The sequence below is a fragment of the Mustela putorius genome, unplaced genomic scaffold (assembly GCF_011764305.1).
Source record: "Mustela putorius furo isolate JIRA1106 unplaced genomic scaffold, ASM1176430v1.1 tig00004033_pilon_pilon_pilon, whole genome shotgun sequence".
In the NCBI taxonomy this organism is placed as follows: Eukaryota; Metazoa; Chordata; class Mammalia; order Carnivora; family Mustelidae; genus Mustela; species Mustela putorius.
In genome coordinates, this window is record NW_025422169.1 from 5622237 (window position 1) to 5692968 (window position 70732).

At 49.7% G+C, this 70732-nt stretch overlaps 2 protein-coding genes and 1 long non-coding RNA gene across 4 annotated transcripts; 2 read left to right on the forward strand and 1 right to left on the reverse strand.

The window, feature by feature from the left end:
* Positions 1-40174: 40174 nt before the first annotated feature.
* Positions 40175-41781, reverse strand: LOC123389785 (vegetative cell wall protein gp1-like). The gene is made up of 2 exons (XM_045072354.1): positions 41426-41781; positions 40175-41289 (listed from the first exon to the last, which is right to left on the reverse strand). The coding sequence occupies exons 1-2, from the start codon at positions 41779-41781 to the stop codon at positions 40497-40499; spliced, it is 1149 nt and encodes a 382-aa protein (XP_044928289.1). The 3' UTR covers positions 40175-40496.
* KLF6 (Kruppel like factor 6) lies at positions 41562-47866 on the forward strand. 2 transcript variants are annotated; one of them, XM_045072383.1, is made up of 4 exons: positions 41562-41881; positions 44567-45140; positions 46571-46694; positions 47133-47866. In XM_045072383.1, the coding sequence occupies exons 1-4, from the start codon at positions 41780-41782 to the stop codon at positions 47182-47184; spliced, it is 852 nt and encodes a 283-aa protein (XP_044928318.1). In that variant the 5' UTR covers positions 41562-41779; the 3' UTR covers positions 47185-47866. The 2 variants fall into 2 exon arrangements, with proteins under 2 accessions (XP_044928318.1, XP_004757970.3); XM_004757913.3 differs by lacking the exon at positions 41562-41881 and having other exon boundaries at positions 43599-45140.
* Positions 47867-62448: 14582 nt separating this feature from the next.
* Positions 62449-67348, forward strand: LOC123389786. Its single transcript, XR_006604434.1, has 2 exons — positions 62449-64187; positions 65108-67348. It is a non-coding gene; the product is annotated as an uncharacterized LOC123389786 (long non-coding RNA).
* The last annotated feature ends 3384 nt before the right edge of the window (positions 67349-70732 follow it).

Genomic DNA, 70732 nt, shown 5'->3' on the forward strand with positions numbered 1-70732 from the left:
GGGTACAAAAGCAAGGAAGGAGCTAAGTTTTTCATATTCAGAGCTCTTTGTGCGGCTCCATAAACTTGGCAGAATCGTTGGGCCACCAGAGGGAGGGACACACAACTCACATTCCGGGACAGAGCACGCACCTCTCGGCATGTTGTTGGCAGACTTGCTGGAGTCCGATGACTCCACGAGTCCAAGGAAATGGCTCTTTTGCAGCCAAAGTAATTCCTCTCCATAAAAACAACCAATGGAAGGTACTTCATTAATGTAATGCTGAATGCGATTCAGAAAACATTCATGCAGACATTGTTTCATTAAAAAATGGAAAATCACCTTCGTCCACCGTCCAAGCCTGTGATGCCTTACCCCAGTCTCCCTTTTCCGCATGTTTCCGTGTTTCCATCTTGCAGCCAACCCATGTCAGTATAAAATTGGTTTAACTTCTCAAAAGAAAGCTGATCTGAGACAGAAGGGTCGCGTTGGCCATCTAGAGTCCATCTTCCCAAATCAAAGGGACGAACCAAGCTGTACATTTTTTCCTCAATGTTTCCTCCCCCTCTGTCTCCTGCCTCCGGAAGCATCAGCATCAGCGGGAGTCCCACGCACAGAACATATTAACAGCCAATCTTCACATCTTTAGGATGCAAATAAACTCTCTACAGATACGATTTTAAATAGAAATTGCTTGTAAATGTTGTTTGCATTTTACAGAAAGAGCTCTCCTTTTGTGGGGAGGGAGTTATTTTGATTGTACAAGTTCAAACACTCAGTCACTTTGAAAACAGATTAAAATCTAATCTCCCTAATGGGAAATTTGATGACCCGGCCGGGACACTCTGCCGTCTTTCTGTTCGGCTCACAACTGTTATCAGCCTTCTTTTTTGAATTCTGCCTCCAGAAACTTCTAAGCTCCATCCAAAGTTTGGAATTTCGAATGAATGTGTGGTGCACTTTTTAAGGGTGTTGGGACCTGTTTTCTGGAACCCTCCATGAGTTGGCTGTCATGCTTACTTGAATCAATTATAGAAAAACAAATGATTGTCATATTAGTATTTTTTAAGTTTGCTTCAGTTAGAATCCTAATTTAAACCATGGGCACTTAAACATGCTTGTATAGACAGCCAGTCAGAAGGTCATAAAACAATAGTTTAAAAACAAACACAGAAAACAAAAAACGCCTCTTTGCTTCTTTGATCATATAAATATTAGCATCTTCCACTGGCCCATTGCACGCTGGCACTCATTGTGCTATATGGTGGCTGTGTTCTAGGCATTTTCCCGGCTTTGTTTCTAACTTTGGATTTTATCCACGTTTAACAGAGGAAATACTTGGAGACATGACCCAGCATGCGGGGCGTCACACAGAATGTGACGCGGCACAGACCCAGGTTTCAAAACACGCCTTATCCGAACCCCTCCCAGCGAATGTGATGTCACCGCCTCCTACCGTTTCCATGGCAGCGAACTCCAGGAGATGCTAAGAGAGGTCACTGTTATTTTTTGAGTGTCCTTGGTCCACCAGGTCTGGGAAACACACATGGAAACCATGTTCAGCAGACTTTCAGCCGCCGGAAGTCATACCTCCGACAGTATGCCAACAGTACTGCGGATTCACGGTCTGGAGTGCCCAAGCGTGTGTGTCCCCCATGGAGGCCACTCAGTGTGAGATGTCCTGAGGGGGACGCTCTCTGGACACGTGCACGTCCTTGCAAGCCAAGCTCATGGAGCATCGAGAGACATCCCCTGCCTCCCAGCCAGGCTCTGGACCTGATGAAGTTCACCATGAAGCCACGCTTTATTCACTTGGCTTTCACTCACCCACTGAAGGGTGTGCACTGAGTCGAGCCCTGGGTTAGCTACTGGGGGGCGGAGCTAGGACAGGAGGCTCTGGTCAGGGAGGGTGGGAGCAGAGAAGGAGCCCGCCACCAAATGCAGGGGGAGGGTGAGAATCTGTGCCACCGGAGAAGGGAGCACATCTTAAAAAAAAAAAAAAAAAAAGATTCTATTTATTTCTATTTATTTGACACAGAGAGAGAGAGAGAGAGCGCGCACAAGCAGGGGGAGCAGGAGAGGGAGAAACAGGATCCCCGCTGAGCAGGGAGCCCGATGTGCGGCTCATCCCAGGACCCTGAGATCACGACCTGAGGTGAAGGCAGACGCTTCACCGACTGAGGCCCCCGGGCGTCCCTGGAGCACCTCTTCTCAGGGAGTGCAGCCTCCGAGACTTTCTTCACACTTCATATCTTCAGCCAAGCTCAGTCTGCAGGGGACACGGGCAGGGACACAGAGGCTCTGATGGCAAGCCCTGGGAGCACCACAGAGCAGACCTTCCAGAAGCTTCACCTGGACAAGTCCTGCACAGGCAAAGGGCCACAGGGGAGGCTGCCTCTTTGTTTTGTTTTGTTTTTTGGTTTTGTTTTGTTTTGTTTGTTTTGTTTTTTGAGGAGAGATTATTGTTCTGTTTGTGTGCTTAGCCGAATGCAGGAGGATTAGATGACCTTCTCACTGCGAGGTTAGGGGAGCCGTGGTGATATGAAGATAGGCTTCTGCCCTTCCGTCAAGCCACGGTGGCATCCTTCCTGATGCGTTCCCCCTTTCTAGGCTTCTAGCAATACGAGATGTGCCCCCTTTGAAAGCCAATATGCACTGACTCTTAGATTTTATAAATAGAAACTAGAAAATCTTTGATGCCAGGTTTTGCAAATGCAACTTTTTCTTAATGATACCGTTTTGTTTCTTGATGACAACATTCAGGGCTTGAAAGACATTGTAGGAGGCCTGGAGTTTCTCTTGCTTCTGTTTCAACTCTGGTCATGCTGTGGAAGCTGGTCCAGAAACAGGGCGTATCATTCAGTCCAAGGTCAAAGGACTCAGTAGTAACAAAGAGAAAATGGATGCAGGGGTGTGGGGGTGTCCTGACCATGAACCCCGAAGGAGCATCTCTTCCTCCAACACGCTGGTATAGTCGACACTGTGTCTTCAGAGCTGTGCCTGGTCGTTGTTTGAGAAGTCCCTTCAGAATCAGCTCCTGCTTTATGCTTATGAATTCATGCACTAGTCCCTCTTTACGGCAAGTGGAGGTCCATACCCGCTTCCCACAGAGCTCTGCTTCTCGTGCATCCACTGGGCTGCAGGGCAGACTCCATGAGCTTGGGAGCAGTGTGCCCAACAGCAGGTGCGTCTGCTTCCCACAAGCACACCAGTGCTCCGTGAGCATCCTGCAGAGCCCTGCCCCGGCACACAGGCTCACACTCACACACACATGTTCAGAAATACACATTCACACAATGCACGTAGGCACCCACCTGTGTGCGCACAGTCACAAACGTACACCCCCCACAGAGAGGCATGCACATGCATGTACACATATGCACACAGACGCCCCGCCACAGTCACACTTACACACTCACGCATGGGTGTAAGCACTTGCACACACATAGACACATGCACACACATGCTCAGACACACATCAATACACACACCTACCACACATGCATACACACATGCTTGGGGACACACATGTACACACAAAGACACATAAACCATATATACAGGCACGGTGGCACACGTGCACACATAGATGTGTGTGTATACATACACATGTGCATACATGCACACATGCAAGTGCACACACACAGAGGTCTGGGGAGGTGAACAAGTGATCACAGCTTGCTTCTCTCTCCCTACCCCACACCCCAGCCAGCACTTGCTCAGCTCCTGGGCTGGGAGGAAGCCCCAGCAGATGTCAAGGGAGTTACCCCAGACAGGGCTCCTGTCGCTAGCATGTTGGAACAGAAGTCTGACAAGCCTGGCCAGGAATGAGGAGCAGGGATCGGGCATCAGATAAAAGCCACCTCTGAGCTTTCTCACCCAAGTCATGGGGCGACATTCCCATGGAGAACTGTAGGGATTTTATATGAAGCTCTGTCTTGAGTGGAGAAAAGCAAAGATGTGTTCATAAGGTGGCTTCACCGAGGCTGGTACCCTGGAGCATGACCATCCAGACCTCGCCCAAGCTCTCCCCCCATCCCCACCCAAGAAGGCTCTGTGCCTGCCGGGAGGTGACAGCTCATGGCATCTGGGTCTGTTTCCACGTCCACGACGGGGAGGCGACAGGAGCGCCTGTCTTCCTTGCTCCCTGCACACCCTTGGTTGGCGTGTCTCCAGCGCCTGCTCCTGTCTCCAGCGCCTGCTCCTGTCTCCAGCGCCTGCTCCTGTTTCCAGCGCCCGCTCCCCTGCCCGCTTCTAACCACTCCTGTGGCCACCTCCTCTCGTTTCTCTCCCATTCCCGGACGCCTCCCCCGTGAAGACCACAGATGGGGTTTTAACGTGTGCATCGAGGCGGGGGAATGGGGCGGGGAGGAAACCGTCGAGCATCCCTGTGGTCCTAAGGAGCGGACCGGGCTCCCTAAGAGGGAGTCACAGACTTAATCCTCCCGCGGCCACTCAAGCCGCCCGCATTTTTATAACCTTTGTAAACGCCTACGATTACGTGTCATTGCTGACAGTCCCCCTTTCTCCTCTTCTTCATTATTGTCATCAAAATGACAGCAGCGGGCTGCAAGCGCCCTTTACTTGACTTGCCAGTGTCCTGCTGGGGTGGGAGCTGGTGACATTGGACCTGTGGGGATCTGTCTGAGTTTTCATAGGTTCTTCGAGCCTCTGGGGAAGCACCGTCTGGATCCAAAGCTGTCCAGGACCCCGGTGAAGGCACGTTCTTCCGGCCAACACCGGGGTCAGTTCTCAGAAAGACTTTTGAAAGCAAATCCGGGTCAACATAACTTGCCTTTTGAGAGGGTGAGCAACCCTCCAGAACATTCTGGTTTCAGTGGCTTTCTAATTCCCACTGACACATTACAGAGATTTCCGAATCTGAGACCACGGGAGATATCTAAGCAACCGTTTCCACCACCCAACTCCTAGGACCCCTTCCTATTATTCTAGCCTGGTCTCAGGCGACGTTTTAGCTGAAATAACTGGGAACCACTGACGTTGAGGTGGCAGCTCAGGGGGACCCCTGGGAGTGATGGAAGGCACCTTACGCCAGTGTCTTCATAACCAGAGCCAGGAGCCTGAGCCAGCCTCCCTCCCCCGCAACCATGGCCCTGGCCACTGCTCCCCCGACTCCCCGGCCAGTGGTTTCTATCCGTGCCCAGCGAGGCTCCCGTCTACCAGCGACCACCAGTGACTCTCAATCATGGAGCGGAGGCAACGGTGAGAATCTAAGCCCAGTGCCCTGGGCCTGCCTGGTGGCTGCAGATCTCTCAAGGTCAGAGTCTTAATCTCAGAGTCACGCGTTCAAGCCCCACACTGGCCGTAGAGCTTACTCCAACCAACAAACAACGACCCCGAACACTCCTGCGTGAGGAGCTGCAGCCCAGGTGTGAGCAAGCCAGATACGACCCCAGCCACATGTGACTCCCAGATTTCTGAAAGAGTCAAGCCAACCCACAGCCTCTATCTCGGGACATCAGCGATCCCTCTCACACATGCGGTGACACACCTGCATAGACGGGAGCCTCCGTCACCAACGTGGTCTCGAGCCCGAGGCTGTCACGAGGTGGCCACATGGGACCTCAGCCCTCCCCGAGACCCCCTGCTCTCGGAAAACTACTTCATCTACAGCTGATTTGGTTTAATGTCCCTATCATGAAATGACTCTATTCTATGCTTTTAAGGTGTTTTTTGTTTTTTATTTTTTGTTTTTTGTGTTTTTTTGTGTGTGTTTTTTTTGTTTTTTAGGTAATCCCCACCCCAAGTGAAGGACACTTTTCTTTCTGGGAACACTGTCCCTTATTTTCAGAGCAGAAACTCCCCTGTGACCTCATGGCTGGGGAGCTCTCCTCCTGAGCTCAGGACATACCATTCCAGCTGTAAGTGCTTTCCCAATAATCCTAAATAAAGTGTACTCACAGTCAAATTCCCTCTCCCGAGTTATTTGTTGTTGTTTAGGGATCGAACACCAACAGGGTGATGGGAACCATCCGCGATGACATAAAAAGCACCGTAGAGTTAAATTATTTTATGTAGCATTCCCGTAGGCCTTTGCTGCATGTGTCTGCCTTTTACCTGTTTTTCCTGAACTATAGCTTTTCTCCTAGAAGAAGCTCTGCTTCCACACACATGAGCCTGCTGTCTTAACTAGTAAGTGTTCATCTCATACCCAGACAAACAAAGCCGTAAGCAAAAATACTGAGTTTTTAGCCAAAATGCCTTCTGAGAGGTTGGAGACCTCTGGTGAGGTAGGCTCGGAGGAAGGCTTGAGAGCTAAACTTCTTACTATTTCCGGAAATATTTCCACTTTAGCTGAGTAATTTCAGTTTTTATGTAACAGTGTTCAGAGTTGTTGTAACAATGACCCCCCCCCCGAAATATGAATCCACTAGATGAGTATTTTGGATACTATTCCAACGTAGAATCCCTAAGGATACAAAATTATGACCAGGATCCCAGGACCATCAGATAGATTAGATATTTATAAAGTTATTGTGACAATAATATTAAGCATATATTTCCAAAAATTCCTTTCTTAATATGCTAAAGTCAAAAGGAAGTCATCTTCCCTTCCAATAAAGTTTTGTAAGCAGAATATATGTTTTAAAATTATTTGTACTGTGTGCAGAAGAGAGAATTAGTACATGAAATTGATCCAGCCCCAAATCCATACTTCACTAGCTGCTGGCCCCAAGGAAGTCACTTAAACTCCGTTAAGTTCTGTATCCTCTTCTGCCTTAAGGAGACATGAATACCTCTGAGAAGTCCACACGGCTCTTGGGCATATCAGTGAGATAAAGAGCCTGAAGGCACCTTGATAACTGCATTCTAACATCTCACATTCATCCCTAAAAATCTTCATGTCATACCGAGAAAAAGGAAGTCAGTATGGAAAAGATGAACCAAAGTTACTCCCTTTGAGATGTCGTCTTTCCTAACTTAGGTTAGTGCCAGTCAAGGGTTACAGACGAAAGGTTAAGTCGCAGTATCTGTTAGGGCTCTTCATCACGACCTAATTTCTCAATTACGTGGCCCGCTGTTATCACCAGGACGCCTCCACTTTTCATCTAGATCCTCCTTCTCTTTGAAGATCACAGGGAACACCTCCAGCTTGATCTTGGGCACATTTGAGCAGCTATCTAATCAGCAGGGCTGAGAGACCTCCATCACCACCTTGATAAACAGGAGGGGAAAATAGCTGAATTTCCCAGAAACCACGTCTGATTAAAATAAAAGTGCTTAGCATTCCTCTGCTTTACACAAAGCCCCGCTCAAAAGAAATGGTGTTTTCCGAGGCAGAAGCAACATCATGCCAGGCTACTGGGAACCCTCGGAATCGTATGCTGGGTGTACTTCCCACAAGATGATGTTATTCTTGATTGACGTGATTTTCTTTCCTATGTCTTGGTCTTAACAATGCCACAAAGAAGGGTCTTGTAGCTGTAGTTCACACTGAATGCTGGGTTTATCTTTATTGACCAAATGTAGATCAAGGAACAGAGATGCTGCTTGCGAGAGAGATGAACTGGAAAGTCAGATAATACCACACCAGAAGCACGCAGAGGGAATTCAAACAACCTCACATCACAGAGAAAACCTGATGTGTTTTCAAAGAACGACAAGGCCTTATTTCTTTGTTAGCTTTGAGGTGGGGGATGGGGGGGGTAAGGCTGATATATCTCCAGTTAGTTCCAGCAGCTGGCATCTCGACCATCTCCCACGGCCAGTCTTAGACATGAGGTCATCCTCCGAAGCTGACAGCAAGATGACGCACAGAGATTCTTCTTAGATAGATACTTTTTCATGGAATTCATGAAAAAAATACAGTTTTTGTGGAGTACAGTAGATACTGAAGCCAACACAAAAGTGTAGCCTCGCCACCTTCCTAAATATTATAAGGCCGTAGCATGCTTTAAAGTAAAAGCCGCCGTGGTGATTTATCTGCATGTGAGTTTGAACTCATCTGCTGTATGATTCATGCGTCTCCGAGTGTGTGCTTCCTGACTCGTGTAGCCGCGTGCGTTCCGTTGTGAGCCCCCGAAAGGGAAGCTGACTTTCAAAAACGGCGTGCCCGCACCCATGCTTCACAGTATTCTAATGTGTTTCTGGGCAGTGTTCAGAGATTAGTCATGAGAAAAACATCTTCATCTTGTTGATTGAATGTACAGGATAAAATGTTCATTTCACAAATTCCCAGCGGTGGCATTTAGAAGAATACATTTCAGTGGGGATCATTGCGCCAGAATGAGACGGAATTCCTATGTTGACCCGGGATCTGCAAAGAGCCTAAGCCCAAATCAGCCCTCTCCACACTCTGGTCCATGGTGAGGTCAGAGCACAGTAACCAGTTCCTCAGCCAGGAATCCAGTTCCTCCTGGTAATCTGATCACTGGTCTTTCTCCTAAAAAGAAGATTTTTCTGCCATGAGAAGTTTGGAGGCATGACCTAAGGCTCGACAGTGATTTTAGATGGGAATGCATAGTGCCGACATCTAAGAATGATATGAATTGAAGTGGTCATAGAATATTGTTTCAGCCTTAAAAAGAAGGAAATCCTGCCACTTGCAACAATGTAGGCAGACTTGGAAGACATTATGCCTCCTGAGAGAAGCCAGATGTAGAAAAACAAATACATCTCATTCATATATGGAAATGGGAAAGATCTGGGGATCTCAGGTACAGTGTGGGGAATAGTTAATTATACTATAATGTACCCTCAAAAGTTGGTTTGCAGGTAGATCTCAGGAATCCTCCTGATATGCACACACAAACTGTGGTAGCCCCAGGAGGTGATGGATGTGTTACCTCGATGCTGCTGTTCATTTCACAACATGCATCAAAGCATCACGCCGTGTACCTGGAACACACAGATTTTCTTTGTTGGTTGTAACTCAACAAAACTGGAAATAATTGCCATATCCTATGCTGGAAATCTGTTTTTCCAGAGACAAAAAGTTATTGAAACTTATTTGCTTAGCACTTCAGGAGAGAAGGTCATGTCGTTTTAGTGAGAGAGAAATGGAAAGGTTTAAAAGAGGAGACGTTTGTGCTCACTCAGTCACAGATTCACTCACAACCATGTGCACGACCCACCAGATGCCCCTGCACATCTGGGAGACACAGAGATAGCAGTGGGGGCCCGGAAGGCTCTAATCCTAGGGGTCCTACCTCTCTGATCTCAAAATTTTGATGACACCCCACAGCCCAGAGGATATCAGAATAAGTTTTGCCGATGTGCCTTTGAAGAGACAGATTTGAACCATCTGAACTCGGAGCACATGAGGTAGGGACCACAGTCCTGAAGGACGAGGACTTTCTCATCGCAGGTGCCCGTAGCCTCCCTGGGTTAGTCCCCAACCTATAGCAGGGAGATCCCTGCCTTCTCCACCCACCGCCCCCCAAAGCCAACTTCCTCGAGTGTAGTTGTATGAGCAGGAGGCAGAAGAAGACTGCCACCCCGGCCCCCCACCGGGGGAGCCCCATCTCATTCACTCACCAGGATGAACGCCAGAAGCAGGCACTGGTTTTCAAATCAGTGTTCCTGACCTGTGATATGTATACACTGGAGGGCACCGATTGTGGGTGTGCTGACTATTAACCACTGTTTGCTCCTGTTCAACCACACCCACAACCTCAGGGAGCATCTCTACGGACACAGCGGCGCACCCACTTCTTGAAAGGCAGTCGCGCGGTGTGTCTCTCGTGGGTCTGGTTTCTTTTGCTCAGCGCCTGAGATGTTTGGCTCCGCTCACATGGCACATTCTGGGTAAATTCCCCACCAGGTATTTCTGCTTCATCAAATGATACTGAAAACTTTAATGAAATTCAAACTCTATCATGACTTTAAAAAAAAAAAATGATTGAATCCAGCAAACCTGGTAGACACTGGAAAAAACTTCCAGTTTAACTTGTTGGAAACCATCAGTGGGTCATCTTCCAGTGACTTTCACATGCATGCAGAGCACCTAATGTCCAAAACCGCCATATAAATTGTAACAATATGGAATCTGCCGAAAAACGTTAAATTTCCTATTATAAGCAACCTGATATTCTTTTTTATTGAGTTCAAAGAAAACTGACAAATTAAAACATATGCTTTTTAGAAATATACCTATAGGAAAGGGGATGGTATCCAAATCAGAGAAAGGAGGTGATAGTCACAGGATTCAGCACCGCCTTGCCCTGGCTTGGCAGGAGGTTTGCAGACCAGGATGACGTTTTCGCTCCCATGTCACAGAGGGAAAGCCACCTGATGGTTTAGATGTCAGAGCAAGACCATCAAATACACATCGGCAGACGATCAAATTCTTCCTTGGAAATGGAGTGTGCTCACGTGTGCGTGTGTAAGCATGCACACACACTCCTCTATGGGGAAAAGCAGACTCACCCAACCGAAGCTCCGAATAGCTACAGAAAAAAGCAGGCACATCTCAAGGCAGGAATTACTGGGTTTCTGAACAGGATGTGCTGTGTAAACCCCGTGAGCTCTGAGGGAGGGATGCTGTCTGGGCTTCTGAACCCCAGCTCCAACCTCCCGTGAGGTCAACAGCTCTTCCTCCGTCTTCCAACTCGCCCTCCTGTTAGCCAGTCTGTTTGCTTATTTTGACATACTTTGAGCAGTTTCTTTTTGTTTGTTTGTTTGCCACCAAATAACCCTAGACCAAGCCGCGTGCCCCACTGACGACATGATTTCCCTGGCTGAGAAGTGATGCCAGGACATGTCTAGAGCTATGCTGCTGTTCTCCCCTGGCAGGGGAATATTCGATAGAATGGGACGTCTTGCTGCGTGTTACACCTTCTCCATCTCTGGGGGGTGGCTAATGCTATGGGCTCAGGTTGCTAGTGGAAGCTGTGACTTCTGAAGCCGAGCAGTGGGCATCCAAGTGGGCCTTTCTAGGCAACTCCAGAAAGAGCACAGCCCTGCGGAGAGTCCTGTGGAAACGTCACAAGGATGGGTGTCTTCGTCTCTCCTTCATCTCCTGTGATGTGTGCTCACATCACAAAGCCAGCTCGCTCCCTCATGCACACCAGCCCTGGAAACTCCAAGTCCCTCCTGTGCAGCCTGTGACGTCTCCCATGTGCTTTGAACCACAGGTCACCAACCCATTGCTTTCACAGTTTACGATGCAGAGCCACGTGTGCACCGTCCCATTGGATGAGGGTGACTGACCAGACTTGGGATCAGCTCCACGCAGAGACAGTCCTTACCCATGATGATGAAGATGAGCAGGTTTCCCAAGCACAATTCGCTGTGATTAATACTATTTCTCAGTGCTTGTCAACAAAGCTGCAACTCTGATAGAATCCCCTCAATTAAGAAGTAAGAGTAACAATTTCATTCCTTTTAATGGCTGAGGAATAGTCCACTGCGTGTGTACAGCCCATCTTTAACCAGTCATTTACGGATGGACCCTTGGGTGACTTCGGTGTCCTGGTTACTATAAGTAACGTTCCATAAACAAAAGGGTTTGTATCTCTTTTCAAATTAGTGTTCTTGCCTTTGTCTGGGTAGATATGCAGGAGAGGAACTACAGGATCATGTGGTGATCTTAGCTTCAGTTTTCTGAGGACCCTCTCTTACTGTTCTCCACAGCAGCCGCAGCCCTCTGCATCCCCAACACCAGGACACGAGGGTTCCTTTTCTCCACGTCCTCACCAACACATGTGATTTCTTGCCTTTTTGATACTAGCCATTCTGACAGGTGTGAGGTGATGTCTCAACGTGGTTTTGATTCGCATTTCTCTGATTATTAGTGATGTTGAGCATCTTTCCATGGTTCTGTTGGCCATCCGCATGTTTTCTTCTGAAAATTGTCTATGCGGGTCCTCTGCCCATTTGTTAATCAATTGTTTTCTTGGTGTTGAGTGCAGAAGTTATTTAAATAGTTTGGATAGTAACCCCTTATTGGCTAGATCATTTACAAGCATCTTGTCCCATTCGATGGCTTGCCTTATTCTGTTTTGAGGTTTCCTTTGTTGTGCAGAAGCTTTTTATTTGACATAGTCCCAATAGTTTATTTTTGCTTTTGTTTCCCTTGCCTGAGGAGACATATTCATACATATGTTGCTAAGGCTGATGTCCAAGAGATTACTGCTTGTGTTTTCTTCCAGGAGTTTTATGGCTTCAGGTCTCACATTTAGGTCCTTAATCTATTTTGAGTTTATTTTTGTGTGTGGTGTAAGAAAATGGTCCAGCCTCTTTCTTTTGCATGTAGCTGTCCAGGTTTCTCGACATCATTTATTGAGGAGATAGTCTCTTCCCTGTTGTATATTCTTGCCTCCTTTGTCATAGATTAAATGTCTGTATAAGCACAGGTTTATTTCCACTGATGTATGCATCTCTCTTGCTGTTTGTGACAGCACAGGTGGGCCTACAGGGTATTATGCTAAGTGAAGTAAGTCAGACAGGGAAAAACAAATACCGTACGATTTCATTTATATGTAGAATCTGAAAAACAAAACAAATGCACAAACAGACTCTTAAATACAGAGAACAAACTGGCGTTTTCCAGAGGGGAGGTGATGGGGATTAAGAGGTACAAACTTCCAGTTATAAAATAAATAAGTCAAGGAGATGAAAAGCACCGTATAGGGAATAGAAGTAGTAACTCCGTAGTAGCATTGCATGGTGACTACGGTCATCATGGTGAGCACCACGTAACATATAGAATCGTGGAATCACTAGGTAGCAATGATATTTCAATTAAAAAAGAAGTAATAGCAATAACCCAGAGGCCTTCCAGCTGAGCATTAGGGCAGCAGCTTTAGGAGTAGGACATGAATTGGACCCGTGCTGTCTACTTTAGATCTAATGGAGGACCTTCCCTACACTTCTTTCATGCCTTCCCTCACTAGACCTTCTTGAGAAAACCAGTCCAGGGCGATCCCTTCTGCTTTCTACAAACAGAGCTACAGAATAAAAGTAAATATTTTTTAAGGGATGGTAATGAGCTATAGAGTATGTTTACCCTGAGCATACCTGTGCCCAAAAAGGAACTTTGGTGGCAATTGTGCCAAAGTTCACATGCAAGTTCATGAAACAGGATGTGTGATACATGGCGGCAATGCTCCCATGCAGGTGCTGTCTGGATTATGAGTTGATAAGCTCTGGGTATCACACAAGGATGCTTCCTAGTGGGCGAGGGAGCTTTTCCCTAACCAACCGACATTCCCATTCATCCATATTCTTTTCTTGCCCGCGGAATCAGTTCCCTAGTGGTACGTTTACAGATGGGCCCCCTACTTTCTGTGGGGATCCGTTCCTTTTTTATATCCAGAGACCTCAAGACCACAAAGGGGGGGTGGTAAAGAATGGAGTCCCCTACATGTTTAGCTTCTGGTTTCCATTTGGTGAGTTTGGACTGGTTCCTGCACGGGGCAAGGAACAGGTTCTAGAAGGGGAAGTGATGCCACAGGGGCCTCAGCTGCCTGGGAGAACTTAGAGGTTGGCAGCTTGGCTTGTGGGTGGGACCATGCTTAATACAAACACGAGAGAGCCCTGCTTGTGGGTCAGAAGTCCACCCAAATCGAATTTTCCCTTTGTCCTCCTTGAGCTCTGTTGTTTTTCTTAGGAGCTTCCTGGGAATAGGATTCTTCAGAGAGAGGCACCTGCTTTTGGTTTCCAAAAGGAAATCCCTGTGTAGAGCACAGTTCTCTGGTGAATTTAAAATTCCCCTGTTTTGTCCTTCTCTGCTGTTGTAGGAGGACAGAGAACAGTCGATCAGCTGCCTTCTGTTTCCAACCCTCCTTAAACCCCAGGACAGGACCTGGGCATGGAATCCTCTTCAGCCGATACATCAGATGTGTAAGACTGGCCAATCCCACCTCAATGCCTACACCCCAATAATTAAATGAGATTAGGTCATCATGAAATTGTTCTCCAGAGCTAATCTATGGGAGAGACCATTTATATTTGCAGTCAGAAACATCCCACACAAAATTTAATTGCGATCAGCAAACACTGACCACCCCCCACCAGGCTGCCATGTCTGTCACATCAGGAGTCCGACATGTGATGATTCCGTGAACAGAATTCCTACAAGTGCTGTGTTCTGCTCTGCCTAAGCAGGACAATGAAAACACAAAGTATATGATATACCCCATGCTGGTTAATAGAATTTAAATAAAAAATATTTTTAAAGAAAGACAACACAAAGTGTAATGATTTATAAATATGTCAACTGGTCACTCAAAAAATGTATTATTGAATTTGAGAAATGCATAACACAATATTGACTGCGACTGTTTGGAAAAAAAAAAAAAAGGTTCCAAATTCTTTGATCCTTTCCTCTCTGAAGAGGGTGAAGTCTGTGTCCTTTCTCTGTGATTCGGGCTGGATGTGTGGAGGCTTCAACCAACAGCGTATGATGGGTGTGCTCTGATAGGACTTGCACAGTCAGGTCAGAGAAGGCTGAGCGGTTGTGATGTAGGAGGTCATATGTAGGTGCTCCTGTCACAGCCCCTGCGGCGTTCCCAGCCCACTGGCAGCACCAGAGACCACCCGTGGGACTGGGCCATCTGGAACCTCCAACCCAGTCTGCCTTCAGGTGACGGCAGCCCTGCCAAGGTCTCTGACGGCAAAGGTATGTGGGCCCGGCAGGGAGAACTGCGTGCTTGAGCCATTTCCAAATCTCTGGCCCCAAAATCACAACAACAACAACAAAATCAAACGATTGAAGTTGCTGAGTGTGTAGATCATTCCATCCACAGTGATCGCGACAGCGCGGTCTATACCCTGAACAGAATCAGACCTAGGAGGACAGCAGGTGCATTCTCTTGACTGAGAGGGATCCTGGTGACAGGACCCTGGATCTCTTTTAAAGAAACCTGGGAATTGGGGAGGAAGAAAGTAAAGATAACAGATTACGTGCTATTCCCAGAAAGTGTCAGCACGCAACAGGATTTAATTCTACAAGCCCATGTCAAGTAGCATCCGTGTCAGTGATATGTGGCAGGATGGGTTTCCCCTCTTTATCCCCATGGTTACAGCTTGGGGGCTGCATCCTTTCGAAGGTGTGATAGCACGAAGTCATTTAAGTCTTCTGGGAATGATCACTGACAGATGTTCATGAAACTCACACAGATGTGCCTTTTCACCACGTGACTAACACTGCACTCGAGTGAGGAGGCATGTATTCAAAACCAGACTCATAGATGCTTTTAAAATAGTCTCTTTTTTTTAAACATCTGTATATTTGCAAAGCTGGAAAGGAAAACAAAGGAGACACATCTATTTCTCTATTACACACGTGACTCTCTTGTAGCAAAAGAGAAGGCTTAGTCATGAGGAATTGTCAGGGCATATTCTGGTCTGTCTAAAATGCCATCCCAAAAATCACAGCAAGAAACAGCCTATGGATTTCACTTCGGGAGCCCTGATGAGCTTTTGCATTCAGGAGCCTCTAATGGACCATGCATGAGAAATGAATAGAGCCGTGATGTTTTGAGTGGTCGTGTGAATTTGGTTAAAGGGACCAAATTAAGTAGCTGGAGTTTCCACAATCAACAGAAAGAGCAGGCAGATCAGGTTCATCCTCAGGAGCAGTCAGTAGGTCCTCGTGTGTCCTGGGGGCAGGAAAACATTAGAGACAACGGGGAGTAAGTTAGGCTCCTGGGCTAGGGAGCCATCCCAACTTAGACTTGAGTTCTGGCTTTGAAAATCACCAGTCTTGCGATTCAGAGATTTACCTAATTTCTGTAATCCTTGGTTTCCCTCACATGTAAAGCAGGAACAATACCAGCTGAAATAGGAGAGCCTTTTAATCCCCATGAAGGAGGTTTCTATCTAACTGTGGGAAAGGGTGGCTTGCGTGACCACTGTGGTGTATGCTCCTTAAATGTTTGAAATTTAGAGCAAATACTTTTAAACGTTAAATGCCGGTACATTCACAAAATTTATGCCGCACACCCACTATGAAACACAATCAATGGGAACGCAGTTTGGTATCACTTTTTGAGACTATAATTTGATGAAATATATGGAAAGTCCTAAAAATGTGTCTACTTCTGACCCGACCCTTTGAATCTCAGCCTCCCCACTATTAGCCACAGGGAGAGTAACTGCGAGCTGACTCTGTGTGGATACAATGTTTTCTTTCGTGGATGTTACAGTGAGACAAGTGGATATTCACTGATACAGAGTAATACACCTAATATATTCTTAAAGACACATAGCAGGTTTCCAAACACTATGCTGTAGTGTTCCCAAACACTACACTTGCTTATCTCCGTAAGTTAAGACACACGTACTGCTGTGTGAAGAGACGGATAAACACAGGTGAGTGAAAATGGAGCATGTACCTGCACTGAGATTCTGAGGGGGCTCAGAGCTTCCTCTAGGCTACACGTCCTGCTGTCCAGAGAGAAAGGATCTGCAGTGCCTCCTGGCCCCAACCAGCAACCAGGCTAGGCAGCCCAATGGCACCTGCCTCTACGTTGTGTGACTATGGGTAATGGTTATTATCTTCCTTTTGCTGACCTATACTTCCCAATTTTTCGATACTGAATTGGGTATTAAGATCTAGTTTTTAGCATTGTGGGCCCTGAAACTCCTTGCTCCACCGCAAACCTCTGTCACCTCCAGCTCTATCCTTCATGCTCAGAGGGAAGGTGAGTGCAGCTTTTTGGGTGGGATGCCGTGGCCAGATGGCCCTATGTCTGTGTGGCTACCATGGGATCTCTCCGGCCGTTAGCTCCCAGTTGCTCAAACGATCCCCATGCAGAGTAAAATACGGGAAGAGGATCAGCAAAGGGTGGCATAGACCAGTGAGAAGAATGAACCACGCACGTAGCTGACATTTCCCTTTTTTACTGACTTGGTGTATTTTGAATGATTTATATTTAACATAAATGATTTCTGTCTTCCTCTGAATTCTTCCATATGCAATAAGAATTTTTTTTTTTTTCTTTTTGGCCTGTGCCTATGGCTGAAGAGATGCATTAGCTCTCCATCCTCAACCATACCGGAAGCGCGATGTCTCTGAGACCTGCCTAGGGCAGACTGTGCCCCTCCTGCTGGTAAGCGGTGAGACCACCTGGGGAGAGAGTGCAGTGGAATAAGTCAATGTAAAATGAATTCACGCATGCACCTTTCCAAAACATCCCCAAAAATCCACTTGAAGAAATTAAATAGCAAATTCCTAGGATTTATGTGAACTGCTCTGTACTTTAATGGCAGTGGCCCTTTCTATCTTAGACATCTACCGACATGAAAGAAACTACCCCAAACCTAGTGGCTTGGGCCAGTGACGATTTCGTACCTCATAGGCCCAGAGTGGCTCAGCTGGTGGACTGACTCGGGGTCTTTAGGGAGCGTGCACGCAGGGTGTTGGATGAAGCTACTTTCTTTGAAGACTTGACTGAGCTGGAGAAACCACCCAGAAGAGAATCCGGACACTGGGCTCTCCCCCAGGAGCCGAGGCTTCTCACCGTGAGTAGTGATCCACGACACTCCAAGAGGAGACTGTGCGCCTTCTGGCCTCCGGGACACATGCAGTCACACTCACTTTGGCGCTTTCTCTCTGTTGGAGGGAGTCACGGTGTCCAGCCCACACTCAAGAGCGGGATTATCGAAGAGCCTGTGGACATGTTGGAGACCACCACAGAACCTTACTAAAAACATGAACGTTTGTCTTTTATTTCTGACTTCATACTGGATTGAAGCATATTTTCTTCTGATTTAACTCAACGGAGTATAGACATTTTTCCCCAACACCTGACTAATTGAAGTGCATTAACTCACACTGTCTGAACCTCTGCTATTCTTAGGAAGGTGAGTGAATATTATTCTTTTTTTCAGAAAACACAAAAACAATTAGGGTGCGCCATAAACCCAAACCTTGGTGAGGATTGCGTATCTGACCCCGAGGTAGACTATCTAGGACAACCTATGGCCTCTATCCTGGACATCTCCCGCTTTGTACGGAGAAACAACTCGGTGAGGGTGAAGCCCATCTAGGAAGATGGCACATGTAAGCGTCTGAGAGAGGATGGGCTGGCTACGTTCAAGGGCATAAATACGGTACCTGTCATTGCTACTAGCCTCCCTTTTCTCTTTCGTTGCCTTAGAGAGTGGCCAGGATGGAAAAGGAGACGGATGGGTATGGGCAAGCGGGCCCAGGGCCAGTCCCAGCAGGCTCCTGGAAGAGAGATCAGGCGAGGACTCTTCAACCCAGCTTCTTCTCATCAGCCGCGCACACACAGACACACTGTGATTCCAGGCGCAGTGGCCTGTGAGTTGTAAAAGGTGGTGGTCGGAGACAGATGTCTTTCAGGGGCCTTTGCTGACACAAGCTCTAAGCCAGGAAGGAGGGTGGATGGCCGTGATTGCTTATGGAAGCACCATCACCGTCTAAACAGTGAACATGTTGTCTTTCTCTAGTGCTCAGGATAACTGGGCGGAGGAGAGAACCAGTTCATGAGCCCCCAAGGAAGGTGTCCTGGTGGGTGTCTCTTTGAGTTCTGTAGGAACCTTAGGCCCCTGTTGTAAGGAAAGAGCTCATGTCTTTAGGACTTTGAGAGAACAGAAGGAGTACTAGTTCTTACCCTTCTGGGCTTTAGATTTAGGGAGAAAGCACTTCTTCCAATCAATGGCTACAGATATATTTATCATACTGTGCCGTGGCACATTGTGTTTGAGGAATGGGAAGTGTATCCCTGGAGGGTAATGCCTCAGGTACGACCGGGTGTCAGGAAGGGGTCACTTTCTCCCCTGACAAGCCCACGAGAAGGCTCTCCAGACCTCCTAAAGTGCCAAACTGCCCCGAGAATTAGTGCGGGAATGGTGAGCGTTACTGCGGTGACCCAGGACACAAGTACAAAAAGGGACAATATAGACACAAAGCCGGTGATCCAGACGAAGATGAATTTTTAAGTATCTCCTAATAATCATCTGCACAGCCCCTGTGTGCCGGCACCAGGGAGCCAAGGTGCTCGCCAGCAGAGCCACAAACCTGCTGGGTCCTATGTCCTTTGAGATCCTTTGGGATCTCCAGCTTTTACTTACTTAAAAAGTGTCGGGTACCTATTTGCTGAGATGTCAGTGGATTGTTTTCTTTCCTCTCTGGCTGAGAAACACTGGGGGCTTATATTTCTGGACTCTAACTAGCTCCCCATCCAGCTGCCAAGGGTGCCGGCTGATGGGGATTTAGGTGAGGAAGTCAACTTGACAGCATGTCAGGAAATGCTGCATGGCAGAATTTTTTTCCATGCCCACCCTCACATCTGTGAGAATGGCCGCGGGGGGTCTACCAGAGAGTCTACAGAGAGACACCTCCTAACCAGCCGTGGTAAGTCCCCGTCCACATGAGCTCACTCCTTGTATATTTCTTGACATATTCGTGTTTACCCTGGAAAAGCCAAAACATGTCATATTGGTAAGAATTTAATTTTACTCTTTGAGCAAAGTAAGTTATGTAACTAGCTACAAGGAATGCAAAAGCAATTTGCAAACATGAAATTGCTTTAAGGAGTAAATGTAGAATGGCACCATTAAGATTATCATCAAAATTCAATTAAATGTTCACTGGTTTTTCGTTATGTAAAAAGAACACACACACAGAAGGGAAATGCTAGCCAACTGTTAAATAATAATTAGTAGAAGCAATGTTTCCTGATTTGGCCCCGAAAGTCGGTGAAGCATTTCAAATAAATTTTATAAAAGCAAATTTTAAAACTACCTAGAGTGTCATTCGGCAAGTCTTGGGGATCTGACCTCTTTCACAGATGAAAGTTGAAGTATTTTTCTGGTGTATGCAGAAATTTTCCCTTTTTTTTTTTTTTTTTTTTTTTTTTACTTCCTGTTGAAATTGTTACTTTCACCCGTATATGGCTCCAAACAAACAAACCATTTTAGAGTGGCTGTTGAAATTATTCACTCTTGGCCTAGAGCTAATTTTGGTTTTCACTCCCAGCGACATCACCCAGGAAAGCGGTAAATGAAAATAGAATTAGAACGCCCGTGAACGAACTACAGAGCCTCCTTCAGCAGAAACCACATGCGTGTCTTCGGTTCTGTTTGTTTGTTTGTTTGTTTGTGTTTTGTTGGGGAACATCTGTTGATCGAAGGGCTGCTCGTGGCTCTTCATAAACATTTTCCAGGATGTCTGTGTGTGTGTGTGTGTTTGCTGGAGAACTTTGAACGTACTGGCTGATTTCAAAGCAGGGCAATATCTTTTCGATGACATCAGCTTCCACTCCCCGGTACCGGGAACTCGCTGTCCTCTGAACTGAAAGTTGAGGGTTGGGTGCCAAGGTTGTCTCACCTGCGAGCGCGTCTGCTGGGAGGCCGGCTCCCTGTGCCTGGGGAGCCGGCCGGTCTGGACAGGAAGGCAGACCCCTCCAGCCTGCACATCCGCCAGCCTCAGGACTTGCTCTGGATTATAGAGAATTCCACCTGCAATCACTACACTCAGCAGCCTGCTGCCGTCCTCACAAGGCGACCTGCGCCTCTGGCCATCAGAACAACACGGAATGATCAGCACAAAGTACTCTGACCCTCTTGCAGTTTTTAACACGTGGGGTCACACTGAAACACCCACAGCCCAAACTCCCTGCGCCTCAGTTATTTTATAATTATACGCCCGTGTTCTCAGGGACCCACATACGGACAGACTTCTCTGAGGGCTGTCAGGGATCTAGGGAAAGCCTCTTGGCTGGGATTCCAGGAGCATCACATCCAGAAAAACAGACGAGGAGATGAGGAATCCCCCCGAACACACGCACACACGCACACACACACACACACACGCGGTGTGATGCATACACATAGACATTCTAGAATGTTCTTTACGATTTCTGTCGCCAATAATTCACAAGGATATCACTGTGTAAACCAGATCTCTTCTAGCTTTATGTATGAAAACACATTTTAAAATATTCTAACATCTCTCTCTTGTTTAAAATGGTATTTTTAAGACCGTTCCGAATGAAAGGTCATCGGGCAGGCTCTCACCCTTCCTTTCTCCCGTGGGTGACTGAGGTCTCACGACGTAGAACCCGACAGAGGCCCTCGACCAGCCCCTGCCCATGACACGGCCTGCCCTTCCAGAGCAAGGCAGTTGCCAAAAAAGCTGGTGAAGGAAACGAAACCCAGACTGAACAATACCGACCCTAAAATAGCCGCTGGGTTTACAACCACAGCAGCAGGCACGGCTGCTAATCATCTGCCAGGGCCCTTGATTCCGCCACTCTCGGGGGGCGAGGGGGACTTGGGGCGCAGAGGCCCAAGGGCCACCCAGCACACAAGTGCAGAACCGCGAATCAGAAGGGGTAACGGTGGCCCCTGGGCCAGAGCCGTCTCTGTAAAGAGCTTTCAGAGTCTTTGCTTCCAGACACCTGGGAGAGGGGGTGAGTGACAGCCCCCGAGCACCAGCTCTGTGGCAAGCTGGGGACCGGGCATTCCCCCTCTCTGAGACTCTGCAGAGCCAGTCTTCCTTGTGCTAAAGACAAGGACGGCTCCAGGAGACACAGCTGGAAAGGTCCTTCTAGAAAACCACAGATGGACGAGTGAGCTGGGGGTCAGGGAAGCAGCTTTACCTGGCCCACCCCTCACTGAAGACGGTCGTGCAGAGGGAGCTCTACATCTCAGCTTGTCAGAAAGGTCGTATGACACAGGGGCCCACAGACAGGCAGGGGAAGAAGATCAGGCAAAGCAGGGACGGCTGGAAAGAAGAACGTGGAAGGAAGGACGGACGGACACCGTGGCAAAGCAAAGGGGGTGGGGGGTGGGGGCAGCTCACAAGAGAGGAGCCTAGAGAGAGGACGTGCCTTTACCAGGTGTAGCTTAAGTGCACTTGAACCTGTAGCTTCAGTATACTTGATCTTCACATCGAGAAACTTTCCACGTAGATGGCCAGCTATGGGAATCAGGCTGGAGGGGTTTTGAGACCACACCATGGGACGTGAGAGCAGGATGTGGAGACTCCCTGTCCCTTTGCCGCAGGAGGGTCAAAGACACGAGGATACTCCAAGTGAGCCCCCGGGACAGGGCATCGAGGGAGACCACAGATGCCTGGCCTGATGCTTTCCTTTGAGCAGAAGCAAGAGGTGAGCAGCCCCAGTCAATGCACAGCCCAAGAGCTCTCGCTGAGCAGAAGACATGCAGGGCTGTGCTTTGTATCCCCCAGGTTCTTCCTGGGCGCCGGAGACCCAAACGACTTCTAAATGCTACAGCTGGACCAGGTCGCTCCGGAACGGATTCAGACCCTGAGATTAGCCCAATTCACTTCCACATCCCCAGGTCGTGTCCAACGGGGACCTGAACCCATGATCCAAGGCCCATCAATAGACTGTGGGCTCAGCTCCTGAGGACAATACGTGTTCCCCCTCGGAACGTCAGGCTTTAGCAGAAGGAAAGAGGATGGACCTATTTTCAGCCGTTCGCGTGGTACCATGTTCTTAAAACGGGCCCAAGCGACGGTAGCAGTAAGGAGTGCTGGTCCTCATCCCAGACACACAGGACCCGCAGGGGCATCAGGCTGATGGTGCAGGTCCGTCCGACCCAGCGGCACTCATACACCACTCACCCCAAGGCCACCTTCGGCCGTAGGTGCCAGGAGAGCAGGGTCATGCCTATTATATTCATTCTTTGTGACTGAGGGCAAATATTGACTTAGCAATTATAGAATACCTTCCCCCACATGAGACACTTGGGTTGAGTTCTACTGAATGTAAATAAGATGTTAATTATTCTCACTTAATGATGCCCTGAGAGTGAGGCTCTGGATGAATTTTTAGCAGGCACTTCGGAGAGCAACATGGTCATCATGTCATTCTCTGCAGGGACTTTGAAAGGGAGATGGTTTGTCCCTGGATGCTGCCAAAGAGGCAGCAAGAATTTAAATGGGGGGGGGTGCAAACCCATGACCCGGTGCCTGAAGTTCCCTTTCCTCCGCAGGAAGTCCTGCTCCCCCCTGAAAAGACCATGCTTCATTCTTGGGGCACTGCCGCACCTCTTGAGTCAGCGAGGGGGCTCCCTGCTGCTGGAGCCTGCGAGGGCCTTGGGACATGTCTCAGGGCACAGCGAATCTGACCCAGCCCCCAGCAGCCTAGGATGCTGTTTCAGAAGTGGTCGGACTAGACACACTGATTCTCCTCATCCCCCGCCAGCCCTGCCCGCAGAGCTCTGGACCACGTCTCCCAGCCCAATCTCCCAGGGCCAGTCCGGAACTCTTCAGCTGAGCTGCACTGATTTGCAAAAGGACATAGCTGCCTTGTTCCTGAAGGTGGTGTGGCAGTGAACCACACCAATGAATCACCTAAAATGTGCCCTGGGACACTTCTGGGGGGGCTAGGTCCTAAATTCAGGAGGCAGTGGGCACGGATAGCACAGAAGGATGCCAAGGCGATTTTTCATGATTCCGGGCAAAGAGCCCCAGAGTCTGTCACCGCAAGAAGCCGAGGGAGATGATGCTATTTGACACCGTCATTTCACAAATGTGGAAATGGAGGTCCAAGGTCAGGGAACCAGCTGGAGCACACCTGTCAACCTTGGGGGAACCGCTGCTCACTGGGGTTAGGACTTTGAGGACAGGACTAAATGGCCACTTCGATGGGCAAAATTACAGTAGCATTTCACGCCGCCTTGCAAGCATTCTCACTCCCATTAGAGACGCTTTGGTTATAGCATAAATAATAAATAGGGTAACGGCTGCAGCCAAAACTGCTCACCAAAAGTTTCTTTTTTTGGTATTAGAATGATGAGTGTATTTTCCCTAAGAACTTTCTGGCAACGTGTCCACATAAAGCCACACACACAGTAACAAAGTGTGCTGCTTAGCATTTCGCGGATGACATTCTTGTTACTGAAACAGGAAGTGAGTCAGCCACGAGAAATCATATATTTTATTCCGTTGTGTTGGCTCACTTGAAAAAAAAAAAAACCTATCTCAAGGCAACAGTGTTTGTTGTCTAAATAATACATTTTTTTTGGATGAACACGTAACACAGAGGTTGATACTTTGAAATTTTAATTAATGGTTTCTAGGAAATTAGGAGAGACTTCCTCAATCAAGATCTCATCGTTAAAATTTTGCAAAATGGTTTTCACGGATATTCTAACAGAATCAAACAAGTATTTTTTTAACAAAGGGAAACCAAGTTTAATACTTTCAGGGGCATAGATTCTACTATTTGGTATTCTTCGTAAAACCTACAAACCAAAGAGTAGGGGTATGACTGCTATTAACCAGAAGCTTACACTCATTCAGGGGAACTTTTTAAGGCATTCAAAGGGACTGAGTGTTTAGATATTACTAATTTCAGAATTTTTATTCATTAACTCTAAGCAGGGCCAGGATAAAGGCTGTCCTTCTTCATTAAATCTTTGCATCTATGCAGTGTAAATTGGCAACACAAAGAAATGTATTTCGGGACAAATGCCGAAAACACTTCAATACATTCCCATAAATACAACTAAAGCTCTTTGCCTACTGAATACTGAGAATACGTTTACAGTGCACGGGCTATTCAAGAACAATGCCTCTACTACTAAAATGTGCTTAAAATAAATAAAAAAGGATTTTAAAAATTCTATTATTAGTGTTTGCAAATTCCCCCACCCAGCCTTTCGATGATTCAAATAGAAAGTCTTCTCTGGCTACGGAGTCAGATGAGTGGCATTCTTGTCAAGGGCTGGCTCTCCAGAAAAATCTCCGCCCGACACACCACGTACTTCTAAGGAATGTCTCCCACGGTGGGATGCAGCAGACAGACCCTGGAAGGAGGACCCTGGGAAGGTTCCAGGCCGGCCTCTTTGGGCACAGATGCCGGAGCTGGAACCACGGCGTGGCCCCTGTGCCTCCCACCATGAGCCAGGTCCCGACTCCTGGCTCCGCTCCTTGCTCTGGGCTCCAGTGGACGGTCGAGGACATGGGCTCTTTTTCAGTTTTGTTCTGCTTTCCCCCTGCCTTCACTCTCAGAATGAATAGTCTCTATCTGTAATTACTGGCTTTATATCTTTAAATAGTGAACCAAGACACCTAACGTTGTCTCTGCAAGGATTCACACGTTGGCTGCCCGTGACCTTGGGGATGGCCCTCCCGCACAGTCCCTTCACTGTGTCTAGAGGGAAGGATGGGCTCAGAAAAAGTGCCTTTCACGTTTTTGTCTTTATTAGCTCCGCACTGACTGTTATCTGCTACTTCCACATTCTGCATAGATCTAATTTAGGTATTTAAAAAAAAAAAAGATACCCCAGACAGTATCCTGGATTGGCAGTTTCAAAAACGCATGTGGTTTCAAGCCTTCATTGCAGATCTGAAGCGAATTATTTCTGTAAATGTGTGAAAAATTGACTTTCCTAAAAACTGACTTCTGGTGTAGATGAGCTAAAGCCTATTGAGGAGAACCACAGCGCCTGGCATTTCCTCTCCATTATTGTCCTCAAGCCACGAGGAGTCCTTGATAATTTGAGCTTTCTGAAATGACAGATTCCATCAATTTGCTTTTTAGAGGAACATGTTTTCTTGTGCTCTGTCATGTAATATTTTACCTTGAAGCATTAAGAAAACATCTCTCTGCTCTGCCATCTGTGAGGGCTTCTGGGCTCAGGGGAGGGACAGGATTTCTCACCACAGAAGATCCAGTGCTTGTGGCCGTGTGCTCCCTTCACAGAGAGACAGTCACACGGCAGCGTTGCCTCGCTCCCCTGACAACATGTTATTTTCAAGTACCACTTTTTTCCCAGCCAGTTCCAGGATTTAACTCCTAATGAGATGTTGGATTTCAACAAGGTAACCTTTTAAAATAGTGTTATAAATAGCTCGTCATTCAGAGGCTTTTCTTCCCACTTCACGGAGGATGGGTAATTCTAGCCAAATATTTGCTACCTACGCAGCCCCTCAAATTAGTCATTCAAATGCTCTTGAAATCTGGCATGTTTTTGATGAATCTGTTCATCACAACAATACTATATTTTATTCTAAAGTAGCTCTAAAGGCGTTCATTCAGGCTGTGCTTTGCCTTAGGTCAGCTACAAACTCTTGACAGCCGGGGAATTAATTGGCTGTAATATAGCCACGATCCCTCCCTCCTGTGTGTGTGTGTGTGTGTGTGTGTGTGTGTGTGTGTCTGTGAATGTGTGGACCTCTGAGTTGTCTGTGTGTGTCTGTACGTCCTTGTATGAGTGGTGTGTCTCTGTATGTGTCGGTGTGTGTGAGTGTGTGTGAGTGTGTGTGTCCATGCGTGTCTGTCTGTGTGCCCAGTCCCAACCAAGGCTATTTCTAGGAGAAATAAGAACCAAGCTATTGGGGTGCCCGAGTGGCTCAGTCGGTTGAGCACCCGATTGGTTTTGGCTCAGGTCATGATCTCAGGGTCATGATCAAGCCCCACACTCAGTGGGGGTCTGCTTGAGATTTTCTCTTTCTCTCTCCCTCCGCCCCTCCCCCAATCTCTGTCTTTTTCTCTTTCTCTCAAATAAATAAATAAAAATCTTAAAAAAAAATAACAAGCAATCAAAGAAATCAAGGAAGACAGTGTGCATTTGCACCATGGTCACATGGATGACTGCATGGACATGACACCAGGCCTTCCTACATGCTAGCCAGCAAGGCCCGAGAAGCCACCATAAAAGTGGGGACATGGGGACTTCCCTATCGTCTGAGGCCACTTACAGCCAGTATGTGTCAGATGTCTATAGAACCGACAGGAGATGGAAATAGGCAGAAGAAAAGCCAATGATACCAGCATTCCTCCTCCAAGAATTCACCTGCCATCCGTGCCCACCATTATGACAGCCCCTGAGTCCCAAAACAGGGAAAACAATCCTCGGCAGTCTGCTGGTAAATGTTACCCCGTGTTTAATATCTGTGCAGTCTGCCTGGGAGTCAGGCTGGATTTGTCACCAGACTTTAGACAGAGTTGCGTCTAGAACTGTGGGCTGAGCACACATTATCTCATGGAGTCCCCAGCCAGTCGTGGAAAGGAAACACGTTTGTCACTGCCATGCAGAAGAGCTGAGTCAAGCCACCAGGAGACATTAGAGATTAGGTAGGAACTCAGGGCTGTCTCTAAGAGCAGACCCCCAGCCCTGACCCTGAAGGAGGTCAAATGAAATAAAATCAACATTGTGTGTTTAAACTCCACAGACAAAGGATATGTTATTAGAGGTTGTGGATCCCAGGCCACCCAGGCTGGCTTCCAAATTCTTCAGTAACAAACAGGGAGCAGGAAATCACTAAGCCCCTGCTCTTCCATTCCCATCTCTGGGGACTGACATTGAAATCTCTCATCTCAGGCAACACTCGGCAGAGCCCTTCACAGGTGTCGAGGACTCCAGGAGGAGCAGTGTGGGAGGGGCCTCGGTACCAGGCTAATGCATGCAACCCAATGTCACTTCTGGATTTGGGAAAGGTGGTGTGGTCCACCAGGGTGTGCGTGAGATGCAGTTTTCCTAGTATGTGTCCACTGACTAAGAGCATGCAAAGGCTCGCTTACTAAACGGGGAAGAAGCACCTCCAGCTACACAGCCGTGCAAAAAGCCTAGGGGTGAAAATGGCCCAGTTGTGCATATGGCCCAAGCAAACACTTTTACTCAGAAGGCAGCTCATGTTTGTCCCACTCTTGGCAGTCCGGCATCACATGAAATAAACCTTGCAGAACATTCCAGGAAGGCGGCTTGAGTGCTCAGGACTCTGGTTCCTCTAGCAGAACCCCACCCCCCTACTCTATCCACACCACAAGTGTTCTAGGCTCTTGATAAGATCAACAAAACCATAAAACAGAGATTCATACTGGCTGGAGAGCTGAGGGACTTTTGAAATGGTCTCATCTTCCCTGGGCAGTGGTCGACTTGGTTTCCTACATCAGATTCAAATAGTCTCGCAGCATATTCAAACAGAAGACTTGCCATGCACATAGGTTTTTTGTTTGTTTGTTTTGTTTTTTTTTTAAGATTTTATTTATTTATTTGAGAGAGAGAGACAGTGAGAGAGAGCATGAGCGAGGAGAAGGTCAGAGGGAGAAGCAGACTCCCCATGGAGCTGGGAGCCTGATGCGGGACTCGATCCCGGGACTCCGGGATCATGACCTGAGCCGAAGGCTGTTGTCCAACCAACTGAGCCACCCAGGAGTCCCATCATGCACATAGTTTTAAGCACTGATTTCCTCCAAAATTTTTCTTGTAGGTTGTCATGACCTCTAGAAGTTTGTATCTGAGATTGCCTGAGAACAAATGTTGTCTTAAAAAAGAAAAAAAGTCAATTAATATGTAAAGAAGTACGCAAAGCAATAGGAAATCCTTAAATATCTTTTTTAAATCGTGGCGGAAGAGGACCGATTGTCACTTGATTATTCCTTCTGCACCCACGTCCTCCCAGACACCACTAGCCTTCCTTTCGTCCCCCGACCTTACCCCCATCAGCACAAAGGCCCCTCATCCAAGAAGCATCCTAAGACGGCATTCACGAACTCCCCACGCATCGCTTCCCATCTCCCCTTTGTGGAGTCTGTCATCACCTGAGTCATTACTGTTTACCTGCTGTCCCTCCAACAGCACATGAGCTGGGTGAGGAGGTAGTTTTGGACACTGTTATGTCCTGAAGGCATAGAATGATGCCCAAAAATGAGCAAACACTCAGAAACAAAATAGGATTTTCTCTGAGCGCTTAGGATGTTTCTGCATACATGCAATGGAAAGATGTTACCATAGATAATAAAGATTTGTGACTCATCTGAAAATGTGAACACTTCACGGGAATGAGAAACTGGCGTCGGAGGACAGACACATTCCTGCACTGAGCTCAGCTGGAGATCACCTTTGTTACAGGCACTTCTCTTTTCGGAGACAAGTGTCACAAAAATCTGACCCACAGATTTGCCAAGTTCTGAGTGTGGTTACTTTGGTTATGGGAAGTTCGTTTGGGTTCTTTCTGAGATACCAAGCAAGCGTGGTTAAAGGTGCCATGTTTCTTCATCCTTTCTTCGTGTGCTTTCTCTCCCCGCCCCCCTGCTCATGTGCTCGCTTTCTCTCTCTCTCTCTCTCTCTCTCTCTCTCTCTCTCTCTTTCTTTTACATCTTGGACTTATCCAGTTTTATAAAACCCAGTACATGGAAACGGAAAGAAAACAGATGTCCACCATTGGCAAAGTAAGAAAAAACATAACCGTGATCATTATTATGAGTTGTTAAACTTATTTTTTTTTTAATTTTATGAAATTCACTCCCTCTGGCTGAAGCTAGCAGTCCAGGCCCATAATTCTGCCCCCATTCTCTCTCTAGATACCACGGAAATAAAAATGCACCATTACAACAACAAGCAGGTAACAGGACTTAGACCCATCTCAATACAGGTCTAGGGAACCATTTGGGAACAGTGCGGGGAGCGAGGTATCGGGTAGACGTCTACACCCTGGGATGTGCTGGAAGTGGGTTTCAGACGAGGCGAGTGTCAGCACACCCAGCTGAGCCGCAGAGACGCCTGAACCAGCGCGACACGCAGATGGGCGTGGGGTGAGAGGTGGGCGGAGCACAGGAGGAACAACGGAAGTCCCAGCTATGGGAGAGCGCGCCAGCCCAAACCTCAGTCTCCATGCCCCGCTACCACCCAACCCTTAGAGCGCCAGCACTTACAATCCAGCAAGACATCAGACCCCCCCCTTCCCAAAGACACGAGAGCAAATGTTTCAGACAATATCTGGCTACGAGTAAACTTTACACACAGCCTGTGGGAGCTCCCTGCCCACTAGCTCCCTGCCCACTTATCCTAAACGATTCGTCCCTTAGAGCTCCGGAAAGAACTGCTACCAGAGGAGATGTCTCTGGAACCATCTCTAGGGATGGAAAATGCTGGGAGATTACTGGTCCGCCCAGGTATCCCCAGCCATGTGAGAAGAACCAAGAAGTTACTGGAGGAGGTATTCCAGAAAAACGAAGGAATACACATAGAAAACAAGAGAAAAGGAAATCTACCAAGAGCAACACATTCCAGGAACAGCCAGGAGCATCAAGACTGGCTGTTTGTCACCTAGAGGGTCACCCTGCCCAACACTTCGTTTTATTTTTTTTCCTTCAATTTCTCCGGAAAACAATAAAATATCATTTTAAAAAAATGTTCCTGAGCCAGCCTGCAATTTACCCCATGGATGGCATTTACTCAGGACTGCAACTCGTAGAGTTAGTCCCTAAGTGCAAACCAATTCAGGACATAAAATCAACTATGCCTTCTTTAGGATAAAAAAAAGTCATCTTTTGTTTTAATTTCTAGATGGGCAAAAAGAGGGGAGAAAAGTGAAGAAAAATTAGAGAACCAATTTCATCTTCATTTACTAAAATTAGCTCCTGCCTTCGGCTCAGGTCATGATCCCAGGGTCCTGGGATCGAGACCCGCATCAGGCTCCTTGTCCAGCCGGGAGCCTGCTTTCTTTCTCTGCCTCTGTCTGCGACTCTGCCTGCTTGTGCTCTCTCTCTGACGAAAAAAAAAAAAAAAAAAAAATCTTTAAAAAAAAAGGAAAATAACCTGAAGTGACATCATTAGCCTGTACGTAGACCCTCGTCCCAACAGACATATGCAGCCACCCAGAGAGTGTTTACTGAATGGCCGCTAGATCAAGCATTATGCTAAGAGCTGTTTATCAAAAAACAATGAGGGCCCTCTTTGTTCAGCCTGTTAGAGGAGACAAAGGCACACGCCAGCAGCTGAAACCCTGAGTGGCCCTAAAAGACAGTGTAGACATCCCGCAAGTATGCGCAGGTTATCTGCTTATTCGTGTGCTCTGTACTTGCAGCGGCACGATACCCGAAGACCATCTACATTATTACCTGCTTATGAAATTTAATTTCCTGGGGAAATTTTCAGTCATTGCTCAGTTTTTAGCCGGCACTCCAGGCAGTTCCTTTTTATTTAGAACGTAGTAGGTGAAAATAAGATGAAAGGTGTTCGCCCGCAAACATCACCCTACCTTATTTGATTTACAACAGCAAACTTTAATCTTACTGGTAGTCGCCAGTCTGCAATTCTTTTACTCAACTCCGAGTTTTTTTAATGTCCTCTCTCTCTCTTTTTTCTTTAACAATTTAAGGCTAAATGACAGACTTTGGATTTAGACCAAATGCATCAATCATTAATTTCTGGCAACCTTCCCCTTTCCTTGTGTCCTCTTATAAACTCCAGCTCTGCATCTCAATTTTTAGAGGATGCTTCATAGGGTGAGGAGACAACATTGTTGCCTCTAGAAAATTCTCTTAGGGCGAGTGCCTGCCGACATCTGCAGAGGAAAGCAGGACGGCAGTACTCGGCATCACTTCTGGGAAGCTGGGAGTCTCCTGGGGAGAAGCATCCCGAAGCATGCGAGACAGCAGCTCACCTCTCAACAGGTAAACTCGGGAAACTTGCCTTCTCTTCGAGCACCATCTCGTCGCGAGCGGGCTGAGTTGCATTTCTGAGCCTGTCTGCCGTGGCCGTGAGGCGGACGGGGCAGTCAGCGCCCCTCGTGGGGAGCTCGCAGACCTTGAGGAGGACGAAAGACAGAGCCGCAGTCACAAGCTGAGGCCGTTACTGCAGAGGCAACAGAGGGCATGACAAGGTGCTGGGCATGATGGGCTGCCGGGGAGGGCTTTGGGGTGGGGGTCCTTTGGGCAGAGTCTCCAAGGCTGTGAAAGGGGGTGTTACAGAGGGCTCTTGGGTATTGAGAGGTAGGACACACCTGGCTGACCAAATCAGGAGGAGGAATTTGGAGGAGACAGTGACACAGGACTGGACGGCCCAGCCCTGGGGCAGCGAGGTCCAAGGGAGCAACGAAGCCCTGAAGGCTGATGTGTAGGCCCCGTAGCTCACCGCCCCGAACCTCACCTCCCTGCTACTGGATCCTGGTGATGTTCCTCAGAAGCAAACCCATGGTCTTTTCTCTGGGTTGCCCAGTTACAGGCACAGGGTGGTAGTCACATCTTGGGGCCCGGCTCAGGTGGCCCTGCTCAGGTGGCCCTGCTCCAATCCCAGCCGGATTCCCCTGTCTCGAGGCTGCAGAGCTCGAGCTGTCAGCTCAGGGGCATTCCTGCACTCGACTCACTGTTTCCACCTGGACCTGCTGCTCTCAGCCAGTGACCTCAGGCAAGTGACCTGCCTCTCCTCACGGTGGCTTCCAGATCTCTGCCATGACATAACAAGAACATGGACCTCAGAGGGCCGCAGTGCCCAGCGCATGTGAACGATCCCATTTCCTTGCTCCCGGCTGGATGATTTCAAACAAGTTGTAGAAAATCTTGTGTCTCCACTTCCTTTCGATTTACTGTGGCGGTGGTGGGGTGGTTGTGAACAATGCAGCAGATAATCCATGCAGAGCCCTTAGCAGAGGAACCGGGCAGTGCTCCGGGGTCCAGCTGTGTTATTCAGCCTCCGAGGAGAGCGGCTTAGTGCTTAGAGTCCCCGCCGAGACCCTTCTCACCTCTTGCCTGCCATCAGCTTCCACATCAACGTCCGCACTCCTGCCACGACTTCCTTTGCAGGAGACATTCCGCTCGTGTCCTCCAGCATCACGGGCGCAGCTTCTCCTCACAAGGCCGTGCGCCAACCCAGCTCCAGGTGGCATTACCCGGGGTCCCTCATCTGCTCATCAGGCCCTCTCTCCCGGCACTCTCTGTCACCGGCCTTCAAGACCACCCCCGGGAAGCTGCCAAAATCATTATCTCCTCTGGGTTTCACATGCCGTGCCTCCTGCCCCCTCCTCGGGGCTGCTGACTCCATCCTGGAATGTGGGAGGAAAAGAGCCTTCTCCCCAATCTCTCACCCGTCCGATGAAGGAACCAGGACCGAGCAGCCCTGACATTTTCACAGGTCCAGGTAATTCTTTGTGCATCTCTGAAGCAGGCCAGAAAATCTGTTCCCCTCTGGACCCTGGACCTACAGCGCTCAGCTTGAAGTGATTCAGTTCTTGAAGAAAAATCAACATGAGTTTCTTTCCCTTGTTGGTTTGTGTCAACACTCAATCAAGTTTTTAACAGAGACGTTAAGACTTGGCCCCTAACAGCTGGTGGTCACTAGTTTAGGACAGGAACAAAATAAGCAAGCCCTTAAAGTCATATTATCTAAGAAAATTTTTGAAATGTGAAGTAACATGTGTTCTACTATATGAAAATGTTTACTGTTGGTCATGTAGGCAACTAGGTGGAGCTTGTCTTATCCCATTATTCTATGACTGTTAAGTATTATGTAATGCAAGTGAAGTTATATTCTTTTCACAGAGTGCAAAACAATGACCTCCTGAAAGATGTCCACATCAAGTCCCTGGAATCTAGGCATGCGATCTTATTTGGAAAATAGGTCTTTGTAGATGTAAATAAATTAAGGGCCTTGAGATGAACTCATCCTGGATTATATGACTCAGCCCTAAAGGAAATGACATGTGTTCTTATAAGGGAACGGGGAGGAAGAGTTGAGACAGGAGAGGAGACAGCTGTCCTGTGTGAAAAGGAAGAAGAAAGAGCAGTGATGTGGCCACAAGCCAAGGAAGCCAGAGGCCACTAGATGACAGAGAGACAGGAACTGCCCTCCCCCAGAGCCTCCAAATGTACCATGGCCCTGCAACACCTTGGTTCAGACTCATGGCCTCCAGCACTGTGAGAGAATAAACTTCAGTTGTGCCTGTGGTGATCCGTGGCAGCACCTTAAGGAAACTAACACAGAATAAACAAACATTAATTTCAAATTATGACTCATCACATGCTTTAAATCAATATAGCACATTCCTCCTTTCTGTCTCTCTCATGTCTCTCATGCTTTCTCTGTTTCAAAGCACACTGCACACCCTAGTATACTTCCCCTCTGCAACTTGCACACCATAGTTATCCAGACTTCAGCGTTTGTGTACAGTTCTTTATTTAGGTGGGGGGAGGAAGAACTTACAGAAAGTTCAATGCACAAATCTTAAATGTACCATCGGATCCATTCAGACAAATGCAATCACCTGTGCAACCACACACCTATATCCAGATATAGAACAGGTCCATGATCACCACCATCATCACCATCACCACCATCCTCACCATCATCATCATTACTGCCACCAGCACCATTAATACCATCATCACCACCATCACCATCACTACCACCACCATCTCCACCACCACCATCACTGTCAACACCACCAACACCATCATCACCATCACCATCACCACCATCATCATCACCATCAACACCATCACCATCACTGTCAACACCACCAACACCATCATCACCTTCACCATCATCACCTTCACCATCATCACCAACACCACCACACTATCATCGCCAACATCACCATCACCATCATCACCATAATCACCACCACCACCATCACTGTCGACAACATCATCACCCTCACCGCCATTGCTATCAGCACCATCACCACTATCACCATTACCACCACGATCATCGTCACCATCACCAACACCCTTTACCATCATCATCACCCATCACTGTCATCATCACCAAGGGAACTCCATCATGTCCTTTCTCAGTCAGTCTCCACCCCTGACTACCAAAGTCAACCAACATCAGTTTTACCTTATCTAGAAATTAATGTAGTCTGAATTTCTCGCTAGATACTTCTGTGTGCAGGGCTTCGTTCACTCAGCCTACTGTTTCTGAGATACATTCATGTTGCTGCATGTGTGACGAACAGTACGAATCATAAGGAAATCCACCTTTCCTGGTTAAGGACACCTGGAGAGTTTCCAGTTTTTGACCACTATGGCCAAGCTGCCATGAATGATCTTGCACAAATTTGTGAGCATGTTCTTTCAGTGCTTTTAATGAAATGCCTAGAAGATGGAGGAGCTGAGTCATAGAGTAGGCATATGTTCGGCTTTATTAAAAATGGCCAGCATTTCACACCTCCACCAATAGTGTAGGAAAGTTCTGGTCACCCCCCACACATCTTTCCCAACTCTTAGTGTCCTGGGTCTTCTTAACTTTAGCTATTCTAGTGGGTTTTATTTTACATTTCCCTGATGACAAATAATGTTGAACATGTTTTTAATGTGCTTATTAGCTATATGTATCTGTTCATTTCTGTTTTTATATTTTCAAGCAAATTTTATTATTGGCTTATATATACCCTTGATACCTGTTCAACACTCCATATATGTTTTTGAGAATATTTTTTCTCAGTCTTTGACTTGTCTATTAATTTCCTAAGTGGTGTCTTTTGATGAAGTTTTAAATTTGGTAAGTCTAATTTGTCAATCAGAAAAAAATATTTTTTTTCCTTATGGTATGGCTTTCTATATTCTGTCCAAGAAGACTTTGCCAACCCTTATGTCATGATGATTTTCTTCTGTGCTTTCTTCGGGAAGCTTTGTAGGTTGGTCTTTCATTTACTCTACAATCTGCCTCTACTGATTTTGTATAGGAGGTGAGAGTGAGCCGAGGTCTGGCCCACCGTATGTGCGCTCAGGTGTCCTTGCATTTGCTGAGACTTTCTGTGCCCTCTTGGGTTCCTCTGGTGCTCAGTTCTGACTAACATGAAGAAAGTCATAGGAGAACGTCGCTTCCTTACACCCTAATAACAAGAAGAAGTCAGATAATCTACAAAATCCTCATCTCCTTTAGCCTATTTAAGAGCAGAAAGTGGCCGGCCCCAATGGGAACAAAGTCTCAAAGGTGTGAAGACTCACAGAAGAGAAGTCACACCCCACACCGGCCCCCCCTTTCCCCCATGAGGGAAAAGAGTGATGGCTAATGGTTTGTTAATGCCTGAGTGTAGCTGGCAGGACAGACAGACAGTCTGGAATAAATGGGCGCCTGAGACACAAGCTGAGGTGGAAGCTCTTTGCACAGGCCCCCAGCAGGTGCTCCCAAGGGAGACGGGTGGGCAGGGTAAGAAAGCAGAGGCAGCCCTACGCTCTCCCCACCACCCAGCCCCGCACTCTCAAGCGGGAAGGAAGCTTGAAACCCCACCCACACTCCCAGACCCTTGTCTCAAAGGAAGCAGAGAACCTTTCAGAGCTGAGGCAGAGCCCGGAAGTCAAATTCTCTTGCCGGGAGAAGGGCAGGACTCTCCCACCTACCGACCCTCCTCCAGCAGGTGCAAGAAAGTCTGGCTGCCCAGGGGAAGCAGCAGGCACACTGAGAAACCCAGGCCCCGGAGCACAAATGCATAGGCCCGCTTGAGAGGGCAGTTAGATGAGAACAGAAAACACGGCCCGCTCTCACCACCAGCCCCCAGCTCGCGGAAAAAGCAGCAGGATAGGCGTCCCCAGGATGTCAGACCAAGGATGTTCCCTTCCATTTCGAATTTCTGAGCGTTTCTATCTGTGAATGGTCTCTTTGAGCTTCACCTCCTTTTAAAGGCCATTCCTTGAGGTCAGGTCCACCTAAGATAATCTCCCTTTTGATTAACTTCGAGTCAGGTGACAGCAAGGGCGTGGAGCCGGGCTCAGGAGGAGGGGCTGGTGCAGGTCAGGGGTCCCTCGGCCGCATTAGAGCTCTGCCTGCCTCAGGCTCTCCCTGCCCAGTTCAGCGTGAGAATCCGGCGTGAGCAGGAGCGCGCAGGGGACGGTAGGCCGTCTGCGGAAACCAGCGAGACCAGGGTTAAAACACTTACCCTGACACTTTAGCAAATTGTGTGTTTTTTTTCTGAGCTTCAAATTTGTTTTTTCCACTGTCGATTCTAACACCTACTTCCCGGGGTCCCGTGGGCACCACGTGGACAGGGCTCAGCGCAGCACCTGACGTAGGGAACGTGTTTACCGAGTGTGGATTCTCTTCTTTTTTCATTTCTTCTATAAAACTTTGATAGATGACAACATATTTTCCCACTGTTATCAAATATCCCAGAGCTCATTGAGATATTTTAAGAAGAGGGCCACTGTAAAAGAGAGGCCTCAGATGTGTATAAATTCTCCCCCTTTGATGCCACCGAGGCCAGAGCACGGAGCACCTTCCCTATGCTTATAACGTAAGTTGAACATCTATTAAAAACTATCAATAGACAACTTTCCTTATTAGCTATTTTCAGCACTGATAGTTCTTTAAGGAGCCAATCTTTACCTTAATGTCAGACTGCAATTGATGTTTTGGTAATAACACCAAAACCAAAATGAAACAAAAGCAGCTTCTTGTCCAACAGAGCATCCGCCAGTATCATTGGGGGCCATTGTCGCCATGACCCTTGAATCAGCCTTCGTAAGACTCCTCTGAAGAGCCCTACCTGAATGATCGAGAAGAGGAAGGATCAAAATGACCAAAAGCTTATTTCTCATCCCATACACCTTTACGCTGAAAGTTAGGTTTAAAACACAAACTTGATTTTAAACCATGTTTTTTCTAAATGTGGCAGAGAGAACTTAGCGGCATGAAATGTCTGAGTGCGACCCGAGTGTGACCAGAGAGGGAAGTGGAGGAGGGTGTGCGCGTGGGGGGGGGGGGAGAATGAGGAATTGGCACCGGGTTGCTACGGGGTCAGACTCCTCTCTCCTCCCAGAGTGCAGAGAGCCTGGGGCGGCCCCAGGGAAGGGTCCAGAGCCTCTGCAGGCGGTGGGCCGTGTGACCGCTGAAAGAACAGATGAGCAGAAGGTAACGGAGAAGACCAAGGGCCACGCTCACCAGCTGGAGTTGAGGACTTTCTCTCCACAGCTTGGAGAGCGAGAAGCGGTGGGAGGGAGGGGGAATCTGCAGTGTGGGGTGGGTGAGACAGAGACGCTCTTTTTTTAAAAGATTTTATTTATTTATTTTTTTTTTAGAGAGATGGGGAGAGGGACAGAAGGAGAGGGACAAAAAATCTCCAGCAGATTTCCCTGGGAGCATGGAGCCCTGTGTGGGGCCCAGTCCCACAACGCTGAGAGCACACCCAAGCTGAAACCAAGAGTCCGGCGCTTCACCCGCTGAGCCATGCCGGTGCCCCCAAAGAAGCTCTTTTGCAGTTACTGGACCTCACTGTGGGCCCAGCTTTGCCTCTGATTGACTATGGGCTCTGCATAGGTGATTTCATCCTGCTGTCTACGCTCACTCATCTGTCTTTTAAAAAGTGTTGGCGCCTGAGAGGCTCAGTCGGTGAAGACTCTGCCTTCGGCTCAGCTCATGATCCAGGGTTCCGGGATCGAGCCCCACGTCAGGCTCCCCACTCAGCGGAGAGCTGCTTCTCCCCTCTCGCTCTGCTGGTCCCCCTGCTTGTGTGCTCGCTCTCTCTCTCCCTCTTTCTCTCTCTGTCAAAGAAATAAAACCTTCAAAAAATAAATAAAATAAAATAAAAACAAAAACAGAGGTGTGGGGGTTTATAAAACAAGTATCAACAGCAAACTGGACAGACAAATAGGGGTTGGATAACGGAAACACGCCTTCATTTGATGAAATGACTATCATCAACCAGGGGGTTTAAGGCATCATCTTTCAATGCTACCAAACGGATTCTAACAGCCATTTCCGTCTCCTACATAAAGGACATAAAGCATGCGACCAAGGCCACACATGCAGCAGGATAGCTGGAGTCTAACTCCCACGTCCCACTCGCCCCCACCCCGCCCCCGCCCCAGTGACTCTGGCCTTCAGTGCTCATCCTTTTAGAAGTCAGATGTGACTGGTATAACTCAGATCCCACGCAAGCAGACTTTTTTCTCATGGGAGGCTGACACTGCTTGCCCACCAAATAGCTGCTTCTACCAGGCGCAGAACTGCCTCTGTTTTAAGACAGCTCCCTTCCTATATAGCTCCCTCCTCCCCCGCGGCAGGGAGCTGTGCCGATTTTGTACCCGTAGGAGAGTCCCAAATACCTGGCCAGGCACAGGCGTGAGCTGAGCAACAGAAGCGGGATGGCTCACGGGTGCGGTGGGAGGTCACAGCGCTGCTTCTCTTTGAAAACCAGTCTACAGATCCTGTTTTTATACGGGGTTTTTTGTTGTTGTTGTTGTTTTTATTTGAAATCACCATTTTGAGTGTATCTGTCCAAATGAGGTCCAAATCTACATTCTATAGGCACGCAGATAAGGAAAATTATTAAAACAATGAATGGTTAATGGTCCAAAGGTACATGGGGCACCATAATCAGGACATCCATATACATTGTTCCCTTCTCTGGACTTGGGGAGGACTTCCCACCCTTCCCCGGACTTTCCTCCACAGGCCAGGATGCCAGCTTTTGGTCACTTGTATACTCCCCAGATTATTGCTTCCTTTGGCAATGGCTGCCCATTACTAAGGAAATCCAACAAAACCACGCTCTTGAAACCATATTCCAAATATGACCAGAGCTGGTCCCCAGGTTGGCTCAGCCAATGGGTGGTTCAAGGTCACACCATCTCTGCTGCTGGAAATAGACCCAAGGTACATGTCTCACCTGCAGAAGGCTAGACATCCTCTTTGTTTCTCGGGAAAATGACAGGAACACAGGCCAGTGATCATCTATGACAAATCAAATTGTGGATCATCTTCACAGACCACGTGATAGCTCCAATGAGCCAATAACCTTTTCTAACTTCAGATTCCCTGCCTAGAATCTTACTGGGTCATAATTCTGGTATATTCTAGTCGGCTCTAACGTGTGAAAATCTAACCCTCAAAATCCTTTTACATGTCACATTTTTAAAAACTTCAAAAGGATATTCATTAAAGTCTATCTTGAGATAAAAATGAAGCTACTAGTTATAATTCAGTTTTCCATTTTGAATTTTAAAATGCACATTCTTTGTGGTCTTGGCATTTTTCTTGAAAATGAACATTATGGTATATTTTAGGACATAATTCATATGGGGAAAAAACACGTTGAATGTCAGCACCATCCTAATTTAAGTGGTTTGCACATTCAGAGGAAGAGCTTCGTTGGTAACCTCGCTGAGGGTTCGGTAGCAGACTCCTCCCAGTCAGAGGTCGGCCTGCATCTTCCCAGGATGAGGCCTTTGGCGGGTCCCTAACAAGTAAAGGGACACTCTACGTTCTCAATCCCTGGTTGGCAAAACTTGGGTGGGCAGCAGATTCACCTGGCATGGCTCAGACTCGCTCAGACACCGTGGCTGGGACCGGCCTGTCCCACCCCAGCTCCGCATTCTGTAAGTTTGGGGGCTGGAGCCTGAAAATGGTGTTTTTAACAAGTGCAGAGGTGGTATGGAAGCGGCGCTAAGCCTGGGACCCTACGGAGAACCAGTTATAAGGCATCTCTTTTCGATTTTTTATTCTTTTTAAAGATTTTATGTCTTTATCTGACAGGGAGAGACACAGCGAGAGCGCGAGCACAAGCAGGGGGAGTGGGAGAGGGAGAAGCAGGCTCCCACCAAGCCAGGAGCCCGATGCGGAGCTCCATCCCAGGGCGCTGGATCATGACCTGAGCCAAAGGCGACCTGTCACCGTCACCCACTGAGCCCCCCAGACCCCCAGGCATGTCTGTTTAAAGGTGGACATTCTCTCTCCGAGAATCCGAGTGTAAAACCTACACTTGACCCTAAAGGACCTCGCTCAAAAGCCCTGGGATCCAACATCCCTCGTCCAGGCCTTTCGGACCCTTTTCTGCCCTTGAGGCAGTTTGGGAGGCGCACGGGGGAGTGGGAAGGGGAGACGCGGGTCCCTCCAGCGGGGCAGGTCGCTGCGACACATGGCTCTGTCCCCTCCCCGTCCAGCGGTCACCAGCAGGCGGGCCTGAGCCCTGGGGGTCGGGGGGTCCGGGGCACGGAGGAGACCGGAGAGGGGTGGAGGGTGACCGAGGGGGGACCGGGGCACGGAGGGGGAGGGCGGGGGGATGCAGGGAGCGGACAGCGGGGACAGAGGATGCGGCGCGGAGGGGCGACGGGCTGGGGACAGAAGAGCCTGGGGCGCAGGACGGCAGGGAAAGCGCGGCCGGAGGCGGGGGCGACCGGAGCGAACAGCGCAGGCCGGGGCCGCCCCGAGGCGGGGAAGGGCCGGCAGGGGCCGCCGGAGGCCGGAGGGGAGCGGCGCGGCCCCGACGGGCGGGACAGGGACTCGGGGCCCCGCGGGCTCCCTTCGGCGCGGCCGCAGCCGGGCGCACGGAGCCGCTCGGCCGGGGGCCCGGGACCGGCCCGGGGTGACGGGGCCGAAGGGACCGGCCCGGGAGACGCGACGGGGACGCCCGTCCGGACTCGGGACGGGCCGGGGCCGGGGCCGGGGGCTGAGTGACCGGAACCGCGGGGGCCGGGACAGGGACGCGGACGCGACTGCCGGTCCGCGCGCTGGGCCGGGGCGACCGCGCCGGCGCCCGAGCCGGGGAACGGGGCACGGGGCACGGGGCACGGGGCACGGGGACCGGGGGACGGGACGCGGACTCGGGCGCGGGCGCGGACGGGAGCAGCGGGTCCCCCGGCCGGCCGCGGGCTCACTGAGCCGCTCGGCCCGCACCTCCCAGCGCCGACTCCTCCGGCGCGAGGCGGCCCGCGCCTTATATACCCTGCTAAAAATAGCCTGCGAGGACGCCTTCCAATCAGAGCCGCCTGAAGTTCGAATTGAGCCAATGGCGAGGGCCGTGATGGAGAGGCTCGGTCACGCCAGGCGGGGCCGCTGTGAGTCAGCGCCTGCCATTGGCCGGAGCTGACATCACCGGCGAGCGGCCTCCGGGCCGGGCGCAGCGCGATTGGGCGGCGCGCGGGGCGGGCGCGGCCGAGTCACGTGGGGGGGCGGGCGTGGGGGGAGCCGGGCGGGGAGGAGGGGGAGGCCGGCCGCGGAGCTTTGAAGAGGGAAGTTTTGCAGGGGCTCGGCTGGCAGTGCGTCGGCCGTTGGCGGAGCCTGCGCGGGCTCGCGGGCGCGTCTCCGGGCTCCGGCGGGATCCGAACCCGCGGCGCCGCTCCGCCGTGCGCCCCTCGGCCCCGCGCCGCCGGCTCGGCCGCGGCGCCCCCGACCGCAGACCGCGCGGCTGCCGCCTCCGGCGCGGCCGCGACCGCCCTCGGCGCGCGACATGGACGTGCTGCCCATGTGCGGCATCTTCCAGGAGCTGCAGATCGTGCACGAGACCGGCTACTTCTCGGCGCTGCCGTCGCTGGAGGAGTACTGGCAACAGGTAACCGGCGCGGCCCCGGCCCCGCGGCGCCCCGGCCGCGACCCCGGCCGTCCCGGGGCCTCCGACGGCGCGGAGCCGCGGTCACCGCTGTCACCGCTGTCACCGTCGCCGCCGCCGGGCTCCGCGGCGCTCCCGGGCCGTCCGGGCGGCCTCCTCCCGCGGGGCGGCGCCGGCCCCGCGCACAACTTGGGTGCCGTCGTTGGAGCTGCAGACCGCGCGGCGGATCGGCTCGCGGGAGCTCCCTGCGCGGCCCAGGGTTTCCTTTTCTTTTCTTTTTTTTTTTTTCTTTTTTAAATGGGGAATTTGTTTTTGTTTTTGGCTTTTTGGGTGTTTGCACAGAGAGTTGTTTTTGTTGTTGTTGTTGTTTGGTTTTTGGATTTTTATTATTATTCTTATTATTAAAAATGTCACCACCGAAACCTCCTTTTGCCTCTCCCAGGTCATTTGCAGTTTCTTTTGCCTCTTGGGGATCCTTACGATTTGTGTCGCTCGGCCTTGTTTTTCTTACCTGCTGCTTTTGTCAACCAGAAAAAAAAAAAAAATCAACAATGTTTGCACAACCAGTGACTTATCAGTCATATGACAATGAGCCCGTCCAAATGGCTTCAAGTCGGAGTTTGAGAAGAGTCTCGGTTTCCGGCATTTTTTTTTTTTTTTTTTTTTTTTAGTAGAACTGGAATTTTTGACATTGGACGTTTCAGAAAGTGAACCCCCCACTCCCCCAGTTGGTCGGGCTTGCCCGAAGGGAGAGAGACTCTGACACTTGTCCCATTGTCGTGGGGAAGACGGAAGGAGGGATGGGGCTGTCTCTCTGCCCCGCTAGGCTGTTGGCTTTTTGTCACAAAGTGAATTAGCAGATCAAATATATTCTGTGCGCTCAAAGCCTAGACAGCTTTGAAAAGGGATGAAGTGCAAAGTGTTGCAACCTTCACAGGCCTGCGTAATTGTTCCCAGCCCTGTCCTGCCTTCCTCTCCCCTCCCCCCTTTTCCTCCTAAAGAAGCTGCTCCCCAGGACGTGATTGAAATTGATCTAAGTAGTTTCCTTCGGGCATTTGGGATTCGGGCCCCAAGCCAGGCTGAGCTCCCGGTCGCCTTCAGAGGCGTTTCAACTCTCGGAGAGCGGCGTTTTGGTCCCCAGTGCTTATCAGCAGAATGGAGATTTTAAATTAGCCAGATTATTAAAGTTTAACAAGATCTCGGTAAATGTGCTTTCTTCTCTCCTCTGCACGTCAGTAAAATACCTGCCCCCTCTCCTCCAGATACTGTTTCTCAGAACCCTGGCGTGTGCACTGTAACGCAGACGTCTAATTTTAGGGGTAAAGAGAAAACAATCATTGTTTTTTTCCCCTTTGCTTGCTCATGCTAGCTCTGTGACGAGTCTGTGGGGAGGGGGAAGGGTGTGTGCTGTATTGTAGCAGGAGCATTTGCTAAGTAAGCAAGCAAGCATGAGCCCTTTGGGTAGGCTTCGCTAGTCCTGAAAATGATCTGCTACCCAGAGCAGAGTTTGCCGTAGAAATTTAAGTCTGTAGAGTCACGTTTGTATGGACAGCTTATATGGACATACAGGCAGCTGATCCTAGTAAAGATAAGGGCAGATATAATTTAATCCTAAAATGTTTCCTACCGTTTTTCTTTTCCAGTGGCTAGAAAGTTTGAGATGGTGGGGAGAGGGGATGCTGGTCTGTCGGCAGTTGTAGCTTCTTGAAAGGTTGGTTGTGGGGCTGGGGAGGGGCACTGTCCGTGACACACTGCATGTATACTTGAACCGGGTCCTTTTTTGGCCGCTGGTCAGAATTTCAAAAGGAAGTCTCCTTTGGCATTGCGTGAAAGAAACAGAGTGATGACTCATACAGTTGTACTCTTGGCCAGGAGATAAAGTTCGGGTCCATTGTGGGACTCCCAGCAGGGCTGGGGAGGAATTTCCCTCCTGCATGGTTTACAATAGCAGATGGCCATTCTGGAATTACTGTTGCGGCTCCTGTTTTTCTCTGACCACTGTGGAAGTCATTAAAGTTGTGTGCGAGCTCGGCCCCGCAGCCCTCGCGAATGGCATTCTTTGAAAGCCTCCTAGGTCGGGGCTGTACAGGAAACGGGGTGGTTTCTCCGCAGCTCCACTGATGTCCCTGAACGCGGACCCTCAGCTAGCTGCGTCCGCTCGCGGAGTGTGGCCCTGTTCTCTCAGCCGTGTCTCTAAAGAAAGACACACGCAATGTCAGAACACATTGCCTCGCGTGCAGTGCGGCCTTTCTGTGTTGTGCGTGAGAAAGGAGGGCCGCCCGAGCATTCCTTAAAGCACATGGTTCTCGAGACTGTCAGATGATCTGGTTAAACCTGTCGGGGGGCATGTGCCTGAGGCTGGTTTTCTTTGTGTGGTTTACAGAAACTCTGTAGTCACGTCAACACTGGTAACTGTGACAAAGGTGGCCTAGTGACCCTCAGTCCTTGTGGCCGCTGGTCCAACCTGGAAAGGCCTGGAGAGGTATCCACGTCTGGTCCTTCTCCTGATTGCATATGTCCTTTCCTAGAAACAGCTTTCCTCTCGCTCTCCTAGAGACGCGATTCTTACAGCACCACGGCCACGTTCTGTTTGCCCTTGACTCCTGCATGTTTTTTGGAAACGTGCTTTCAGTTCCACTGTTAGTCGTCATCACGATCACGTGTCTTCTTGTGGTTCCTCTCACACAGACCTGCCTGGAGCTGGAACGTTACCTCCAGAGCGAACCCTGCTACGTGTCAGCCTCCGAAATCAAGTTCGACAGCCAGGAAGATCTGTGGACCAAAATCATCCTGGCTCGGGAGAAAAAGGAGGACCCGGACCTGAAGCTTTCCTCCAGTCCCCCCGAGGATGCTCTGAACAGCCCCGGCTTTGCTTACAACCTGGACACCAACAGCCTGAACTCCGACGTGAGCAGCGAGTCCTCGGACAGCTCCGAGGAGCTTTCTCCCACCACTAAGTTTACCTCCGACCCCATCGGCGACGTCTTAGTCAACTCGGGCACCCTGAGCAACTCTGTCACCTCCACGCCCCCGTCTTCTCCAGAACTGAGCAGGGAGCCTTCTCACCTGTGGGGCTGCGTGCCGGGCGAGCTGCAGCCCCCCGGGAAGCTGCGCAGTGGGACTGCGGGAAAGCCCGGTGACAAGGCCAGCGGGGACGCCTCCCCGGACGGCCGGAGGCGGGTGCACCGCTGCCACTTTAACGGCTGCAGGAAAGTTTACACCAAAAGCTCCCACTTGAAAGCACATCAGCGCACTCACACAGGTCAGTCCCTCCTGCGATGCGGGAGGTGGGCCACTGGTGGGCGCCACTGAAGTGCACCAGCCCTGGGAGGGGGCCGGGGCTCCGCAGGAGGCTGGCAGAGCAGACACATCCTCACCTCATGCTTCCCCAAAAGAGTTGGGTCTCTGGGGAGGACAGAGTAGGAGCTCATGGACTGGACGTGTGTGCCCGATGCAAGGGCGAGACTTTCAGATTAACCACCTGAGGTAAATCCTGTTCTCCCCCTACACCCCATCCCTCACTCACTCCCACCTTCCTGGTCATCCGGGGGGCCTGTGTGCCCGCTCCGGGCATCCTGACAAACGGAGTTCCCTCCGATTTTTGGAAATGGGACTCGAGGGTGGGGGAAGGGCTGGCTGGGGGCCGTGGCGCATGCGAGTGTCCTGGGGCGGGAGGGGGGGTTTCGGGAGGAGGGGGGTGGGAGCCGGAGCCCTGTGCTCAGCGGGAAGCAGTGCCGATCCCTGGGTGCTCCCTCAGACGTCCTCTGGGCATCACGTGGCCTTTGTTTTCTGCTACCAGTTTTAAAACAAAACAAAACCTCTTTGTAGTGAAAGCCCACAACTCAGATGAACCTCCCTCAGATGAAATTCCTGGGAGGGTCTGGGGTGGCGGGGGGAAGGGTCGCACACATTCCCGAGCGGGCAGGGATGTGATCTTGCACGTGGAGTCACGTCAGCAATGACCTGCCCCGGGACAGGGATGAGAGAGGACCTCTGAGACCTCAAGTCGGGGTCCCCTGCAGAGCCAGGGTCAGGACCCAGTCTCCCCGCCACCCCGGTCTGTCCCGCAGGCCCACTCGGACACTGGCTGGGGCAACATGTTGAATTTCCTCAGGCAGCACTTCTAGTGAATTCATATTTGTCGTCTGCCCGATGGAAGAGGTCGATTTGGTCGCTCAATTGTCATTTAGAAAGTGCTTTGAAGGCCCAAGGATGGGGTTTCCCAGAAACTCATGACCTCAGTTTTAGAGAAATGTCGTTTCCCGGAGGAAAGTACAAAGCCTCATTCCACAGGGAAGTGAGTAAGGAACAAAATAAGTGCTTGAGAGAAACCGTTGCCATGGAGAGAGCAATAAAACCCTGCCCCCGCCGGGGCTGTGGGTCCAGTGGGCTGACACGTCACCTCAGAAGTATTTCACCAGTCTGAGTATTTGTCATTCTTACACGGTAACGCCGAGGACAGTCACGCGGGCCCTGCCCGGCCGGGGTCCGTCCGCAGCGCTTGGAAGCTCAGGGCTGCTGGGTCAGGGGCACACCCCCCCCCCCCCCGTGTCCCCTCGAGCCTAACCAAGGTGGGCCCCCGAGCTGCCAAATGAGTTGACTTTTGTCCAACTGCTTCTGTGTGTTCTGTCGCCTCACACCTCCTCCTGTTCAGTGAAATCACGGTGTGCCTGTCGTGTGCTCTCTTCCCAGGAGAGAAGCCTTACAGATGCTCATGGGAAGGGTGTGAGTGGCGTTTTGCAAGAAGCGATGAGTTAACCAGACACTTCAGAAAGCACACTGGTGCCAAGCCTTTTAAATGTTCTCACTGTGACAGGTACGTGCACAAAGCTAGGGACTGAGCATGGCCTCTCCGGGAGGGACAGGCCTCAGCATAGACGGCGGGCGCTGCCCTGTCCCGCGCTCCTGCCTGGGACCTTCTCAGAGAGTCTGTAATCTGCCACTTGTCCAAATTAGGAAGAGCCGGGTTCTGGGTGCATGAGCATAGGGTGATTTCATTCATACCTTCTGGAGGTTGGCCTTCAGCCGTGCAGCCTAGACGCTTGAGTAATGAGGTCAGGTGAGATTCCCCCAAAGGCCGGACCGAGTCCCTCCTCTGCATGCCCCTGCGCTGGACTTTCCTGCCCCGGCAGCGCGAGCGGGAATGGCCGTGACTCCGTGGACTCCCCGCTTCCCTCGGAGAGGGGCTGGACCGGGAGGGCTGTAAGCTCCTCCAGGCGGGGACCTAACTTGTCGGGGGCCGATTGCTCCGCAGGTGTTTCTCCAGGTCCGACCACCTGGCCCTGCACATGAAGAGGCACCTGTGAGGGAGCAGAGCGGCGAATCCTGCGGGCTAAAAGGCTTCCAGGCTGAGAGACAGCCGTGGAAGGAGGGTGCGCGTTCCAGCCAAAGCATGCCATTTTGCACCCCACCCAGTTGCCTCCAGGACCTCGACTTGGAAGGTCTTTCGAGGGCGAAAACGTCATGTCAGAAGCGGCGGAGCACCCGCGGTGTGTGGTGTTTGGGTGGCCCTGGACTCGCCATGGGTACCTGTCTTCCGAGTGGTCCCTAAGCCTTTGCCGTGAGCATGTGCACTGAGAATGTTACTGGTTGGGTTGACTGTCTGCGGAGGGTCTGTTCGTTACTGACTGTGTGATGGGGGCAAAAGAGTCTTTTTCCCTTGCGGTGGCGAGACCGCAAGAGGCAGCGAGCGCGGAGTTTGAGTGTAGTGTGTGCGAGGAGCATCCCATGAGATGAGATGACCACCGATCATTTCCTGGGGGGTGGGGATCTGCGCCTTAGGGGGGTAAAAAGAAAAAGATGTTAAAAAAAAAAAAAAAAGAAGAAGGGAAAACATGGAGGGCGGGCGTGGGTGGTCAAGACCCCCGGTGTGGCGGATGGGTGTGGGGAGGGAAGCCCCTTCCCCGTGTGAGAGAACTTTCCGTGTCTGGTGCAGCTACGAAAAAAAAAAAAAAAGTGCAATGTGTCAAGTAGCTTGTTTACTTGCTACAACAGAGCTCATTTGTTACCCGTCGTATAAGCTGTGTATTTACGAATATAACACATTGATAACTTTTCCTTATAAGACAAAAAGTAATGCATGGTCTGGGGAACTATCTGCTTTCCATTCTTAAATCAGGACTACAATGTCGGTTCCAGTTACTGAGCAGCTAAGATAGGATTGGTCGAATTCAGTGATTCCCTAGCCATCTGGGCCTGGCGATACACAACTTTTCCCCACCTCCCCCTACCCCAGCGATTTCACAACACTCCCCTTTCAGAAAGGCGTTGTGCAGCGTAGGGTTATTTTTTAAATGATTCTGAATTTGAAGTACCTTTTTGGAGAATTTCCTGATGCCCTTTGAAGACATTGGGCATATGTTGGGTATCAAGAATGCTAGGGCTGGGAATTGCTAGTCTAATGTTGCATTAGACTAAGAACCTAAAATTTTTCTCCGTTGGGTGGATAAAACCACTAAAGCTTAGAAACTGTTTTCTCATGCAGCTAAGTTTCTCTTATTTATGCCTTGAGGACTAATTTCTGGTTTTCTAGCTGTTAATGCACTGTAGATCTTAATAATGGTGCCTTATGCAAGTGGCCCCTTCCATGGGGGTCTCATACAGGGGTTTGGGTGATGCATGCTTTATTAAGGCTCTTTTCTCACCTGGCATTGTACTGTATCACTGTATAATACAGAAACAAAAATCTCTTTAAAGTCCTCCTTCACAAAGACAAACAGAGAGATGAAACTCCCCAAACAAGTCAGTATTTACTCGATATTTTAGACAACTTGACTGCAGTGTTAAAGTGGAAAACACATGATAATTAGGAAATTGGACCATTTCTGCCACCATGAGACTTTCATATAGACTTTGCACAACAATTGTATAGATCACACACCGGCTGTATTGAATATGTAACATTTTCACACATATTAAAGATACAGAAGTATAAAGAAACAATGTTAACGTATTTGCTTAAAAGGCACAAGCTCCACATATCTATCTAGCTATCTGTCGGTAATACAGAAAGTATATTACTTTTTTTTAAAAAGTGGGCGGAATTCTTGTGTATGTATATGTGTGTGTATAGTGCGTGTATGTGTGTGTGTATGTGTGTGTGTATGTGTGTGTATATATATACATATATATAGATAATATATAAATATTTTTTTAAGGAGAAATGAGAATGTTTAGATAGAAAATTCCACAGCCTGTGAAGAAATATTTCAGAATGGCCATAAAGGAGGTAAAAGTTAAAACCGTAACTTTTATAAAGGCTTTATCTGTAATTTAATGATTTGCTACAGATCCTTGGCATCCAATCTATTTCAGACTGCTGACTTTGCTCATCGTTATTGGCAGGTCCGGAATAAGGGACCTTCGGCCCTTTGAAAGTGGCACGGAGGGAACCCTAGCCCACTAATTGGTCTCAGACACACTAAGGGTTTGATTTTGAATTTCAGCCTTATTAGAACATCTACCCTAAGAGGAAGGGAATCACAGGGAGTCTTTTTTAGAATACTTTTTATGCAGATGAAGCTATTTTTTCCAGCACATAGATTCTTCCAGTTTTTCCAACAAGTAATTTCCCCGAATTGGCGTACCACAGCATGGACAGCTGCTAGGTCATCCAGCTGCTGGCTTGTGGGTGTGGATCTTTTCTTTATATATATATGTATATATATATATATATACACACACATATGAGTCTGGCTGGGCTGGTATTTTGTTTGATCTTCCTGGAAATGAGCAATGAGGAAAGCTCACATAACTGGTTTTTTTTTTTTTTTTTTAAATCTGGGCTGATGGATACACTTACCTGAAGAGCTCATTTCATTTTGCTGAGGGGAAAATGCACTTTTCTTTTGGCAACTCCAAATCCAGGCACTTGGTTTGCTGGGTTTGGGGAAACCCCTTTTTTGGCCCTGCTGTGTTACTTAGCCATAACAATTCCATTAAGCAAGAAGGTAAACAAAAGACAAAAAAGGAAAAAAAAAAAAACAAACCGAAACCCACAACAACTTGCACTGGCTTGTCTCCCTTACGAAACACCATGAAGTTGTGAGGCTGGTGCCATGTTGTCAACGCCTGTAATTTTCATAATAAGCAAGGACATAAAGAATCACATTCTGTTCAGGTGATAACTGAGCCTCAATCAAGCAGAAACTTTTTGCTTGACGTTAAAAAAAAATTTCTATTAGTGAAATTTCTTTTTTTTTTTTTTTGAAGCACCCTGTTAGCTAAAGAATCTTTGTAAGATTTTTGTAAAATTTTGTTTTACAAGATTTTATTTGAAATTGTTTTTTGCAAGATTGTTATATTTCTGTATGAATGTATTTTTTATTGGAATAACATAAAAGAATTCTTATCAGCATCTTGAGTCTGGTGGTTCTTTTTTGGGGTGGGGGTGGGTGGTGGCAGTCGGGGGGGTGTCGAAAGAGATTCCTGTTCTATTAATCAGCCTGGCTCCTCCTTGGGAAACATCGCTTGTGCAATTCTGACAGCCGCTTGCCTGCCTTTCCCGAAACCCTGACTTTTCAACAGCCTGTCCTGGGAGCTCATGTGGAAAGAGGAACCTGATGTTACTCTCAGGAAGGTAGAAATGACCAAGGGCCGGCAGCAGGTCCAAAAGTCAGCCCTGGCTTCAACCTAGTCTTGTTTATGAATATATATTTATTGATCAGACCAGTAAAATACGGCAGAAAGGAGAAGATTGTTTACATGATCACCACATGATTTTACATGTATGTATATATATATATAATTTTAAGGGCCAACAGGATGTGTTAAATGTAGGGTTTGTTGGCAAATACAATAGCTTTTGGTTTTCAGAAATGTGTCTTGTGAGTAGCTTTAAATCTTGGTCTCGGATTTGCTGTGTGATGAGTACCAGTTAGTTAGTCTGCCTGCAAGTCCACTTCCAGATCCTCTCAAGACTCGGGAGTGACAGGGTGAAATCAATGTGCATTCTAGAAGAGGGGGTGTGGGGATGACTGGATCGTCCGAGCTTCCTCGGGTCCTGGTTCGTTTCAGGAAGTTCCCGGTTCTCGCTCACTCACTTCTGCTCTCCTAGCGGGTCTTCCTTTTGCTACATGTGCAGACTTTACACGAGTTGGCTTTTAATTTTATAATTAGGGAGGGGAAGTTTAAATGCCTCCCCAGATTAGGAATGTTAAGTAATTTTCTTCCTAGAACGGCCGTAAAAATATCTGCAATTTGCAGAGTTGCCGTGTGGGAGGCGGCAGGAAGCAGATGCAATTTCTGCCAGGACTCATGGGTGTGTGGTGTTCCGAGGCACATGTCGAGATGACTAATGGTTGGATTGCCTTGACAGTACAGCTAAATAAAGGCTTGATAATACATTCTCAGCTCCTAGTAAGACTTGACCACTTTGTCATGCGACGACTATGCCCCACAGCTCAGTTATGTTCAAATAAGGCTGCTAGAAGCCGTAAGGAATCAGCTGTAAACCAAGGGTATTTATAGAAGCCGAAAAATTTTCAGTGTGTTTAACGAAATTTTTGAAACCTGGCTCGAAGAAAGGATACGTTCCCGTTTGAATGAGCCGGGTGCTTCCAGACAATTTGCTGTGTTTCACTGGACCTCAATTTTCTTATTGCTAAGATATTTTGGGCCGGGTCACATGTGCCTGGCATTTTGTACAGCACTGCAATTCTGTGGTCTGTGAGTATAGGGTGGATTTCAAATTACACGTTCACCATCTTCAGAACGCTCGGCCCAGATCTAGAGAACTTCTCTTTTGCTACAGTGAAAGTACTGTTGCTCTGACTTAGAATGGAAAGTGGAACGTTCTCAAATTGCCCTTTGCCCCTTTAATTATAGCTGTTATTCAGGTTTGGTGCTTTATGGCATACCTTCTTTTTTTTTTTTTTTTAAATAAAAAAAGTCATGGTAGCCATGACAGATCCAGAGTGTCTCAGGGGGTCCCGAGGCACCAGTCATATTCTGCACATCCCAGCTGACCTGGGCACGGAGGGGCAGTGGGGGCAATTGGAGTGGAGTTGTTTATCTTCATATTTTAGTTGCTATGGAGAAAGAACGTAGCTTTCCTATGTAGTCCCTTTCTTGGGATTTAACCTTCTGCTACTCTGAGCTATTTTTTTCCCCACAGTCCTCCTTCTCCAACTGAATTATCCCCCTCCCAAACTTGGGTGACGATGAAGAGGATTACTGTTTCTTGTGCCTGAACCGGGAGTTGGGTAGGCAGGGTGTTTTCTCTCTGTCTCTGCCTCTCTCTCTGTATTTCACACAGTAGGTATTAACCCCATTTCACAGTTAGGGAATACTGAGGCTTCACGAAGTCGCCATTCACTTCCTAAGATGGCTGAGCCAGGAAACAGCGGGCCAAGCGTTCAGTCCAGCTCTCTCAAATGCCAAAGAGCAAGGTTCCCGTCACCACCCACCCCTGTTTTCTGTCTTGTCCAGGCTCTCATGAGAGCCTTCTGCTCATTCCATTGGATGCACTTTAAAATGAAGTTACATTTATGAAATGGAGACAGAACTTGCCTACAATTCAGAGGCACTAAAGCTATAAACTGTGCTGTAATCCTGAGCAAACAGAAGTAACCATTTTGAATTGCTTTCAAGATAGGAGACAGATGGCATGTATTTATTTTTAATGTTTAAGAAGATAGAGAAAGCAATTGGGGATGTGACATCCTGCATTAATTGGCAAGCATCACCTCATGTACATAGTTAAGACACAAAGAGAGGAAAATTAAGTCCATGCATCACACAAATGAGGCAATACAACAAAGTGTATTTAACTAGGTTTATTTTATAACATGGTCTCTCTGTTTCGCTCTAAGTAATTTTAATGAGAATTCTCTAAACGTCTGCGGGTGAAGAGAGACAAAGAGGAGGAAGAGTCCGGGTACCGCATGTCCTGGTAGGAGCCGTGCTGGGCTGCGCAGTCCCCGCAGGATTTCCAAAAAAAGTCGATGTCTAGCGTGGCCGATGTCCCCGATAGTTCCTCCAAACTTGGGGTGCTAGGCCTTGACCTCCCTTTACGTAAGCCACACCCTCCAAAAGGCAAAGCTATCGTACGATCTGGAACTTGTTTCTTAAATTAAGAGCCCCCAATTCAAGGCTGCCATAAACAACGATTAACTTTTTAAACAGTTCAGCTGCTTAGATGACGGGGACTCTTATACATGCCGCAGATGAACGTTTTCCGTGGCTTCCTGCAGACCCGGGTGCCCCAGCATGTTTAGGGGTGCTCGGCACGGGCCCAACAAAGCATGGTTCTGTCGCATCCATTTCTTCAGTTTCACGTTGCCACACTTCACTCTGGTTGTGCAAGACTTCCTTCCAGATGTGCAAGATGGACGATGGCCCGCGCTGGCTCTGTCAGTGAGGTCGCCGTGAAGGCAGCGTCGCGGGCATCCCCGATCCTCTCCTGCAGCTCAGGACACGGGTCAGGCTCAGCAGCAGCGGAGGGCCACGCGCCCTCTCTTCCCGAAGGGGTGGGCGTCAGAGACGCTCTTGCCTTGTCCCTGTACAGTTCGCCCTCTTTCCCTCACCAGGTCACTTATTCACGGCTCAAAAGCTGAGGCGAGCCGACTCTTCACGAGACGTCTGTGTGCCTGTATTTTCACTGTAAAAAGTCAACTTTTTCATTTCGTTAAAGTGAATGAAAGAGAATGTGGGTGCTCCCTGCAGATTAGAAATAGGGACCCAGGGCCATCGAGTTTTAATGATCTGTCTGGCGTGGGGCCGCATCCGAAGATGGAGACGGGCAGCAGGGGGCTACGGACGAGTGGGCGACAGGCCAACGGAAATCCAGTATTTCTGACGTGCTGTCAGCGACACCCCCCACCTCCCCGCTGTCCATGCCTGGCAGGGTTGGTGGTTGGAGGCAGCAAGAGCTGTGAGGGACCTTGACTGAGCCCGTGAGGACAGTCGCATGGCACAGGCCCCCTGTGTTTGGGCTTCCCCAGGCTGTGATGCAACACGCTCCACTTCAGGCATGTCCGGAGGAGGGGGCCCATGGGAACCGGTTCCGGTCCCATGGTGACTAGAAAAGTTTATGGGGCTTGTGAGAGGAAGGCCCGCCAGCAACTTCTGGCTCACCGTGAATCAATCAATCACGACCTACCCACTGAGCTTCCTGTGCCAGGTAACCAGGACTGTTGCCTTTTAAGGATTCAAGGACCCGGTGACAGCTGGGGGTGGGGGACGGCACCTGGAAAGCTCACAACCACGCCAGAACATGGGAAAGCTGTTGTCCAAATACCCTGGAGCCTTTTCTTCAAGCTGTGACTTCCCTTGGAAACTTTTAACAGTGACCCAATCCAGGAACTACTGTTTCTTTTTTCTCTTTTCTTTACTCTCTCTCTCTCTCTCTCTCTTTCTTTTTTAAGGGAATTCTAGCGGTTTGATTTGCCAAAACCGGGCCCTTATCCCCTTATGTTCTGGGGAATCCATGGCGGACCCTCCCACATAGAACTTACAAACGAAAAGATTCATGAATTCTCGGCTGTGTGATGGTTTCCTAAGCGCTTTAAACTTTATTTTTTGCATCTCCAAAATGGGAATAAGGCAAATGCTTTTGGGATTGTTGAAAGACTAGAGAACAGGCCAGTCGGCGGGGACCGGACGCGGGGTATGGAACCCGGCACAATGCACAGCCGCTGGTTATACTCATTGTCTGGTGGGTATTTATTTCTCAATCGGGAAAATAACTCTTGCTTTCCCCACGGGTTTTATTTAAAAATAGGGTTTGTTGTTGTTGTTGTTGTTTAATTCTGCATTAGGCAAATTTCACTCATGTTTGCTTTCCACGAGGTTTTCCTGTAAATCAGAAGAAGAACAACCTTAGGCTTTCGGGGTGCTTTTGTGATCAATACCAGAGCTTCCTCTCGCAATTCTTGCCATGCTACTGAAACCTTACAGGAAGGAAGTTCTGCAAATCTTTGAGTAAAACACTTTCCTGTCAGAAGCTGTGAACATGCTGACCAGTGGTAGAGTGGAATTGACCAACACGTTCCGTGAGTTGAATTCACAGCATTTTTGACAAAAGACAGAGAACACAGAAGTCCCGGGTGTTTCCGTGAATTTCACACGAGGCTATAAATCCAGGACCGGTCAGTCCAGTTGTTCTGATTGGGGTGGGCCGTGCTCAGGTTCCCATGCAACGGGTGTCCCATCAAAGTCCTCTGGTTCTTGTGACTGTGGTATTGAACGTTCTCTGTTCCTTCTGACGGGGAGGATTCTGGCCTGGAAAGCCTCACCATCACCAAGCCTCAGCCTCCTTGCTCGGAGCTACTCTGACTCAGCATATGTTCTGCCCAATGAAAATTCCTACACTTACGTTCAGATACACATGTTGGTTTGTTTTCTTGCTTGTTTTATTTTAGTTCACTGATGTTTACTTGTCTTTTTTTTTTTTATTTTCACCCGCTTTTCCCCATGCCTTTATGACTTTAAGCAAAAATTAAATACCATATGTTTGCAGAGGTCTTGGGGGGGGGGGGTGTTTTGTTTCATTTTGGTGTTGCTTCTGTTGTTGGTTTGTAAGTTTGTAAGTCAGTGTCACTGGGCATCGTCCTTGACAAAGGAGCCCTCCCGCGAGCTCCATGCGGGTAACAAATCTGATCAGCAAGACTGTGCCAATGGCTCACCCTTGATCCTCAAACGCCAAACCACCAGCGACGAGCAGGCAGCGGCCGGCGTCCTCAGCGTGCCCGCCAGACCGGAGGCGCGGTCCGTTAGCCCACGCGGCCGGCTGGGAGTGGAGCAAGAGCGCGAAATGCTAGCCAACCCGTCCTGCCCCGTCCGGCCGTCAGGATCGGTTCTGTGTGGCTTTCTCATTAATGCCAGGAATTAGACTCCACGGAAGCGGCAGGCACCCCCGCACAAAGTGTGCGTGGACGCCTGGTCAGACTCACGTTCACCCCGTCGACCCGCCCGTCCGTGGCTGAAGACCACGTGCGCCGGGGACGGAGGATCTGAGGGCAAAGCCTGTATTTCATTCATTCACTCAACGCGGAGGCCCAGCGGCCACAGACGGGCGCACAGCCGCGTCTGGACCCTTTTCTCCAAGGTTTAGGGTAGAAGCGGACCCTTTCCACCAGCCCCCGGGCCCACGCCGGTCCACAGGTGTCTCCTTCTCTGTGCCTTGTTTTTATTTGCCTTATCTGATACGCAGTTCAAGGCACCTCCATGCTTTTTGTTTTCATTTGAAATATGCAGCCGGAGAGTTAAGCCTTTCAAAGCCAAGCTGGTGTATCTGTGTCCCCCCCCACCCCCAAATCACAGGACTGCCTCTCGAGTCAGTGCTCAGTGGATATTTGCTAGTTTGGCAGTGATGATGGACATGTGTAAGCCTGTGTGTGCCCATGGCTCCTGCTCCAGTGCCCTGCGGTTGATGTGATCCCATAATAAATCGCCCGGGCCATTCCCGCCGGCTGCGGAGCAGACCCTGCTGTCAGGAATCATGCCCCCAAGGACGACTGGCAGGTGCCTGCCTTTCTCTCTGGACCAGTGTTGGAGTTTCCACCACTGAATACCAAGGAGGGACCCGAACAATATAGACGTAGAATTTGTTTTCACGTCTGCCGGGAGGTGGTTGAATCGTACTAAGAGAAGGCCTTGCCCACCCTCCCAAGGTGGATGGTGCTTCAGGAATGGAGGAGAGTGTCCTGGGACGGCCAGCTCTGAGTGCTCCTGGGGCGTCCTCTCTGCTCTCCTGAACTTCCAACATCTGCCCCTCCTATGGGTTTCTTCACTTTCTGTCCCGCTCCCCAGAGCGGGAGTCCCCTTGTGCAGGGAGGGTGTCCAGTGTGGGTGTGCTGCACCTGCTGGGTCCACACATGAAGGAACAAGTGTCTGCTTCATGCCTGTGGCCAGCAGCATCAGACCCAATCCTAAATGGAGCCCAGCTACTCACTTGACCCAGGATATGAGACATCTCTGCTCACCGCTTGGCCAGAGGGGTCTGAGGAAGGCCACTCTCCCGGTGTGTGCTCACTCTTTTCCTCTTCCCTGTCGTCATCGATACAGAGTCTCTTGGAGAAGCTGAAGGTCAGAGGAAGATGATGGGGGATATGCAGACCTGTGGACGCGGTTCTGAATATGCAGCATTCACGGGGCGTGTCACCCACCCCAGGTCCCTTCTTTCCACCTGGCATGATCTCCAAGGACTTAGCCCTCCTACAAACACACCAAATGCTCCAGTGAGAGCCCCATGCCTGGGACTAGAGCTACTCTGGGAAAACGAAAATGAAACTTTATTAGAGCAGGTTCTGCGTCTGTCATTCAAATTTAAATAATGAAGTGTTTTGACATATTACTTCTAAACTAAACGCAAAGCCTTTTAAACCGTGGAATAAGCTGGGTGTTCCCAGGCAGCTGGTTACAGACCCCACAAACTCCAGTCTCCGGAGCATAGCTCCTTTTCCCGCATCCTCTTTGCCAGGCTTTTGAGGCAGATTCTCCACCATCCCACCAGTGAGCCCCTCTTTTCCCCCAGGCTCACGAGATGATTGCTTCTCACCTGCTGCTCACATGCCCGGTTCAAGCAGGACCTGGCCGAGGGCAGGCCTTCTTGGCCTAGGTTTAGGCACGGGGATCCAGTGACTGAGATGAGAGCATGGAATTCAAATCCCTACCTGGATCATGTCATACCCGTGGGCAGGGTCTACAGCTCCGCGTCTGCCTTCCCTCGGTGCTGCCGCCTGTGGTAGACACTGGGCTCGTGCCTGCACACCCCACGCAGCCCCCGATGCCGGCAGGTGGCAGGAGATCAAACCCCGGGCCACCTCTCTCCCGGTGGCTCACTTGTTTTTGTCTCAAGTCCTTGTATAGAACTTTCTCTTGTTTGGCATGATTCCTTTCAGTGACCCTTTTTCTTTTTTTTTTTTTTTTAAGATTTTATTTATTTATTTGACAGACAGAGATCACAAGTAGACAGAGAGGCAGGCAGAGAGAGAGAGGGAAGCAGGCTCTGCGCTGAGCAAAGAGCCTGATGCAGGGCTCCATCCCAGGACCCTGGGATCATGACCTGAACCGAAGGCAGAGGCTTAACCCACTGAGCCACCCAGGAGCCCCTGGTGACCCTTCTTTATTCCATCGATTTAGGGGATCGGTCACTGGGAAACAGCCTTTCACGAGATGTCAGGAGCAAATAAAATGCGCCCAAGCCCGAAGGCCTGGTGCTCGCTTGGCCGGCAGCCACCGCTGGCTGGTGGCTTTGGCACTTCTCTGGGGGTGAAGACACCTGCCCCCCAGCTCCTGGAGACAGGTGTGCGGCTCTCAAGGGCTCACACCTGGGCAAACGCGGGCGGCGGGCAGGACGGTGCCCCAGTGGCCACGCTGCTGCTGCTTCTCTACGTCCCTTGGCTTTAGACTGAATGCTGGAGCCAATCGTAGCCGACGGGGGCAGTTCCTGAGACCGTACGCGACATCCTGAGGAGGATGCCCTTGGACCTGGCACCCCGGAGGGCGGAGGGCATCACAGTTTCCTCGGGCTCGGGTAACGACTACAGCCTCTCCTTTGAAAACCAGGAGCAGCAGTGAAAGGACAACCTCCCGAAGTTCCGGGCGCGTCCAGAGGACTCCGATTCAGTGCTACGGAGCAGGTCAAAACCGACGCGGGCGCTGCTGTCTGGCAAGGCGGCTGATCCTTGACCGGCGCCTGTGCAGCGACACCCTCGCTCCAGCGAGAGACCCGCACCCTGAGCGCCCTGGGTGAGGACTGCAGCAGGGGGCCACAACAGAGCCACGACAGGGGTCACGCAGGGAGCAGCGGTCTTGGTGACCGCCGATGGGCGCGCGCGGTGAGAACACGTTGCTCCCCCCGTGCTTCATGATCACTCACGATTTTTATGACCCGAGAGCTCTTTCCTTATGAAGAGGCCGTATTCCTGGCAGAGGAAAAGCCACCTAAGATAATGCCTTGTCAGGAGACCGTGAGACCGTCCCCCCGGGGTAGCTGGGGAGCCCAGAACGCCGAGCCTACACACAGCCTTGCAGGCCCGAAGGTGCAGGCTCACCACCGTCCCAGGGTGGACAGCACGTGGGGTGCCGGCCGGCCTCCGAAGGGCGGCCTCGATCCTTCCCCACTCTCCACCGCACCCCCCAGCGATCGGCAGCAGCAGCCGCGGAGCTGATGGAGGATAATTGTTAGTGGGCACAGATCGCAAACAGTGCTTGTCCCTGCAAGGAACAGGAAGCTCGGCACCTTGGCGAACCGCCCTTTCGCATTCTAGACACTCCTTCTCTGTCCCCTCCTGGCTCCGTGGCCCACTCCGACCACCAGTCTCTCCATCCCGTTCCTACAAGGGCAGCAACTGAGGGACACGACAAGTCTTGTGCCCTTAAGGACAAGTCTCTGTACAGGCCCCGGACGAGAAGATGGACCCAGAAAAAGCAAGGTGTTCACGAGGCTCGCGGGGAGCAGCTTTTCACCAAGGAGCGGCATTCTGTGCAGGACCGTGGAGGAAGGCCACCGTGACTCAGTTGCCCTGGGCTTGTACCCCACATGCGGCCGGTGACTCAGAGCATGAGCTCCCGGGGTGGGGCCGTCCAGCAGGACTCTGTACTTTCCTTGCCCATTCATACTGTTCTGGGAAAATCTTTCGAGCCCTGGACGGCAGCCTGACACATGTCACAGGACTTTATCTCCTGAGCGTGTGCACACAGGGAAGCTGCACCCTTAACTTTACAGAAGAAGGAAGGGCCCAGGGGAGACTCCCTGAAGATATGTGAGGTGTGCCCTTGTAGAACTGGATTGTTGGGGCATGACTTGTCACGTGGGAGGCAGCGTGGAGTCATAGGATGAGGCGGCTTTGCAGAACCAGCTCTGAGCCCTGCCTGCCTGCCCTGCTGCGTGACTATGGGCAAGTCATTCGACGTCTCTGAGCCTTTGGAGAAACAGCTGTGAACAAAGGACATCTTCCTGGCAAAACTTCATGAGGATGATATAAAATAGGCATTTGGCAAATTCAAATTCCCTTTCCTTTCAAAGATAAGGATTTGAATGTTCTAGGGGCAAAGAAAGGGGCGGGCGGTTGGGGATGACTGTTTAGGACAGTGTTACTCAGGGGCCATGAGATCATAGATTCAACACAGGGTTTTAGAATCGCGTGGGATGGCGACTTACAGGTGCAGAAGCGACAAGGGCACCTGGGTGACTCAGGGGGTTAAGCCGCTGCCTTCAGCTCAGGTCATGATCCCGGGGTCCTGGGATCGAGTCCCGCATCGGGCTCCCTGCTCAATGGGGAGCCTGCTTCCCCCCATCCCTCCCCTCAATTGCACTCTCCCTTTCTCTCAAATAAATAAATAAAATCTTAAAAAAAAAAAAAGAAAGAAAGAAGTGACAAAGATGATATATTCACTTCTGATGACTACTGGCTAGAGTAATTTATTCTTAGAATACTTATTTTGGGCATAATTTTATGTTAGCATATATCGTATTCACGGGTATTACTGTATCCCTACAGTTAATCCCATAAAGAAACTATTCTTCCCCTTATTTTCAGTTCACGATGTGACTTAGAATTCGCCGACTTCCTTCGATCTGACTGAGACACACGTGCCTTTGCTAAGGCCTCAGTGATACTTAGAACACTTGCCTTCAAGTACTTCCCACGAAAAGAATAAAATCTACAAACACAATCAAAGGAGTATTTCATAAGCACTCTTGGGCCCCACACGGAATGAATGCTTATTAAAATATGTCGACATGGTGATCTTCTCCATGGTGCTCTCGTAACGTAAAAGCCTGGGTTTGCAGATTTCTCCACATTCAAAATCTACGTGCCGTGTCCTTAATGGGCAGAAAAACAGATGCACAAACATGTTTGACCAAACTGTCAGCTGCAGGGAGCCGGTCACTGAGAAGGTTACATGCAAGTTGTAGGCACCGGGCTATCCAGATGTTTCCCCAGAATGAATGCTGGAGCATGGTAGGACTCGTAAGGAATCTGAGCTTAATTATTAGCATTAAAGTGAGGTGTGAAGTCTGGTAGTCATGGTCAGTTCCTTTTTTTTCCCCAAAGTGCAGAAAAATGGGCACATCTGACCTAACGCTTCACAGAACGGGTATGGATGAAAAGTTAGACGGCCAAGGATGGGCAAAAGTCGTCTGTGTGTATGTCCTTCCATTTTCTGACTTGGGGAAACTGGCAAATCAGAAGCAGGAACAGAAGGGAGGGAAGGCCTCACGGTGCTGGAGCAGAGACCTCGCACGGATGCCGCGGGCTTGCGATCAATCTCTTCGGCGGCCCATGGAGTCTTTAATGTTAAATGAGTATGAACAGCTTATTGTCTGCCTAATCTTTTCCACGGCTGACGATGGCTTTACCTCAGAATACTTTTTTAGAAAGCCCCACATGTTTGGCCCAAAAATAAAACCAAAGGTTAGGGTTTGAGGTGCAGCTCTGCTTTTCCAAAAGTGCCAGAAAAGAAAGTCCAGCCGGGCTCAGGCTGAGTCCCGCCAAGAACCCCAGAGCAGGGTTTCTTCTCGGACCAAGACCACCTTAGTGCTTTGCATGTGGAGCAGGGAAATGAGGGCCTTTTACTATTTTATTTTATTGTTTTCCAAGTCGAATCTAAATTAGGAGATAGAAAGCAAGATGACTCAAGAGCTCTCAAAAAAAAGGCAAGTCTCTTTCAGAGGGGGGCAAGGGGGGGGTTGCGATGAAGGGTCCGTAATTTTTATTTTTTATTTGCAGACTTTCGGTTCTGCTCTAAGTTGGTGGAAACCATTGGTTCCCTCTTTCATTTCCTGTCTCGAGCTCCCCGCTAAGAACGGCTTCTCGCGTCTCTGTGCTGGCTTTCTGAGGAGTGAGCCCATGCTGTCATCTGCCCTGGGGTCGGAGGACCCCGTTCCTTCTGGGGAGCAGCCCCGAAGGTGGAGGTGAGCCCTCCTGCGGTTCACCTGTGGAAAGAGTCCCGTGCTCATTCCTGCAGCTTTGCACGTAGCCCAGAACTTGGTACCCGCTGAATGCAGAAGTCGCAGACCGGAGGAAGATGCCATTTCAACTGCACGGGGAGCTGCGGTTTCGAACCAGAGTAAGAATCAGAAGATGCAGGGGGAACTGGAACGTCACCCAAGGCCCTTGGCTCAGAGATTAAAAATTCAGCTTCTCTTTAAACATCATACAGATCCTGAGCCCTGAACATGCACCAAAAAAAGAAAGAAAGAAATAGGCATGTTTTGGTGTACTTTAAAAAAGGAGGGACCAATCATTCCCTTCAGCCTTCAGTGTGCTCCTTGATGCTACTGATTCAGCTAAAATCCCTTCGTTAAGCCCCAAACAAACCATTTTGGAAGAAAAGGGATCTGAGGGCAGAGGTGGATGGACGGAGAGCTTGGAGGTGTCCCCTGACTGTTCTGGTCACAGTCCCTCCAGGTCTCGTCATGATTAACCAGGTCCCCTGGCCTTCCGCATGTCAAAACTGTGAGAGGACATCTGTTATCACTCCGGGCATTCTGAGAATTACCTAGAACATATTTGAAAAAGGAAATAGAAGTCCCCTTCTCTTTATTTTTAGTTATTTATTTTTTAAAGATTTGTTTATTTTTAGGGAGAGAGAGAGCCTGAGCAGGGGGAGAAGGAAAGGGAGGAGAGAGAGACAATCTCCAGCAGACCCCAGGCTGAGCACAGGGCCCGACACGGGGCTCGATCTCAGAACCGGGAGATCAGACTTGAGCTGAGAGCAAGAGTCGGACACAACTGACTGTGACAGCCAGGCGCCCCCTGACCTTTTATTTTTTTGAGTAAGTCCTTGTCTCAGTTATCTCATTTTGCAGAAGGACAAGGAGAAACACGCATGACATGTGAGTTCTGCGTCCATCCACAGAGCCGTGATCTGTGTGAGATTTGCGTCGTCAAACCTTCTCAGTGCTACAAGGTGCATCCTGGGTCTGATGCCTGGGAACCGAGCGAGGGGAGGGCAGGGAGCCCAGCGAACTACGGAGCACCCCAGCCCCCAGACCTTCTCCACCTCGTGTGGTCGGGATGCGATGTGCACAGCTTGTCAGTCCCAGAGCGGGGGGGGGCACCGGCCAGCGGGCAGAAGGAAGAACGGGTGTGCATGGCTCGTCTCCTCTTCCTTTCACAGCACATCTTCCAAGGGATTCTTGATGTTTTTGATGGAGTGTGCATTTCTGTGATTTTCAGAGCTGCAAAGCTGGCTGTGTGGGGAGGGAGCAGCAGGGACCTGGGCAGGGCATCGTGGCCTCTCTTTTCATCTGGAAATAATTGCATATCTCTCATAAATGAATATTACTGGAGAAAACATACATATGTCATGGGGGCCCTGATAAGCATGGTTTGCTGTTTGAGCCACACAGCGCGGGCTCTAAGGGATGGGCCGCTGCAGGAAGCCTCTCCTGGTGCCGAGGCAAGCACAAGGCAGGGACAGGGCAGGTCCCTTGCAATGGGCACTGCCAGGAGAGTCACTGTAATGCTCCTAAAAATCGCCTTTTACTGCTCATGATGATACACCACAAGCTTCAGTGATAACTAAGGTTTTCTCCCTCGTTCCAAAATCTAATCATGTGTGAGCAGGGCAGACAAGATGAAGGGGCATGGGACCCCCAGCACTCTCCGCTGGAACCCCTCCAGTATTTCAAGCCATCTTTAAGTCAGATTGCGTGGATACTGCCTTAAAGCACACGCGGCCTTTCCTCCTCGTCCATTCTGGCTGTGGTAACACGCACCGCACACGGGGGAGCTTATGAACAACGGGCATTTGCTGCCCCAGCTCTGGAGGCTGGAGTCAGACGAAGGTGCCTGCGGATCCAGGGTCTGCTGAGATCCCGTTGCCCGGTTCACCGTGCGCTCACGTTGGAGAAGGGGCAAGGCAGCTCCCTGGGGGCTCTTTCAGAAGGATGCTAGCCCCTCCCGGGGCCCCGTCCTCATGACCTCATCCCCTCTGGCAGTCTCCAACTCCTAAGACCATCCCCTTCAACACACGGGACACAGCATCCGTCCGTCGTGGTCCTCAGACGGCTGCCCGCGGCGGTGCAGCGTGCGGCTACGACGGGTTTGCTGTGGGGCGTGCCTCTTCACTGCCCCGTCCCGAAAGGCAACGGCTCAGCCGGAACAGCCTGGGGGCCCACGGGTGTGGGTCCGGGGGTCGTCTGCGAGGCTTCGCGGTGGCTCCGTGGCAGCTCCGTGGCGGCTGGAGGTAGTTTGAAGAGACCAGTGGCAAGGAGACACTCGGCTACCAGCAGGAGTGGAAGGGCAGACCGGGGGCCGTGCTGATGGGACTCCTGGTCTCAAGTGACCACGCCCAGGGGACCGGCCAGGGGCTTCAGCAGCACAAGCCAGTGGAACCAGAGGAGCACGGGCAGGTCCGTACTGACATCACGATTGTTCTTGTGCCTGAAAACACGGTGTTCTCTGTTATTCATCTCATTTTACTTATTTACTGCATTTTCTACATGATTCCCTTTGCTTAAAGTTTCAGAGAATACACGTACTAACACCACTGATAGAAGTAACGCCAACAGATAGTTTCAATAAAGACAGGGCTGAGCAGCGGGGAGCAGCCGCCTTCTCCGCTACCATCCTCCAGGGCCCCCTTCTCCATAAGCTCCACTGTTGGGAGCCGCTCCGCAGAGATGCAGTGAGCAGAGGCAGGAGCAGCGGCTCCATCAGACCCGAAGACCTGAGCCGGGTGCCCAGCCAGCCCGTCCCCTGGGACCTCCTGGGACGCGGAGGAGGGTTTCTGTCCTAGAAGTGAGGCGAGTGGCGTCCTGCTGGCTGTGAAGGGGTGCTCTTGTAGTCGTGCGGGGTGCTGGAGAGTTCTGCTCTCCTTACTAGAGGAAGTTTCTCAGGAAAAACAAAAAGCGCTTGCTCCCACCGTTTGGGTCTTCGAGTTCCTAATAGAAACCTGGAAGGGGTCCTGCCTGTTCTGTATGACATGGGGCTTTCTCTGGGCGGACACGGAGACACACAGCGCCAGGGTCCCTGACTAAGGACAACTGTCACCTTTAGGTCCCTTCCAGGGAAACACTGTCCACTGATCACAGAACAGACCCAGGCCCGCAGGCAGCATTCCAGCATTCCACCCCCTGTCCTCAGTCTGGGTGATGTTCTTCTCTCATTTGACCTTCTTTCTTGGCCTGTGGTGTCTGTTCCGCTGTCCCACAGCCCCTCTGCTCGGCTGTAGGACGAGGAACCTACACGAGCTGTTTGCTTCCAGAAGCTTGGGGTCATCATTGTCCTTTGCTGTCTACGTTTGAGTAATGGAGACTTTCTTCTCACACAGACAGCATCAGCATTTTAAAACCAAGACGCCAGGAGTCTGAGGGACCGTGGTATGGAAGGGAATGCAGGTGCCGGGCGGGGAAGGGCAGACCCCCTGGTTCCAGGCCCCCCAGGAGCTGTCGACAATGGCCAGACCTGGGAGCCCCGGGGCTGCAGCCTAGATGGGCACATCCATCTGTCCATCTGCCTGTCTACCTAAAGAGCGGGACTTAGAGATTATCCAGGTAAACAGACCCTGACAACCTCCCACTGGCAGGCATTCCAAGGATCCTCACCAGCTCTTTGAAGCTCAGCTGTCTGACCTGTGACCCGTCACTCAGAGAGACTTGTGTCATTTCTGTTAAATTAGTGACATCATCCCATGGCTGTTGGGAGCATCCCCAGTGGGAAGTGGTCCAGGGTCCCAGGGACCATAAAACTGCCCCCCAAGTGTTTCTACAGTGATGAGCACAGATAAGCGACCCCACTGTGTGTGCGGGATGGATGCTCCCTTTCCGCGAGCCCTCCCCACCGCCCCCCGCCTTCCAGGTGAAAACTCAGATAGCTGCGGACGCCCCTACATGAATGACTGAATCGCGGGCAGCCTGGGAATCAGAGTTCACACAGCGCGGTCGGGCACATCTCCGCTGAGTCAGCCTCCCTGGGTCCCGCTCCAGACAGACCGAGGCGCGGCGGTGGGAAGGCTCAGGGCTCCTGGGCCCTTTCGTCCGCAGGCAGGAGATAAAGTCTGACGTCAGAGCCAATGACTCCACCGGCGGGAGGGTTCGTTAGGATCCTAGGAACATCCTTGCATAAATCACAGCCAAGAAAGCCTGGCAAGACCTTGTTTAAATTTCCGACTCTACAAAGAGAACTTGGGAGAAAACAAAACTCCTCCGAGAGGCGAGTGTCCTGTCCCGGGAACCGCTCAAGAAGGGACTCACTTCATGGCGGACAGGGGCTGAGTGTGGGTCGCTGCTCACGGGCTGTCCTCGCTGAAGAACCCGGGAGCAGTGGGTTCCTCCTGACAGTGCATGCCACCTTCGCTCCCTGCACAGTTTGGGATGAGGGCCTGGAGACAGAGCACTTTCTGCGAATGTATGTGATTTTATTGATTTATTTTAATCAACCCACAAGATCCTGTGTCAATACATTACTTTCGTTGGTCACTCTGAATATCAGTTGTCTCCATGTAATAACTCAGGTATGATGCTAGAAACTGCAGAATTATAGCAAATAGCTATTCAGGGCTTCCTGTGCACACGACGTGAAGATGTCTTATATTACTTAATACTCTGGGAAACTCTGAAGTAGACAGTGTTTCTCTCACCCTGGAGTAGATGAGGACACGGAGCCTCAGAGGCCACACAGAGCTGGCAGTCCGGGTGCTTACCGCTGGGCAGTCTCTCTCTGCAGATCGGAAGGTTATCTTTATAATCCTCTCCATTTTCAGGAAAAACAGCTTTTGACTTAGCCAAGAAAATACTGCTTTATAAGATCTGACTTAACCCCAGAGCAGTGAGTGAGTTCATACAATGGTAAGATTCATTATGAACCCTAAGGCTATCCTTGTAGTCTTATATGCATCAAAGAGTTTATATATAACATATATAAATTGAAGATATCAGATCCATTTCATTCCAGATAGTTTAGACTATATTTTCTCAGCCTGACCTCTTGACATTTTGGCCCAGAGAATTCTCTTCCAGGGCGGCGGGGGTGCACTGTGGGGTTTCAGCTTCATCCCCAGCCCTGACCTCCTAGGTGACCCACTGGATTCTAGGAGGACCCACTTCAAGTTGTGACAAGCGGACATGACGCAACATCCCCGCCATGGGGGGACACCCAGACCCCGCTGAGAACCAGTGGTTGGGGTGTTGTCGGACGCTCTCTTCTTGAGATCCCGTTTCGTGGTCAGAAGCAGAAAATGCGTTGGTGGCAAACACTCCAACAGCTGCTTGCTACTCAAGAGGAGACTGGACACTCTTCCGTGTTCCCGCGTCAGCTCCATTCGGCCCAAGCAAACTTCTCATCCCAGAACGTTTTCTTTCCTCTTCTCTGAGCCCATGCAAGACACTCCTCAGCGTTCCGGCAGCCTCCAGCTTGGGCACCTGCTCCGTAGCTCTCAGGACTCTGCCCGTCGAAGGTCTAGTCTTTTTCAGGATCTGATTATGTTGCACGACCTTTTGTTCTAAGTCTCCAAACCACTTTCTGAAGAGACATTTTTCTCTTTCAAAAAAAAAATAAATAAATGAAAAATCAAGAGCCTTCCTGTTGGCTTGCCAATCATCCCCGAACTCGTCTATCAGCAGGCTGCTTCTTCCTTGAGAGTATCTGGAAGAAAAAAATCCTCATAAGAAACCGACTTTAAAGCAGGATGGTTTGTCCACTGGTGATGAGAATGATTGCATTAATGACGTCATAGTTTAAAACAGAGCCTCCCTCCCCTCCCCTGCCCCAGTCCTCTCTAAGGCTCAGGCGATTTAGCGGGACTTTCTCCAAGCACCTGTTCCCTTCATCTCCAGTCCTTGTTTGCATAGAGCGTGGACTCTCTGTGCTGGGATTTCTCTTCTGCATCCTGCCTGACCCTCTGCAGTTTTCTGAGTCACTCTCTGCCTCTTTCCAGTTGAAAGTATGTCTGAGACCACAGGGATGTATTCTTGAGAAGACCGGCCGATTCCAATTTCTGAAGCCTAACTTCAGCCCAGGTGCCTTAGCGTTGCTGTTGTTGGTTAGAACGAGTCCCTGTTCATGTGAAAGGTGAAGAGATGAGATCAAATTAGAGAAGACACTAGACCTGCTTCTGAAAGATTTACATATTCCCGCCCTTCTGAAATCTTTCACAGTTTTTACAATCTTAAGTAAGGTAGTCTGTGTTATTTTTAACTGAGGTGAGAAGAAGTTCCTGCTATTAGATGTAGAGTGTCTTACAGTAGAAAATATATATGTGTATATATATATATTTATGAAAAAGACTATATGGGTGGTTAAGCCTCTGCCTTCGGCTCAGGTCATGATCCCAGGGTCCTGGTCCTGGGATCGAGTCCCGCATCGGGCTCTCTGCTCAGCAGGGAGCCTGCTTCCCTTCCTTTCTCTCTGCCTGCCTCTCTGCCTACTTGTGATCTCTGTCTGTTAAATAAATAAATAAAATCTTTTTAAAAAGAAAGAAAGAAAGAACCATCTCCTCTGAACAGAGGTGATTTCTCTGTGCTCCTGTAGTCTCAGCTAAGGCTAAGGCAGAGAAAGAACACGCATAGAAGTCACAAGCATTCTCTGTCCTGTTTAGGGATGAGAACTTTGTCAGTTAAATCACCCGCGCTTTCTCTCTCTGCCCTCCCCCACCCTCCTCGTCAGGAGGGCTGAACCTCGCCGCGTGTTTAGGCTCAATACTCCATTCCACGTAGCTGAGAATTTAAAACATATTAACGCGAAGGCTAGTGAAGCAACCGCTTCAACTGGAACCACTCCCCCCATTCAGTTTCTCCAACCCAAGATCAATCCATCGATGGATGGACAGTCAGACGGGCAGACAGGCAGTCAGAGGTAGCCACAGAAGAACATGATAAATGTGACTTTAAAAGTAGCCAGAAAAAAGTCAAAAGAAAAGTAGCAAAAGTAAAAACAGAACAAAAACAAAAACCAAAAACACTGGGCTTGAACTCCCCTGTCTGAGCTACCTTTCCTGTATCGGTCATAGGAAACTCTCCGCCTACGTACGTGAATCAAATATTCCTTAGAAATCCAAGCCCAATCATACAAAGAAATTTCAGCTCCTTTGTTAAATAAATATCGGCTCTCAAAAAAGTGCTTGGACAGAGCTGTTTTCAGTCCTTGGACCAGGGCCAAATAATCTGTGCGTTGCAATGGGGAGAAGGCAAAGCCAGCCCCTCGGCTTCCTTCCACATTATGCCGCAGCAAAGTGCCCTCGATTGGAGAAGCCCAAATTTCAAGACTGCCTGTGGCGGAGCTGGTCCCCTGAGGGGCCCCTGACCCCATCACGGTGCTGTCAGCTGGGCTGAGGGTCAGCTGTCAGCCCTAAGTGGGCCATTTGCTCTACCCGGGTTCTCTGATGTCCCTAGACCATGGCTAAAGAGGTGAGCTAATGAGATTTTAGACTCAGCCTTAAGCCCAAAGGACGTGTCGGATTGGCTATCATTTTATTTCTATCCTTAAAATACCTTTACAAATCTAGTGAATGGAAAATCGACTGTCACATCCATCTTTTAAAAATCAAATCTGGGGCGGCTGGATTCAATGTTGTTGTGTTCTTCCTGATGGTCCAGGGTTGACACGGTGTGGCTCCCCTGTTGTCAGCCGCATACCCTGACCCGTCCCTGAGCTCAGGAACAACTATTTTTAGGCCCCGGCGAGCCCCAGGGCGTCAGACGGTAAATTATTAGCTGTGACTTTAAAAATAGCCCCCCAGCCACTCCGGGAACTTTTCCTTCTCCATGGCTGTGGACTGGGATTTGCATCCCACTGTCCAGGCAGCCGGTTCCCTGTAAATAGCAGGAAGCCAGCCGCAGAGGCTGCCCACAGCTGACGTCTGGGAGGCGAGCTGGAGCTCTCAAGGGCTGGGCTGGGTCACACCAGGGCCTCGGGCGTTTAATAAACAAAAGCTCTAGGTAGGGAAGGCCACAGGGCTCTCCCAGGTTCCCTGTGTGGCAGGAACCCACCACAGCCCCTGGACGGCACCTAGTTTGCGTGCTGGGCTCTCGGCTTCATGTCTGTCTCCCTAAGGTCGATGTCCGTCAAGGACAGAGGGTTAGATCTCAGAGCTAGTCTGAGCCTTCCGAATCTTCGGGCAAGGTCTTTTATAAAATTTCTGCCTGCAGTTGTCTGCGATGATCGCTTGGTAAAATCCGCGGCTGCCCAAGGGGTGTCACTTCCAGCTCCTCGTCGGACACCCAGGATCTGAGACCCCAGGGCAGGGAGGTGACTTTGGGTCACCTTGTGTGGCCCATCACAATGGCACCGAGGCATCCGGACTCCCCAGGGAGTAAAAGTCTGTCCGCCTGCGCAGCCGGTGCACACAGCACAGCCCAGCCCAGCTCACAAGCTCTCCTGCATCAGTTTCGTGTCCAGACACGGTTTGGGCGACAAGGAAATGAGACAAGGAGGGAAAGGTTGAAAATGCCACCTCTTGACGACAGCAAGTGATCATCCTGTAGGTCAGGGATCTCCTCTTCCCTGATGCAGGTGGGAGAGGAAAGTTGCCCGAACAGCATTCTGTGCATCAATGCCAAGTCTCTTGTTCTGCAAAAGAACCGCATTCTCCTGCTTCGAGGAGCATTTCGGAAAAGGCAGAAAAAAAGGAGATTCGTCAGAAGCGAAATTCATTTTGGTAGACTTCCCCCCGCCCCCAGGAGGAGGGGTAGGGGGTTGGGTAGAGGAAGCTCTTTCATACCAGCTTTCAAAAGGAAGGTGTTTTTAGACGCCATGGATGAGAATATCCACCACCGCTGTTTGCTCAGCTTTGGGCGAGTTAGAGGTCAGCTTCCAGCTGTTGACGGGGAACAGTCTAGTGAGCAAAATACCTTTATCATTAAATATTATCTTGCAAAAATATTTACCATGGGGTAAGTGTAGAACATTGTGCTACTAATGAGACACACAAATTTTGACACGGCAGCCAATCCCACAGAAC

Bases quoted from the DNA above. Each gene is read 5' to 3' on its own strand.
- LOC123389785 (XM_045072354.1), bottom strand. From the start codon at position 41,781: ATGTCGCGCGCCGAGGGCGGTCGCGGCCGCGCCGGAGGCGGCAGCCGC. The intron at 41,290-41,425 runs GTGATGTCAGCT...GCGTCCTCGCAG, and splicing joins GGCCCGGAGGCCGCTCGCCG to GCTATTTTTAGCAGGGTATA.
- KLF6 (XM_004757913.3), top strand. From the start codon at position 44,393: ATGTCCTTTCCTAGAAACAGCTTTCCTCTCGCTCTCCTAGAGACGCGA. The intron at 45,141-46,570 runs GTCAGTCCCTCC...CTCTCTTCCCAG, and splicing joins ACATCAGCGCACTCACACAG to GAGAGAAGCCTTACAGATGC. The intron at 46,695-47,132 runs GTACGTGCACAA...ATTGCTCCGCAG, and splicing joins AAATGTTCTCACTGTGACAG to GTGTTTCTCCAGGTCCGACC.